The sequence below is a fragment of the Capsicum annuum genome, chromosome 12, assembly GCF_002878395.1.
Source record: "Capsicum annuum cultivar UCD-10X-F1 chromosome 12, UCD10Xv1.1, whole genome shotgun sequence".
In the NCBI taxonomy this organism is placed as follows: Eukaryota; Viridiplantae; Streptophyta; class Magnoliopsida; order Solanales; family Solanaceae; genus Capsicum; species Capsicum annuum.
The window spans coordinates 51,342,908-51,414,996 of NC_061122.1; the positions used below are offsets into that span (position 1 = coordinate 51,342,908).

General features: G+C 34.5%; 2 protein-coding genes across 6 annotated transcripts; one reads left to right on the forward strand and one right to left on the reverse strand.

The window, feature by feature from the left end:
• Positions 1–6,351: 6,351 nt before the first annotated feature.
• On the reverse strand, positions 6,352–33,363 carry LOC107851234 (crossover junction endonuclease EME1B). Of its 5 annotated transcripts, XR_007048603.1 has the most exons (15): positions 32,969–33,363; positions 32,059–32,202; positions 30,919–30,966; positions 26,106–26,261; positions 25,937–26,007; positions 24,178–24,360; positions 23,945–24,098; positions 23,738–23,847; positions 22,921–23,093; positions 21,702–21,765; positions 21,474–21,592; positions 9,765–9,854; positions 8,876–8,990; positions 7,902–8,166; positions 6,352–6,636 (listed from the first exon to the last, which is right to left on the reverse strand). XR_007048603.1 is itself a non-coding variant. In XM_016696180.2 (14 exons), the coding sequence occupies exons 1-14, from the start codon at positions 33,273–33,275 to the stop codon at positions 7,984–7,986; spliced, it is 1,836 nt and encodes a 611-aa protein (XP_016551666.1). In that variant the 5' UTR covers positions 33,276–33,363; the 3' UTR covers positions 7,770–7,983. The 5 variants fall into 5 exon arrangements, 4 of the variants coding, with proteins under 4 accessions (XP_016551666.1, XP_047257429.1, XP_047257430.1 ...); XM_016696180.2 differs by lacking the exon at positions 6,352–6,636 and having other exon boundaries at positions 7,770–8,166; positions 33,050–33,363; XM_047401473.1 differs by lacking the exon at positions 6,352–6,636 and having other exon boundaries at positions 7,770–8,166.
• A 13,137-nt stretch (positions 33,364–46,500) lies between these two features.
• On the forward strand, positions 46,501–47,546 carry LOC107849262. The gene is made up of 2 exons (XM_016693881.1): positions 46,501–46,933; positions 47,116–47,546. The coding sequence occupies exons 1-2, from the start codon at positions 46,501–46,503 to the stop codon at positions 47,544–47,546; spliced, it is 864 nt and encodes a 287-aa protein (XP_016549367.1).
• Positions 47,547–72,089: the final 24,543 nt, after the last annotated feature.

Genomic DNA, 72,089 nt, shown 5'->3' on the forward strand with positions numbered 1-72,089 from the left:
AATAGTCATTTTTTTTAATATTTATTTATTTTCAATCTACCCTCCTTTTAAATTCAAGACTATCATTTATTCATTTCCTAATATAGAATGACAGTGTAATTACTCATTGATAGTTATTCTTAATTATGAAAATCCTTTCATTAAATATGAATGCATATTGTTTTAAATATAGATTACTTAAAATATATCGAATGAAAATTCTTCCAATAAATATGAATGCAGATTTTTTTAAATAAATTTTTTTGAAATAAATTTCTTCTATTTTGTAGTCCAAAGTTACCATTTGAGTAATCACATCTTTTTCATAATATTTTTAATTTTGTAAAAACTCTGTGATTTTTTTTTTTTCATATAAGTTGTTTGATTCCTAATTGGTTATTCTCTTAATTGATATTTCTTGATTCTTTCTTGATTTAGTCAGTTGTAATCAAATCATACATGTTCTTTTTTATATAGGATTGTTACTTAAATTAATTATATACACATTTTGAGTGATGGCATCTTTTTCATAATATTTTTAATTTTGGAAGGACTCATATGTCATAATAATCTTTTTCATATAAGTTACTTGATTATTAATTAGTTATTCTCTAATTGATTTTTTTTTTGTAATATTTTCTTGATTTACTAAATTGTAGTGAAATCATAAATATTTTTTAAATAATATTATTATTTAAATTAATTGTGTATATTTTTGTAGGGACAACATCTTTTTCATAATATTTTTTTTATTTTGAAATGACTTTTTGATTATTATAATCTTATTCATATAAGATACATGATTACTATTTACTAATTGATTTTATTGTTACGTCATTAAAACTTCTATATTAATTGTCTTTGGTACAATATTCTTTTTCATATATATGTATACAATTCTTAATTGGTTATTCATTTTCTATTTATATTTCTCAATCAATTTTGTCATGCTTCCTTAATTGACTTACATTGAATGAAATCATAAATACTTTTTGTCATATAAATATTCATTTTATGGTAATACTTCAATTGCATATATTCTAATTAATTAGTAACTCACACCTACATTTTATCATATAAAGGCTATTATAAATTTGTATTGATATTTTTATTATTATGAAATATTTATTTCTAATTCATTTTATTAATATGCATGTTTAAATTTTATATAAGATAATTTAATATTTTTTAATTAATTTTTGTTCATCAAAACGAAGTATCTTTTTCAAATTTGATTATTTTAAAATCCAAAATTATTCTTACCGACATATATAAGGTTATATAATTGATCAATTAAAGAATAACTTTGTAAGGTAAAATTTTATTTGACTTCGAATATTAATTAGGACTATGTTATTTTAGTAGTTATTTTTTATAAACATTATGCAATCTTTTCTGTGTAGTAATATTCATTTTAATTTTTTTTAATATTTATTTATTTTCAATCTACCCTCCTTTTAAATTCAAGACTATCATTTATTCATTTTCTAATATAGAATGATAGTGTAATTACTTATTGATAGTTATTCTTAATTATGAAAATCCTTTCACTAGATATGAATGCATATTGTTTTAAATATAGATTACTTAAAATATATCGAATGAAAATTCATCCAATAAATATGAATGCATATTTTTTAAATAAAATTACTTTAAATAAATTGAAATAAATTTCTTCCATTTTGTAGTCCAAAGTTAACATTTAAGTGATCACATCTTTTTCATAATATTTTTAATTTTGATATAACTCTTTGATTATTATATTTCTGTTCCATATAAGTTGTTTGATTACTAATTGGTTATTCTCTTAATTGATATTTCTTGATACTTTCTTGATTTAGTCAATTGTAATCAAATCATAAATGTTCTTTTATATATAATATTGTTATGTAAATTAATTATATATATTTTGACTGATGACATCTTTTTCATAATATTTTTAATTTTGGAAGGACTCATTTATCATAATATTTTTTTTCATATAAGTTACTTGATTATTAATTAGTTATTCTCTAATTGATTTTTTTTGTAATACTTTCTTGATTTACTAAATTGTAGTGAACTCATAAATATTTTTTAAATAATATTATTTAAATTAATTGTGTATATTTTTTGCAGGATAACATTTTTTTTATTTTGAAATAACTTTTTGACTATTATAATCTTATTCATATAAGTTACATGATTACTAGTTACTAATTGATTTTTTGTAATATTTTCTTGATTTACTCAATTGTAGTAAAATCATAAATATTTACTTTTTATAATATTATTATTTATGTTGTTGAAATTAATTGTTCACTTATTTTAAGGAATGACATCTCTATTGAGATATTTTTTATTTTGAAATAATTTTTTGGTCATAGTAATTTTTTTCCATATAAGTTGCTTAATTACTAATTGGTTATTCACCAAAATAAATTTTGTTGCCAACAAAATAGATTCTTGTTGCCAAAATACCAAATGGCTAGTTCTTAATATGCCACTTGGCTTAATTTTAGGCTAACTTCTTTGCTTTATTACATATATAGATATTTTGGTTTAGGAATCCTTATGTTTATTTCTTTTTTCCAATTTTAGAAATCGTTTTTTAGATTTATACGTATATTTTATTTGTGTAATAAGACTTTGTGACGGTAGTTTTGTTATTGGGTAATTTTGTGGTATTTGATTTCAAATTTTTATTCTATATTACATTTTGATTTTATTGATCATAAATAATAAATCATCCTTTTATGTTTGTAAATAGTTTTGTTATTGGATCTCTAATATAATGTGTTGGTTTAATTTTCAGATTTTGAATTTTGTTTTCTATGAAGTTAGTTTTATTGATCAAGAATAATGAAATAGCTTTTCATGTTTGGACGTGTCTAACTTTCATTACTGGATCTACGACATGACTTTGTTGTATCTAAGTTTTAAATTTTCTTTTGTATTACATTGAGTTTATTGATCATGAATAACAAGCTTTTATTGTTGGGTAATTTTGTAGTTTCTATTCAAATAATAAGTTTATGATTTTTTGTGTAAGGATTAGGTTTAATTGTATTGTTTTAATATCTTTATTATCGTATTATTTTGTTGTAGTTTACAGGTGGTAGATAAATGTCGGTCGACTTTAAAAAATTTTTTAGGTAAAGGTTAGGTTTAATTGTATTGTTTTGATATCTCAACTTTGAGAATTTCTTTTATTTTGTGTAAAGATTGAATTTAATTGTTTTGTTTCAGTGTCTCTATTATTGTATTATTTTGTTGTAGTTGAAAGGTGCTAGACGAATGTTGATCGACTTTGAGAAATTTTTTTTTGGAAAGATTAGGTTTAACTTTATTGTTTTGATATTTCCATCCTCGTATTGTTATGTTGTAGTTTACAGATGATAGACAAATTTCGATTGGCCTTGAGATTTTTTTTTGTAAACATTAGGTTTAATTAAATAAATTATCCATCTTTACATGTTCTAAAGTTGTTGAATTTAATTATTGTATTCTCCTTTATTATTTAAATAAATATTCTATTTAGTTAAACGTTTGAAATCATTAAAGTAAAGTACACGCGTGAAGCGCGTATGCCTAAACTAATTTTTTATAAATACAGACAATTGAGTAAAAACGAATAAAGTGGATGTGAATCGAATATATCAACTATAAATAGTAATATTGTAAAGTCTAACTATGAAACATGAATTTTGTGCCAAACAGTTGCTATTTTTAAAATTTTTCCAAAAAAAAATTATGAATATTTTATATGGATATGGTTATTTAACTTAATTTTAAATATTTTTATATTAAAGCTTAAGCAAAAGTAATTGAAATGAACGCGCATACGGTTGAAATCAAGATAAAAATGAGTAAATTTCGTGTCTTTTAACTTTAAGCTGCAGAAAGTTTTGGATACTTTGCATGTGACGTAACTTCAAATACAATGTGCCTAAACTTGTTATAAAGCAGACAGGGCAAAATGGCTTGTGAACTTTTATACTATATCGATTTTATAATACGAATACTTTTACTTACATATTTATTATATAAATTATTAAATTTATTAAAAAATAATATTTTAAATATTTTTTTATGTGTGTAATACACTTGCTGCCACATTAACTTTCACATCATTTTAAATGCTACATTAAATTTCACATCATTTTTAAAATACCATAAAATTAAATTTAAAACAATAAAAAATTTATATTTAGAATTAAAAAATGAAGAAGTAAAATTGGCAGCTTCTTCCTTTGCTTCTTCTTCTTCATATGAACAACACTCGTTCCACCCGAACCCAGGCCTTCCTTTAACTTTTCGCCCTCGGAAATTGAAACAGGAATTGTTACCTCCTGGTCATCGCGATCCAACTTCTCTAATTCATTATCATCGTGATCATTTCCACCGTGATTCTTAAAGAACTCTTCTTGAGAAGCCCAAAGAGTCTCATAAGCAACACAAAGACACTTCTTTTTCCCCGCACCATCCTTATTACAATTACAAACCATGGATGCATTCACATCATCTCCATGCGACTTCTTCTTCTTCTTCGCAATCACAAACTTCCACTGACGTATCTTGTTTTTGGACGAAGGTGAAGCCAATTGATTCGTATTAGCGTTGCTTGAAACTGACTTTTGCGTCTTTTTCGCCGATTTCGTTAGTGATTTACAAGATTTTGATAAAAATGGACTTTTTTTGACATTGGGATTCAAGTTTTCGGAATTCTTGGAGCATTTCTTCGGCGTAAGTCTTGTGGATTTGCAGTTCCAATCCATCAAAGTAGCCGGAGGTAGTATAATTGTCGCCGGAAAGTTGATCGGAATTAGGTGTATTGGTGATTGGTTAGGGTTTTCTAGTTATTGAGGGATTTTGAAAAAGATTGTTTTTGTGTGTGTTGGTTGAAGACTAAAGTGTAGAGAATTAGAGAAGGGGACGTCGTCATTGTCGACGGCGGGTGTGGAGGTGTAGTGATGGCCATGGCGGGGGCACTGCTGGTGGACGGACTCTAATGATGCCATGGCAGCCTTGGGGGGTTCTTTTTATTTTTTTAAAAAATTATTTTAATATAAAATTAATCAAAAAATGACTCACACTCGCACCCATGCGCTAGTAATCAGGCACTTTATCCTACTCAATCGATTTGTGCTACATAAGCTCAGTTAACGGTCAGAGGGGTTCAAAATATTCTGTTTTGATGTGTTGAGGAGTTCAGATGACAAATCGTATCCATATTATAAAACGGACATAATATAAGGATCCATTGAGCCATTTTGACCGACAAACAGATTTGAATTTTTATGAATCAAGTTTACATTTAAGAAAATTTGAGATCATATGTCATATTTTGATGAATTTGAAATTTGAAATCATTGTTTTAAATTATGATGTAAATTACATCTTATTGAGAATATAATCCTAAATAGGAAGGTACGAAGAATGCGAATTAGGTTAGAAGGCTAGTGCATGTGGGTGAGTTGTACCCAATAATTAGGAGAACTTTGGGATAGCTGGGCTGATAGTGTTAGGGTTATATCCATAGGTTGGAGCTGCTAATAGGAAGGGATGGGGTGGTGGGTGCCTTTTGTTCGTTAGTGTAGGATATTATTTTATGAGTATCTTATTTTTATTATTTCATCTTATTTCATGTTTTATTACGACTTTATTTATTATTTTTTGTCTTGAGCCGAGAATCTATCAAAAATAGTATCTTTATTTCTCTAAAGGTAATGGTATGAACTACGTATATTTTATTTTTTTGAAATCACACTATAAAAAATACATTGAATTTATTATTGATGTCAATTAGATGTCAAAATGCTGATTTGGAATTATAACTTCACATCGTATGTCCAAAAATAAGCTGTGTCCCCAGCTCTAGCTTTTACTGTAGTATAAGTCATTTATTGCTCTCACAAAAGATTTGTAAGATTAGTGGTCTCAAATCTGTCATGTTGACCAGTTACGTACCCCAAAAACATTGATTAAGTTGAATAAACATCACAAATTATCTATCATTCCAATGCAATAAGTCAAAAATACTACTCCCTCGTTTCCCTTGATTTAAAAACGAATGTCCTATTTTAATTTGACATAAAGTTTAAAAAATAATTTCTCTGTTTAGTATTAATTGGTCCTAGACACTTGATATATCCATTAAGAAATCAATAAATAAAGATGTATTTTATATATTTATCCTTTTATGTCTTTTAGGGGCCGTTTGGTAGCGTGTATAAAAACAATGTTGAATAAGATATATTAGTAATGTTTGCATTACTAATGCAAGTATTAATAATATTGGTATTAGTTATGCAAACATCATTACCTACACAGTATTTGGTTTAATATATTAACAATAATAAATGTTTACATAATTTTTATAAAAAATGTTTGTTTATCAAAAACCCTTCTTTTCATTAAAACTTCATAGATATCTCGTGATAATTACGAATAATGGTGACATTAAAACTTCATAGATATCTCGTGATAATTACGAATAATGGCGACATCCGCCTACAAATTCACTCCTTTAACCACCAATTTCAATTCTTTATATTCATCCTCCAAAAGCTCCTTTCTCTTCTCTGAAAAAGATCCTCAAGTGTAAGCACAATTTCTAGAACTTCATCAAAATCGACATGATTCATAATTCTTCAATAAATATGATAATCTGCTCTTCTGCATCGAGAGTAATAAAGGTAAACTGAAAGAGAAGGAGAATTTTGATACTAATAGGAGAAGTTTAGGAAGTGATGTTGACGAAAGAGGACAGACGAGAGATTCCGACTAAAAAAATAACAAAGCAATCATTATTTGATTGATAAATAATAAAAGCAACTTTGATGGAAAAAATCACAATTGTTTGATTAAATGAAAGGAAGAACATATGGAGAAAATCATTGTTGCTTTTTCACAGCAAAGTGCAGTGAAGAAAAGAGAGACAAAATGATTTGAGGGATAATTTTGCAATTCATCAATTTAATGCATGTGTTGAAGTCTTTGTATTGCTAATACATGAAAAATGGATGGTACTAGTAATACACACCTCAATACATAACAGAGTGTATAACTAATACAAACACTAGTTATACATAAGATGAAAAAGTGTACCAAACAAGGTATTAGTAATACACAAGGCTAATACATGTATTATTTTTGCTAAGGGTGTGCAAAAACTAAACCGACCGATAAACCGAACCAATAAAAATGTTATCGGGTTATTAGTATTGGGTTATTGAGTTAACGATTTTTTATTAGTTTTACAAAAAAATTTATCAGATAAACAGTTCGATTTTGTTTTTAGCTTATTGGATTATCGATTAAACCTATAATCCAATAAGAATACACTAAGTTATTGTTTTACTCCTATTTGTGTTATATATATAAATATTTATATTACTAATATATATATATACACACACACACTACTTATTCACAATTCAGAGATTCACAAAGTATTAACCTATTCAAGACAACAAAGGCACAATACAAAACTCGGGTATTATCAATTGGAAAGCTTGTAGCATTTAGTAGCTTCCAACAATTAAGATTCAGTTTTTTTCCGAACTAACATTCAATTCAAATTTGAAGATTCTTGTAAACTAAAACAACTAAGATTTCGTTTGTTTATTTTAGTTGTTACTATTTTTATTTTATGAGTATTTTTTTATTGGTTAAACCGAAAATCGAACCATTAAGCACCAAAAACTGATAAACTGAAAACCGATAAAAAAATATCGTATTGGTTGGTTATTGATTTTGCATATTTAAAAACCGAAAATCGATAAACCGAACCAATAACACATAAAACCAAACCGAACTGACCGATGCACAACTCTAATTTTTGCTACACATTGAGGCAATAGGGGTAACAACTTTGAAATCTCAGGTCCAAAGAACTACAAAAATTGGTGAGTCAATCCAGCCTTTGTAGACAAGATTACCTTGAATACATGTGCCTATGGGGTGGACAAGTTGTCCGTTGAATTAGTCAAGGTGTGCATAGATGTTGCAAAAGATTATAGATCATTCAGCAGAATGTTGACTGAAGAAATCAGCTCCACACTCGATTTCATCTGTCTTGCTGTTTCCAGATTGGGCCATCAATATTCTGTAAACTCTCTTTGAACACCTCTCTCCCAATCTTCTATCATCTGACACCAACCCTTCCACTCTCAAGTCTTTCAGCAAAAATTCTTTCTCATGCACCTGAAAATTTTTCAAGAGTAAAAATATGTTGGGAACTCATTTTATCCCCAACGGACCAACATATTATGGCATAAGTGAATCCTCATTTGACCTTCTATTAAATATTATTCGAGACTAAATAACTACAACGATGCAAGTAGACATGTTACCATAACATTTCAATTTTTAGTATTATCAAGCTCTTGTTTGAACTGAGTCGTCTGAATGGCCTAACAGTATCCTCATTGAACAAGAATTAATTACATTTACCGAAGAATAGCAGCTCCACAAAGTAATTTGCCCATTAGTAAGTGACATTTCTTAAGCATACACTCAGCCTCTCATATGAACCGGGTATATGCTAATATGATAAGAGTCTTTTAAGAAGTTCCTGCCCTCTTTAGAAAGGTCATTATCCAACATCTTAAGTTGAATACGCTGGTCAAAAGGAGAGGGATGGAAGTGTAACAAGACCACTGCATTACTACCTTTTCTCTCCATTAGCCACTGTAAATAGCCAGAATCCTACTGAGTCAGTAACACTGACTAGAACGTGGATTTACAGATTGTAGCAAGTGTCTGCAGCGACACTGAAGGAAGTACCATTCTTGATATTATCTTCCCGTATATACAGAGCCTTGAAAGTAAAAGTAGTGAACCAGAAGCGCACTGTGATATCAGTAAATAAGATACTATTTCCAAGGGAAATGAAGGAAATTTTATTGCTTACTGATTTACTTGGATCCATGTAAACATGCAAAAGAGATTTCATTGTGGGATATTTCTTCCATATGGCCATGGCAAATCGCGGCTGAACCTTTGGAACAGCCACCAATGCTTTCAACCTGCAAGAAACGACAATTCATCCAATAATAACACAGCAGCCACTACTACCCTAGCACCGAAGATGGTAAAATGAGTAAACGCTTGTAAAAGGGGGTGAACTTTTAAAACTATATGATAAATTAGCTTAATTTTACTACTTAACACACAATTAACCATTTTGAAACTACAGATCAAGTAGAAGCCCCATACTACAGTAGAAACTAGCCAAGGAAAAACTTGCTAAATTGGGATCATAACTCAAACATCCTGGTTGGAGTCAAATGGAGCAGGAAAGATGGTACAATTCAGCAGTGAAGGATGGGTATCTCTCAGAGTCAATTAGGAGTGGTGACCAAATAAGTACATAGAAAAAACAGAAAAATAAGACTCAACTCAAGATAGAGATACAACAACAAATTTGCAGAATTTGATTAGACTAAAGATGGAGATACAACAACAAATTTGCAGAATTTGACTAGACCAACTTGGAAAGTGTTCCGTGCATATAACTATTATCATGCTTGCTTCAACGAGCTCTAAAAGATAAATGCAAGAGCTTAGAAACATGACGAATATTCCAGAGGGTTTCTCAAGGCAGTATAGTTTAAATGAAACCGACAAAGTAGAAAATAAGGACGATTCTTTACTATTTCAACCCAAAAAAGGGCTATTATTAAGAGAACAAGTGAAGCAAGAAAGTGATTGATACACAGCCTCGAGAACTCACCAGAAAATTTTTTATGGACATTGAGGAAATCCAAACTTCTAAAGTGGAAAACAGCACAAGCACTTACCATGGGCTCTTTTTTATCTGGTTCTTGTCAACGCAATCCTTGGGAATAAGAGAACCATTTGCATTAACAGATAGTCTTGTTAACTTGTTTCTGTGAATAAACAAAAACATCTTAGCAATGATATGTGAAGCAGTAAGTACACATTAACTTCTTTATCATCTCTATTTAATCTACAGTTGGCCCAGAGAATGGAAGTCCTTAGGCATCTGCATATTGAATGTCTCAAGCATCACCGTCTCATTTGAACCAAGAGCAGAAAGGGCATAAACAACTTTTTCATTCAACTGAGTATAGTACTCTCTGTGGCCACATTCCATTACCGTGGAGGATAAGTCCCTAGAATTCAGGACTTGATACTCTTCAAAAGCACTTTGCTTTGATAAGACATAATATCACATTCCTTCAGTTACTTGTCCAGTTTACACCACAATTACAACAATAACATACCCAGTGCATTCCCACAAAGTGGGGTCTGGGGAGGGTAAAGTACATGCAGTCCATACCACTACTTCGGATGAAGTAGAGAAGTTGTTTCCGATAGACCCCCGGCTCAGGATAGATAACAGTATAACAAACAAAAACATAAAAATAAACAACAAAATGGGATAACACGCCGCTAGATAATAAAAGAAACAAGACACCGACAAAGTAATACTATAAATTATTTATTCAGAATCACAAACATCATCAGAACACTACGAACAACAAACTACAAGCATAGATACAATAAAAGCACTCCTCCTGCTATTACAGACTCACTCCTACCCACAATTACATACTCCAAAACTTCTAATTTAAAAACATATTTATTTTGACAAAATCATTATATTAATTAGAAAGTGATTGATTATTAAGTCACTTAAAATCCTAACATTGACTTTTCTTTTGATAAGTGGTGTCCGGTCCTGCTTGCCCGCACCTCTACTAATTCCACGAGATACTTGCCACCTCCCACCAGCAACAGATACCAGTTAACTCTGTCTACCAAGGCTAGAACAGATGGGAAGAAATCACCTAATGTTTGTCTCTATTGGGAATTGAACCTGAGACTTCATGGTGCTCAACCCAACTTCATTGAACCACTGGCCACACCCTTGGGTACAAATCCTAACATTGACTAATTATCATAAACACTGGTGAGATATATATCATACACGATGCACTTAAGGCTAAGCTTTCATAGCTATATTGAAGTTTCGATGATAAAAAACTAACAAATGACACCCAAATTTCTTTTAAGACTTTTAGCAATTATCGAGTACTAAGAGTATTTAACATGAAGAAACACGAATTTGACAAATAAATTGCCAACCAGTCTAAAAATTTTGGATGATATGAATTATCCTATAGGATATGACTATTGATGGTGAAGATATGATCAAGAAACACCAAACTGTACATCTACTTTACGAATAAATATCAACCTCTTTAACGGCCAGCTGAACTTTTTAATATAGAAAGTGTCAACTTCATCCAATATTACGTTGGTATTGGATAATGCTGACTCTTATGTATGTTTCAGACTCTCAGTGATCGATTAATTTGTAAAAACTAACAGATAGGAAACATGAATACAATAACAATATACCTAGTGTATTCCCACAAAGTGGGGTCTGGTGAGGGTAAAGTATACACTGTCCATACCACTACCTCAGATAAAGTAGAGAAGTTGTTACCAATACACCTCGGGCTTAGGACATGAATGTATTTTAAATTCCCAGATTACGAAGCATCCGCACTAAGGGGTCATTTGGTTCACGAATTCACTATGCAAAGATTATAGTAAAGTGATTGCTTTTCGTTTAGTTTGATGGGAAATAATAAAGTGATTATTATGCCATATAATAACGCAGGAATTGCTATTCAACTAATAATAATGTAGGGATTTTTATTCGTGAATAAGAATACAAGAATTGTTATGCAAGGATTGCCTTCTTTAAGGGCATTTGTCATTGCAAAATCATGTCCAGGTATAACTATATGTAAGTATATTTCTATTTCACATTTTATCATACAGAAAATAATATATAGATACCAGCATAATTTTTTTTTCTGATCAAGTAAAAGATTTCATTGATAATAACAAGGGGTATACCAAAAAAGAAAAGACCTACTATGGTTCTCTACAAAAGACACCCAATCCTCTATACAGACAAGAACTATATGGGTGCACCAAAAGAAAATAATGGATCGGAGACTACTTCTAAGATGAGCAAAGCTCATCTCCACCCATTCATAAGCTCTCTTATTTCTCTCTTTCCAAATGACCCACATAAGAGTGAGAGGAGTAACATTCCACGTCTTTTGCCTTTTTCTTCTTGCTCCGCTCGTCCAACTGAACATCAACTCCTTCACAAATCTTGGCATCATCTAAGAAACGCCAAACCATTCGAAGATATCCCCCCATAACCTCGTGGCTAATTTGCAATGTAAAAGAATATGATCCACGTCCTCACCTGTCTCCTTCCAAAGGAAGCACCAACTCAAGCATACAACCTTTAGTTTTCTAAGATTCTCTGCCATCAAAATTACCCCTCTAGTAGCTAACAACATGAAAAAACTCACTTTTCTCGGCACCTTAGGTATCCAAACAGAATCAAATGAGAAACTCTCATCCGCCCTAACTAAAAGCTTCTTCTAAAAGGATTTAACAGAGAACACTTTGTTATTCCCCAACTCCCAACTCAAAGTATCAGATCTGTTGATTGGTTCACAATGATTTTGAAGTAAAGCTAACAATCTTTGAAGCTCGGACACCTCCCAATCTTGGAAATTCCTTCTGAACCTCAAATCCCAAAACGTCCCATCTCTTTGTGTCCCCCTAATTTGTTGAACAGGGAAACTCACTTTGGCAAGAAACCCTAAAAAAACTTGGGAATTCTGTGAAAAAAGTTAAAGATGATTTTTTGGAATATCATAGTATTTTTTTAGAATGTCCTAGCATAGATACTTTGATAATTATCTTGAAGAATTATCCAGATATTCTAGAGTATTGTAGAGAATAAAGTTTGCTAGAATATTCTTATAGATGTATCTCGAAAAACTTCTAGAATCCATCCATAAACTAGTATAAATAGGGATGGGTCTTTTACATTTGTAACCAACCAAAAACAAATTCAATACAAAGCAAATTCAAGTAGTCTTCTTTCAAACCAAGTTCTCCCTTTCAATCTCTTCCTTCACATCTCTAGCTTCCTCTTCTCAGTTGAATATTCCAATCTTAGTTAACGATCTTGGGATAGTAGAAGGTCTTCTCAATTACACCTTTCTTCTGTTATTCTCTACATGGTATCAGAGCCAAACTCATAGATTGGCTTGTATTCAATTCAAGATTGGGTTTGTGATCGATTTAATTCAAGATTGTCCGAATGGATTTAACCGGTTTGTTCGGATGGATTTAACCGTTCGCGTTAATGAACTAGGAATGGTGTTGTTGAATCAGTCTAATTACAAGGTATGAAAGATATGTATGGAATCATACCTTGTGGGCGAGGATTTGTAGGATGTTGTTAATGGGAGTAACACAAGTTCTCATGCTGGCAGACCAGAAAATAATGGTGAATATAAGAAGTGGAAGCAGATTAATACAAAGACGGAGTTTATCTTGAAGAGATCCATCTCCTCCAGTTTATTCGATCATATTATAAGGTGCAAAATATGGAGGACCCTCGATCAGTTATTCAACAAGAAGAATGAAGCTCGACTACAGATATTGGAGAATGAATTAGCTAACACCAACCAAGGTAATCTTTTTATTGCTGAGTATTTCTTAAGGATTAAGAATTTATGTTCTGAGCTCTCTTTATTAAATCCAGATGAGGCTATCTCTGAAGCACAACTAAGAAGAAATATTATTCGCAGTTTGAAGCCAGAATATATTTTCTTTGTGACATCGATTAAAGGATGGGCTCAACAACCATCCGAATTTGAGAATTTAGTTACTACGAAACAATTGGTTGGTGAATTTGTCAAAGAAAATGAAGGAAATGCTCTTGTAGCTGACAAGAGAAACATTAAAGGAAAAGCAAGAAATATGCCTCACTCTCGATTCTGAAGTGGTTCAAGCTCGCCTGGAAAGAAGGAAGTCTTTTAACAATTATAGTAAGAAGCCTACCAGATGTTATCGATGTGGCAAAACATAATACATATGAAGATATTGTCGAGCCATGGAGAGCAACATAGCTCAAACTGAAAAAGTTGTTGAAGAAGAAGAAGGTTGGGGAAGATGGTTAGTAGCTGAAAGTCGAGCAATAGATGCCCTGGCTTCTATAAAGTTGGAAAAAGATTGAATCGAATATAATACAATCCATCATATGGAGAAGGAAGGCATTGATAAGAAGCAAGAAAATTTTGAAGACGTTCAGACAGGTGACACGGTAGCTGCTATCAAGGAAATCAAAGAACCAACAACAACAAACTCAGTCTATTCTCACATAATGGGATTTGGGGAGGGTAAAATGTATGCAGTCCATACCACTACCTTCAAAGAAGTAGAAAGGATGTTTCCGATAGACCCCCGGCTCAAGACAAAACAAAGTCGTAATAAAACATGAAGCGAGATGGAATAGCAGAAATAAGAAATAAGACACGCACTAAGTATTACCATAACACTAACAAACCAACAAACCAAAAGCACCCACCACACCCAAACTCTCCTAACCAGAAGCTCCAACCTATGGACATAACCCTAAGACTACTAGCCTTGCTACACCAAAGCTCTCCTAACAACAGGCTACGATTCACCCACACGCACTAGCCTTCTAACCTAATTCACGTCCTCCAAACTTTCCTATCTAGGGTTATGTCCTCAATAAGCTGTAACTGCTCCATGTCACGTCTAATCATCTCCCTCCAGTATTTCTTTGCCTACCTCTACCCCACCTGAAACCATCCAAAGCTAGCCTCTCACACCTACGAACTGGGACATCCATGACTTTCCTCATCACATGCTCAAACCAGAATCCGAAACCATTCTATGCCACCAAACTAAAAAAAGCATCAAACTATGCCATATATTTTAAAAAGTACCAAACTATGCTTAACTCACAAAAATTATGAGTTATGCACAAATATTTTTAACGGAAGGCAGCAAACGACGTTAAATTTTTTGAAAAGTGCATAACTCACAATTTTTGTGAGTTATGCATTCTTATTTTAACATAACTCACAAAAATTGTGAGTTATGCATTCTATTATAACATAACTCACAAAAAAAATTTGTGAGTTATGTACATAACTCACAATTTTTATGAGTTATGTGTTAAAAAATAAAGCCTTTCCCTTTCCCAATCTTCACTTTAGCGATTGAGATTCAAAATTTCAAAGAACCCTACCCAATTTCAACTGGTCCCCCCTTCTTTGTCCATCGATTGTGCTTCGTATAGTTTTCAAGTATGTGAATTTTATTTTAAAACATATGATAAATTGCAGTGTACCCAAATTCATAGTCAAAATTAAGTGTTTTGACTCTCGTACTTTGAACTATTTTACATAAATTAAGATAAAGAGAGTAGATTTTGAACCCAACAACAACAATAATATATTATCAAGTGTAGTTACACGAGTGAGCCCGAGAAAGAATAGAATGTATGTAAATTTTATCCCATTCGTAAAGATTGTGAACCTAATAGGGTAAATTAGTTGTGGTAGGATCCTGAACTTGTTTCAATATATAACATCCCAATTTTAAATTTGCCTATGTTTAGATTGATATGAAGTTATAGTTATTGTTTGGGACATAAATAAATAAATTAATTCATGTCCAAGCTTTTCTAATATAAAATTAGGGCCAAAAAGAAAATAAGAAATTTATCTTTAAATCAGTTGTCTCGAGTTTGAATTCTATTGAATATAAGATTGTCTTTGTTAGTGAGCTTTAATTCCCGTTATAAGACTTTATGAAACAAATTCAAATTTAATCAGGCCAACAACATATTCAGTGTAATCTCATAAAGTCGAGTTTTAACAGAATAAAATTTACTCAGGCCTTTTCTCTATTTCAAAGATGAGGTAGATAGGTTGTTTCTGAATTACTTCCGACTCAAAATAAGAACATACTAGAAAATTTAAACAATGCCTACTATGAATATCGAATATCCAAGTGAAAAACAAAAGAATACATAAATCTTAACTATACAAAATTAATTCATGTCCAAGCACAATCAGTGGACAAGGAGGGGGGGGACCAGTTGAAATTGGGTAGGGTTTTGTGAAATTTTGAATCTCAATCGCTAAAGTGAAGATTGAGCAAGGGAAAAGCTTTATTCTTTAACACATGACTCATAATTTTTGTGAGTTATGTTATAATAAAATGCACAACTCACAAAAATTGTGAGTTATGTTAAAATAAGAATGCATAATTCACAATTTTTGTGAGTTATGTTAAAATAAAATGCATAACTCACAATTTTTGTGAGTTACGTTAAAATAGGAATTGAGTAACTCACAAAAATTGAGTTATGCACTTTTCAAAAAATTTAACGTCGTCAGCTGCCTTCTGTTAAAAATATTTGTGCATAACTCACAATTTTTGTGAGTTAAGCATAGTTTGGTATTTTTTAAAATATACGACATAGTTTGGTGCTTTTTTTAGTTTGGTGGCATATAATGGTTCCGGATTCCCCAAACCATCTCAACCTCACTTTCCGCATCTTGTGAGTTAAGCATAGTTTGGTGCTTGTTTTAGTTTGGTAGCATAGAATGGTTCCGGATTCCCCAAACCATCTCAACCTCACTTTCCGCATCTTGTCCTCCACCGAAACCACTCCCACCTTCTCCCGAATAGCCTCGTTCCTAACTCTATCTCCTCTAGTAAGTCCACACATCTAACGCAACATCCTCATTTCCGCCACCTTCAGTTTTTGAATGTGGGAGTTCTTGACTGGCTAACACTCCACTCCATACAGCAATGGCCGGACGGACTGCCACTCTATAGGATTTGCCTTTAAGTTTGGAAGGAACCTTCTTATCACCCAACACTCTCGAGGCGAGTCTCCACTTCATCCATCCTGCCCAGTACGGTGAGAGACATCCTCGTCAATCTCTCCATTCCACTGAATCATAGACTCAAGATACTTAAAACTATCCCTCTTACAAACAAATACTTAAAGTAGATTTTGAGCAGACAATGTCTGAAACTCTATATGTCAATGATGACTTTATCGGAGAAATCATTAAGGGAGATGTAGTAGAAGTTGAAGTCTCTGGTCAATCATCTATCGTATCATGGTCAATTGTTGTTGATGTAGATGCTAAAGATCAAATAGATGAAGACGCTAAAATCAAAGCCCCAATTTAAGATAAAGAGACATACAATATGATTGAAGAACTAGAAACAGAATCTAGTGGTGGATTCTATTATGGTACTGAGGCTTCACAAAAATTTGATGATCAAATCATCATCGAATCAAACGAGGAGGCTGATATTGATGAAATATCCTTGTACTTCGGAGTTGTATCTGAAGGAGGAGGTTTTAAAATATTGAACCTTGGAGTTTCAAACTTGCCCATGACAAAAGCTTCTCCAAAGAATATTGTCGTTGAGGAATTCAGAGAACGGGGGAGATCGAGAACTCATCAACATAAAACTCGACAAGGAGATGACTCACTTGGTTCACAAAGGCCAAAAGGAAATATTGTAAAGTCGGTACGTTACAAAGATAAAACTTTTGTTAGTACATATACACGTATCTTTGCAGGACCAATTGATGACATAAAAACTTCATTATTTGAAAAAGTTAGAGGAGTTAAGAAAAAATTTCAAGAATTTCCACCAAGGCATGGTTCAAAGCTTCGTTTGAGTTCTTTCGCGACAAGCTTGGGGTAGTTTTCAAAAAATCACTTTAAGGGGGAGTATGAAAAATGCTAAAGATGATTTTTTAGAATAGCATAGTTTTTTATAGAATATCCTAGTATAGGCACTTAGATAATTGTCAAGAATTATCTAGATATTCTAGAGTATTGTAGAGAATAAAGTTTGCTAGAATATTCTTATAAATGTATGCGGCGGGGTTAGAGAAGAAAGGCGGGGAAAAAAGGTTGTATAGGCTTGCTAAGGCTAGGGAGAGCAAGGGTCGTGACCTCAATCAAGTGAAGTGCATTAAGGGGGAGGACGGTAGAGTTCTAGTGGAGGATGTTCACAGTAAGAAGAGATGGAAGGAGTATTTTCATAGACTTTTAAACGAGGAGGGGGACAGACGCATTGCGTTAGGAGAGTTAGAGCGCTCGGAGGAGAGCTGTGACTTCAGTTACTATAGACGTTTTAAGGTTGAGGAGGTCAGAGAGGCTATTCGTAGGATGCGGAGGGGTAGGGCGACTGGGCCTGATGAGATTCCGGTGGATTTTTGAAAGTATGCTGGGGGCAGGTTTAAGATGGTTGACTGATTTGTTCAACGCCATTTTCAAGACTGCGAGAATGCCTGAGGTTTGGAGATGGAGTGCGATGATTCCGTTATATAAAAATAAGGGTGACATTCAGAGTTGCAACAACTATAAGGATATTAAGCTGTTGAGTCACACTATGAAGAATTGGGAGAGGGTGGTTGAGCGGAGATTGAGGGTCGTATCTATTTCTGAGAATCAGTTTAGTTTTATGCCTGGTCACTCGACGACAGAGGCAATCCACCTGGTGAGAAAACTGGTGGAGCAATATAGGGAAAGGAAGAGGGATTTGCACATGGTGTTTATCGATCTGGAGAAGGCGTATGACAAAGTCCCTAGGGAGGTTCTTTGGAGATGTCTGGAGGTGAGAGGAGTTCCGGTGGCGTACATCAGAGCTATTAAGGACATGTACGATGGAGGGAAGACTCGGGTGAGGACGGCGGGAGGAGACTCAGGGCATTTTTCGGTCGAGACACGTTTGCACCAGGGTTCAACCCTAAGCCCGTTCCTATTTGCGTTGGTGATGGTCGTGTTGACGCGGAGTATTCAAGATGAGTTGCCGTGGTTTATGTTATTTGCGGATGATGTAGTGCTGATTGATGAGTCGCGGGGGTGTGTGAATGAGAAATTGGAGGTTTGGAGGCAAATCCTTGAATCTAAGGGGTTCAGGTTGAGTAGGTTCAAGACGGAGTATTTGGAATGCAAGTTCAGTGACTCGAGTCAGGAGGACGGTGTGGTGGTGAGGTTGGAATCTCAAGATGTTTGTAAGAAGGATAGTTTTAAGTATCTTGGGTCTATGATTCAGGGGAATGGCGAGATTGATGAGGATGTCTCTAATCATATCGGAGCTGGTTGGATGAAGTGGAGGCTCACCTCGGGAGTGTTATGTGATAAGAAGGTGACCCTTCCGGTCATGCTGTATGGAGCGGAGTGTTGGCCAGTCAAGAAATCTCATATCCAAAGATTGAAGGTGGCTGAAATGAGAATATTGTGTTGGATGTGTGGTCTTACTAAAGGGGATAAAGTTAGGAATGAGATTATCTAGGAGAAGGTGGGAGTGGCTTCGGTGGAAGACAAGATGCGAGAAGGCAGGTTGAGATGGTTTGGGCATGTGATGAGGAGGAGCACGGATGCCCCTATTCGGAGGTGTGAGAGGCTAGCTTTGCATGAATTAAGGAGGAGTAGAGGTAGGCCAAAGAAATATTGGAGGGAGGTGATTAGGCACGACATGGACCAGCTTCAGCCTACTGAGAACATGACCCTAGATAAGAAGGTGTGGAGGTCGCAGATTAGAATAGAAGGCTAGTGTGAGTGTATGGGTTGTGGCTAGGGGTTAGGAGAGTTATGGTGTGGTGGGTGTCTTAGGTATTGTGAGAGTATGTCATTACTACGTGAGTATCCGTTTTCTTATATTTATTGTGTATTGCTCATATTTTCTCTTATTTCGGAATTCTCTGATATTTATCTCTTATTTTTGTTTATGTTATCCACCATGTCTCATGTTTCATTACGGCCTTGGTATACTATTCTCATTCTTGAGTCGGGGGTCTATGGAAAACAGTCTCTCTACCTCTTTGGAGGTAGTGGTATGGACTGCGTACATTTTACCCTCCCCAAACCTCACTTTGTGAGAATACACTGGATCTGTTGTTTTTGTATCTAGAAAAACTTCTAGAACCATCCATAGACTAGTATAAATAAGGATGGGTCTTTTACATTTGTAACCAACCAAAAACAAATCCAATACAAAGCAAATTCAAATATTCTTCTTCCAAATCCAAGTTCTCCTTTTCAATATCTTTCTTCACCTTTCTAGCTTCTTCTTCTCAGTTGAATATTCCAATCTTCGTTAACGATCTTAGGCTAGCAAAAGGTCTTCCCAATTACACCTTTCTTCTGCTATTTTCTACAAATTCATCCTTAAGCACCAAGCCTCCACACCACTCTTACCTAAAAGACTAACTCCACTCCCTTCCCAACCTTAAACCCAATATTGTCACTAAAAGCTTCCCACCCCTTCATAATGCTCCTCCACACACCACACCCAAAAGGCAAAGTTATCCTATTTGTTCTCCATCCCCTTCCATATCTCCATATTTACCCACTATCACCCCTCTCCATAAAGCTTCTCCCTCCACCACAAATCTCCACAACCATTTGCCCAAGAGAGCTTTGTTAAAAACCTTCAAATCCTTAACCCCAAGACCTCCACACCGTTTAGGAGATGTCATGGTCTCCAATCGAACTAAGTGAAACTTCTTTGCCCCATCCGCCACATTCCAAAGAAAATTTCTTTGCAACCTATCCAACTTCCCTATAACATCATTGGGAGCATTGAACAAGTACATGCAATAAGTAGGGATACTTGATCAAGTGCTCTTAATAAGCACTTCCTAACAAGTATCTTTTCTACCAACCAGCTAATAGATGCCAGCCTAAATTATACCAAGCTACTAACAATACAGAGTTTATCGCTGAACCAACTATTGCATTTAGCTACTGCAGAGTCATAAACCAGAAAACCAAATGTTTTATTGGTTTGATTTTTTTTTGGTTTGCTCACATGCACGTTTTACGAATATGAAATGGTCTGGTTTATTTTTCCTCAAACATTCAGCCAACAAAATGATTATAGTGGCATTATTACTGATTTTTTTTTGTTTGCTCACATGCACGTTTTACGAATATGAAATGGTCTATTACCTTCATAAATAAAGCACTGCATCAGTTAAATACTGAATTTCACTAGAAATTTAATTGACTTGTTAGCATAATATTTCGCGACCCCCTGAAACTGGCACCACTTAATCGGTGCACACTTCAAACTATTTTTTAATTTAAATTACCCCTCTATGCTTGGCTATTTGGGAGTCTTCAGCCCCGTGGATGACCTCAACCCAAGGAGGTATGGTGCACTCCCTGCCATGTGGATATTTTTTATAATAAAATATGTTTTATCTTTTCTAATTCATTAATTTTCCAAAAGCAAATAAGCAGAAACCAGTTGTTGCTGTTTAATGAACTACAAGATTCACATTAAAATCACTGTTCAACTTGCCCACTCATCGGAAAAAAAAAGGAAAAAATGACCAAATATTTTCCTTCTGAAAGCAACAGAGTAAACAAGAGGCCCAATCTTTCCTAATTAGCAAGTTTAGTAGAAGTACATAAAAGTCCACAAATTCACAATTCAGCGGGTATCATAAACTACCCCAAATTTTAATTCAAATTACTACAAGCGTGACACATTGATATTATTAAGATGTTAGCATAAATGGCATCCATTGAATTGTCCAAGAATACAAGTTCACTGAAATATAACTGACATACCTAAACTGACAAGAAGCTAGGCTGCAAGTCAGCCCAGCTACATGTTCAGCTAATTCAGCTTCATCGACACAGTGCCTATAGTGCACCTTAGCAAAGCTAATTGTTAATTTTGATAGAACCTGCCAAAGAAAAGAGGAATTCAACGCCCAAGGAATAGCACCAGAATTTCAAGCTTACATGAGTAAGATGATTAGTTCCAATAATTACAAGAACCAGTGTAGCAACAACCTCCTCTATAGGTGGTCGTCTCCAACCAGTATGATTGGCAGGGTCCTTGTATTGTCCTTGTTCCCTATCACCAATAGCAGTAACAATTATTAGGTACTGTGGAAAATTAAATAACTTTCTGCTTTCTTAAGCATTAGAGATCTTGAAGCCCTGACCAATTGTTTCTTTGCGCTATACATGAAATTCATTCCACTGAACGTAGAGGATTTGGGTCAGAAGAAGTGCTTAGACTTACCTAAATATGATGACAAAGAAAATAACACTCACAAGACAACCTTTTTAGGGGCACACAGAATTCCACCAACAAAAAGAAAAAAAAATATATGCCCAAGATTAGAATGCTTTATGTTACATGGACTTGGTTATAAGTATCAAATATGTATGTCTCGTTCTGTAATCAGTAAATAATTTGTAATAATAAGGATTATGAATTACACATACCCATGCAATACCAACTAAACAAGTTCATGTACCAGAGGAGTTGACTAGCAAATCAAACTTGAACTACTGCATTTCTCTGTGTACTTCTAAGATAAAGCAAATAGAAATAAACATTTTCAGTTAGAATTATCTCAACTAATTTTTTCACCCTGGCTTTAATTTAAAACTCAATGCGCTGCTGCTTTTTTCAATAATCGAGAAATCCCCAAGGGACTCTGCTGCAACTTTTATTCTTTTCTTGAAGAAAGAACAATTAGATATTAATAATAGAAAACACGAGAACCTAATAGGTGCATTGTAATTGTACTTAAAACAGTTTGCTCCTCAAAGTTTCATTACAACTTAACATTCACCAAAAAAATAATCAACAACGAAATGTAAAATTCAATATCTGTCACAGCTTGTTTTCATCTCTCTAACATGTCAGACGTGAAGAGAAGAACATCGAGAAAGAAAATGCACCTATAACAGAAAGTTCTATAAATGGATGACAGATGTAGTCAACAATCGAATGGTCAAATTAAGGAACTGTCATACATGAAGAAAAAAGGTTGAAAAAGAAAATTACGGCAACAGCAGTGTTCCACAAACGGGGAACAGAAAAGATATAGCGTCCGTGTGTATTCATAGCAAAAACAAAACACATTCAAGAGATAATAAATTAGCGAACTTAACAATAACAACAACTACACCTCAATCCCAAGTTAGTGGGTAAATTTTACAAAAGCAAAAGTGAAAAAGAGTTAAGATAAAGGACAAAAAAGAAGTTACTGTCAACCTTTTGTTGATGTATGCCAAAAGCTTGTTTGTGAGATAACAAACTGTATGAAGAGGATAAAGGCGTTGAACACTGGAAACATGACTCATCAATGATCCGCTGTTCACAAGGTTGCAAAACTCTTCGGCCTCAAATATGAATAATACATATGAAACATTAACTTCAGATGCGATCTGCACAAAAGGAATCTAATGACCTCAATAAAATGCAAAAATTAGAAAGAATAGTTACCCCTAGCTTTAGAGAACCAGTTCAAAAACGTGATATTGTAGCAGCACTAGCATACACAATTGCCATCATACACATGACGAGTAGAAAGCTCAACAACAATAACATACCCAGAGTAACCCCACAAGTGGGCTATGCTCTTTCAACACAATTCAAAAACTTAGATAGTTTCTCTGGGACAAAATTGTAGATAGCACTACCCCCTTTACCTTCGGCACAGAAATTTGGACAGCCCTGAAAGCAAGGGAAACTCTGTCCAATTTACTTAGAACAGCGGAAAGGCTTGCGTGGGTGTTTTACCCACTAAGGGCCTGTGACCACCCTAGATTGGGCTGTGACAAGTGACTACCCAAATATTACCATCAGGAAAAAAAAAATTGCTTTTGCAAAAATAATAGACATCCCAATGGATATCCCATAAAAATGCACACATTTTAGCACTAACTATAGTCAATTATGCATCTATTATTCTATGAAAGTTAAATGGGTATAATAGTTAAGTATATGACATTAAAACAACTATTAAAAGGTAGTCGAGTAGTTCAAGATAGCTAACTGAAATCTGCCAAATATTTGAAGAACAAGTTACCTTAGATAGTTCCTCTGGGACACTCATTGACCACACAATAGACTTCTCAATCGGATTTGATTTAATTTGATAGGAAAGACCTTTCTCCGCAAGCCTTGTTAGCAAATGGCCTGCATGGTAGAATTGTCATGTGGAACAGTCGTTTTTACGCAATAATGGACACACAGAAGGGGGAGGGAAAGAAACTAACAGAGAAATGAGATCTACCTGCAATTGAGCCTAGTTCCACAACCTTAGTGTCAACTTGAGCTACAATAGACTTCTGTGCTAACTTTCCCTTTTCCCACTTCTGCTTTTCCTTTTGTATTTTTTTCTTCTCAGCAGCTTCCGCCCTTTCGGCTGCCTTTTGCAATTTCTCTTGCTGTATTATGAATATATACTAGATTATATGTCATAACTACTTAAACCTCCAAATAAATAGGCTTTTTATCAAGGCTTACCTCTTTCTGATACTTCTTTTCTTCCTTTAGACGAAGCTGTTCTTCCTTTGACTTCCTCATTTGCCCTGTTGCTTCATCCCCACTGCTTCTTTTACTTCTATTGCCTTTACCTTTGCCCTTTGGTCTTGAAACCTCATTGTTTGGCTCCAAAGAATCATTTTCTTCATAATGATGACCATAGTCCTGTAAGCAAATTGCACCATCAAAATTTACACAGAGACAAGCCCTTTTGAGAATTTAAAAAAGCTCTAGACAAAGATACAAACAGTCAGAACATGTCTTAAGCAGTATCCTTCACACTAATTATTTAGGCACATCTGTGAATAGGCTTATAATCTTCAGATGCCTATTTCATTTGGCAGAATAGGCAGTTAAGAGTTCTGGATATGAATCAGCTCCACAGGATGCACAGATCTCTAATTCAGATTGAAACCTTCTACCCTTCTGATAACAAATAAGAAACCCTAGAGGTGCAAACCATTTTAAAACAGTTTGGACATTCACAGTGTATGAGTAGGTGTATCTAAATGACACAAATAATTATGAACAAAACTCACTCTGCGAATTTAAGCTCAATTTGAGTTCATTTATTTAGTACAAGCTCAAGTTTAATCAGACCACTTGACTAGATGTTGTTCATTAGAAAGTTCTTTCGTACTTTCTTTGGAGAAAGATATATAGTTGAGCACTTAGAGTTTCTGTTTTCCACCTCAGGTCCTCAATGCTCAAACCTACCCTAAGCCACCTTCTCACTACCTTCCCTCACCTCTTTCTCCAAGTTTCTGCTTTTCCTTCTCCATTAGTGTTGTTTTTCCTGTCTTTAGGTATTGCCTAATTCAGGCCTCTCCTCCTCTTTTTCTCCTGTCCAATCCAAGCTGCACCCTCACCTTCTCATTGCTATTGTGTCTGTCAATTACTCTTTTCTTCCACAGCCTTTTACCTCACTGTTTGAAATCTCACTTTATTTAATATTTCTTTGATTGAAAACTGAGAAATGAGATCAATTTGATAGCATAATCAAGAGCGAATTTGATTGCAATTGATAAGAAACCTTGCGGAAGGGTTCAAAACAGTAAACTTTGTTCTTAATCTAAGCTCGACTTCAAGCTTTTCCTTGAGAAGCGAGAAGCAACTGAACAACAGTTTAGCCTCCAAGGATAAGTGAGTAGAGCTGATTGAATATTCACAACTCAATTTAGAACACTTGTTCACATCCCAACCTAAAGGAGTATATGGTACCACTCCTATATTCCTGAGGCAAGTTACGAGGTATCTGTATTAACTTATATAGTTGAACAGGAGTCAAATCCACTTTTTTCCAGTGATGTAATCAGTAGTCGAATTGTCAGAAAGTCCTAAATAAAGTTAACTGAACGTGACTGTTCTTTTTATGTCTTCATCTTTGGAGTTATCCGCGCAAAATCACACAAGCTTCTGTGAGTGATGTGTGTACCAAGGAATGGTCATAATACAACATCCTGATAAAAGTTGACTTCTCTTTGGAGTTTGGGAGCACACATGCACAAGATGAAAAGAGCTGTGGAAAGGGGTTGATTTGAGCCTATTGCTATGCAAACAAATAAGAACAACATACTCGGTGTAATCCCACAAGTGGAGTCAATGGGGAGGTTGTATCCAGACCTACCCTACCTTTGTGGGATAGAGAGGTTGTTTCTAATAGAACAAACAAATAAGAAAATGTTGAAAAATGTTAGGATATGAGGAGAAATAATAATAAACTTAAACCAGGAAAACACACCAGAGAAGGACCGGCTTCAGTCAAATTTCGATGAGAAACATCCTCTAGCATTCGCATAAAATTGTCAACACCTGTACAACAGTTTTTTGTCTCAGTTAGTTAATTCCAGCCAATGGAAAGTTTGATTCTCTAATCTTATTCACCAGTAGATTAAACAGCAATAGCTTACCAAGAGAAAAAGTGGACACGAAAGGTCTGGAGCTCAATTCTGTCTCCTTTACAACCGCCTCCGTGGAACAAACTTTCTCCTCCTCCTTCCAGGCACCACAATTATAACTCTTCTCGGACTCATTATCAGACTCCAAACAAATTACTCGATCAATTCCTGAAGGATGGCTTAAATTAAAGAAGAGCCACAGGTTCGAATAAACACACTGCATGAGCAAAAATAAATGGCAATTCATGCAAACCTAAAGAATAAAATTGTTTACAACAAAAGCGCACAAGAATGGTGCAAGAGATCTCCTCTAAGTTAAAACAGCCCACTTGTGCAAGGAAAGGTGTGGACTAAACTCTGAAGCTACACGGAATCCTTTGAGGATTGACAATTTCTTTTCTTCAGAAAGTTGTATGCCAAGGTGATGCAAAGGAGCTGAGAGATTACAGACTTGTCAGTCTGATAGGTAGAGTATACAAAAAATCTCCAAGCTACTCACAGAAAGGTTGAAGACAGTAATCTCCAAGCTACTCACATCAGATGGCTTTCATCAAACGTAGGCAGATCATGGATGCTGCCCTGATCTCATGTGAACAGGAGCTTTCTGTTGAACATGCTGACGAGAATGGGTTTTGGCATTACTTGGATGAAATGGATCCAGTTCTGTATCAGCACAATTAAATTTCCAGTTCTGATCAATGGGCTTTTTCACTTCAAGTATAGGATTAAGGCATGGTGATCCACTTTCACCTTTCCATTTCCTGATTGTCACGGAGGGTCTAAACAACATGCTGCTCACAGCTCACAAGAACAACTGGCTCAGAGGTTTTAAAGTCAGCAACAAACAAGGGAACAATCTGGAAATCACCCATCTGTTACATGCAGATGATGCAATTATCCTTTGTGATATAAAGGCTGAGCAGATGGAGATTTTGAGAGCTATTTTGATTATCTTTGAAGGGGTCTTTGGGTTACATGTACACTGGAGGAAAAGAGCCAGTTAATGAACCTCGAAACATTCAGCTTTGTGTGGATATTTTAAGAGGAGAAATAGGCACACTACCACAACATATCTTGGGAACAAAGGCACATTGCAGGTCCATCAATATTTGGAATAGAGTGCTTGAAAAATGTGAGGAAAAACTCACTAGATGGAAGAGTCAGTACCTACTTTTAGGTGGCAGACTTATTAACAGTGTTCTAGATTGCACTCCCTACCCACATGACGTCACTCTTTCCCATACCACCACAGGATGAAAAAAAGTTGGACACACTGAGAAGCAACTTTCTATGGCAACTGGCAAGGCAACAAAGAGAAGAAGAGTATACATCTTGTCAAATAGAAAATATTAACACTCAGCAAGAAAGACTGGGCATAAGAAACTTAAGAAAGCAAAACCAAAGCCTCATAATGAAATGGCTCTAGAGATATTCAAATGAAAATCAGGCAATATAGAAGAATGTGACTAAGGGGTACTTTGGTAGAGTGTATAAGAAAAATGCAAAATATGGAGTATTAGTAATGCTTGTATTAGCTATGCTTGCATTAGCTATGCTTACGTTAGTTATGCTTGTATTTTTCTTATGCAGTGTTTGGTTTGATGTATCAAAAATAACATGAATTACATAATTTCAAAAAGAAATATATATATTACAGAAATAAATTCCATATATGTGTTGAAAAGGATGCAGAAAATTTTTTAAGGGATAATAATGTCTTTAATCATGTTAATGCATGCATTGGATTCATTGCATTGCTAATACCATGGATTTTAAGGTATTAGTAATACACACCTTAATACACAATAGTGTATTAGTTATACATAGGGTGAAAAAATAAATCAAACAAATATTAGTAATACACATTAGACTGATGCATGCATTAACTTTCCAATACACTTTACCAAACGACCCCTAAGGAACAAAATGGAGATGGGGATGCCTGGAAAACCAAAGTTGTAAGCAATGTGCATGGGGCTAGTGTTTGGAGGACCATCGGAAACTTGTGGAGAATTTTCAGCATCAACATCAACTATAAGATAGAGAATGGACAAAGAATCTCTTAATGGGAAGATAATTGGATAGGCAATGGCCCTTAAAAACAATTGTATTCTGAATTTTACAAACTAAACCAACAACAAAGAGCAAAAGTTAGTGAGGTATGAAATAATCAAGGATGGAACCTTACTTTTAGAAGATATTTGAATGATTCGGAGTTGGACAAATTCAATGCATTTTCAACAGTCTCAATCAATTCAATGAAGTGTCACTGGATCAGGATAGATTATGTCTATGTTGCTCGGGCTCCTAAAAAATGTCATCGGATTCGTGTCGGATCCTCCAAAAATATTGCATTTTTGGAGGATCTGACATAGGTGCGGCCACATTTTTTATTAGTCCAAGCAACTTAGCATTATGTTGGTTGGGAGACAAAGCTGGAGATATTTCACTAAGGTGAACACACAATTGGAGAAATTACAGCAACACAGAAATACAATGGCCCTAGAGACAGCTATGGAAGGCAAACATGTCATACAAAATTGCATGCTTTGTATGGCTAGTGGTAAGGAGGGGTTGTTTGACACAAGATGGGCTGCAAAGAAGGGGAATACACTTATGCTTTATCTACCTTCTTTGTGGAGAATATGCAGAACCAAATAGTCTTTTTTTTTTTGCACTGCAAGGTGACTTCTCAGTTATGGAACATCTTTCTAGCAAACATTGGATTGAGCTGCGCAATGCCCACCAATATACTGGATCTGCTAACTAGTTGGAGCAGGAGAAGAGGATCTAAAGCCCAAGAAAAGATCTGGAAAATAATTCCAAGATGTAGATGGTAGACTATCAGGAAGGAGAGGAACTCAAGAGGCTTTGAAAACAAAACCAACTCATACAACAACAACAAACCCAGTATATTCCCACAAAGTAGGGTCTAAGGAGGGTAAGTGTACGCAGTCCATACCACTACCTCAGAGGTGAGATGGAGAGGTTGTTTCCAATAAACCCCCGACTCAAGGCAAAAACAGTCCAGAAAGGAAATAGTTAAGAACAAAAGCAACTCCATCCAAACGATAAAGCAAATTTTAGTCAACTTTTGCATTTTTGGTGTGTTGGAATGTTCATAGCAGATGCAGGGACACAAGCATAGTTTTGAGAGTCCCTATAGAATTTTTTCTTTGCCAATCAAGCCTAGATTTATCTTGTAATTATAACCTATATGGTTTTCTTGGATTAATACAAATGTTAACTTATCAAATAAAAAAAAAACAGTATGCCAAGAAAATAAAAGAACCAAAATGAGAAGAATCTGCAAGTATGTCAAGGCTAGGTTGTCATTTTCCTATTTGTTTCATCTGAACTAAAATCTATAAGCCAATGTACCCATATTTTTAGGGTTAACAAATACATTATAAGGACCAAAATATCCCTTCAACCATCTCCCTTTGGCATCAGAGAGAAACATGTATGAGGACTATGCCTAACTAGCTCAAAGTTTATGGATGACCACGACACAAGGCACACTGAGAATCTATCTTTGCAGAAAATTACTAAATAATCACACACAGCTCATAAGAGCAGGAAGGGTGATGTAACACGAAGAGCAAACCAATCTTCCGCTCATCTAGGTTATAATAAGTATCACAAAAGTTTCCTACTTTAGTTTAACATGATGTATATCCAGGGAAAGGCAAACACACTAAAAGGGAAACTAGGAGCATAAAGCATCTCACATTCACGCAGGCTTAGAAAACGGTCACAGCCCAAGAGGGTGTGATGTAGACAGCCTACCCTGCCGAAAGTATCTGATTCCACGGCTAGAACCGGTATAGGTCACACTGAGACAACTTTACCGTTGCTCCAAGTTTCTCATTTGGAAAGGCAAACACACTGCACAAAGAAAATCGGTTTGATTCCAGAGGACAAAATGTGACTGGAATATGGTAAACTTAGTTTCAGGCATATTCTAGTAGCAGACTGAAGATATTATAAATGCACTTCATGTTCTTTGTTCAGGTAATAGTAAATTTAAAGAAGCAAAACCATATAAAAACCATTAGAGAAGGTTCAGGAAATGACTCATTTACAATTGAGATGAAAGATTGTGCCTCAACTCGCCGTAATACTGCCTTGAAGGCAAAGCAACTGTAATCGCGTACCAGATCAACAAAAGAAATGTTCAAGCTTCTGGAGATGAATGATGATGACAAAGCAATTACTATAAACTAATAACAATGATCTACAAATAAAGAATATGAATTAGGAAACTGAAGTGATTGACGTGTAATGTTAATTAATGACAGAAGAAACATATAATAGGTAAATACTACTCCCTCCGTCCCAATTATATGAAGGTGCTTACACCCAAGGGTGTGGCTAGTTGTCAATGAACTGGGTTGAGAACCTACGATCTCAGGTTCAAATCCCAACATAGACAAAAGATACTCGATGATTCTTCTCATCTGTCCTAGTCTTGATGGATATAGTTACCTGATATCTGTTGCCGATGGGAGATAGTAGGTATCCCGTGGATTTAGTCGAAGTGTGTGACAGCTAAGTTGCTCGGACTCGGGTGCGGATGTCCGATACGGGTACGGATCTAGAGGTTAGATCCTTCACGGTCTCAATTTAAAGATTCGGTGATATGGATTTAGGGATAGATACAGGTGCGGAGATTCGGCAAAAAATAATTTAAATATCTGAGAATAGAGTTACAAAACATAAAATAAGAGATAAAAAAAAGGGCAGCCTGGTGCACTAAAGCTACCGCTATTCGCGGTGTCCGAGGAAGGGCCCCACCACAAGGGTGTATTGTACATAGTCTTACCTTGCATTTCTGCCAGAGAGTATTTCCAAGGATTGAACCCATGACCTCCTGATCACATGGCAACAACTTTACCAGTTACTCCAAGGCTCCCCTTCAAATGTTATATGAAAAACTTGAGAAGAAAATATTGTTCAAGAAGAAAATCTTGGAAGGAGATAAAAAGAAAAGCAATAACATAGAAATTTCTATATAAAGGTATTTCATTTTCTTCAATTTCACCTTAGCTTTTGTTTTGATTATAAAATTTCTTAAATCTGTCCGGACTTTTCTAGTCGATTTCGGTCAAAGTACCCAAAATCGATTGACCAGATCAGGTACGGATCACACACTCACACCCTCACCCATGTCGTGTCGACATAAGTGCGGCACCGAAAGTGAAGAGTCCAAGTACCTTAGCGTGAAAGTTGGCCCGAACACCACGGTTATCAAAAAATAATTATATAAAGGTGTTTGACTGGGCACGAGTTTAAAAGAAAAAGAAAAGACTTTTGAACTTGTGGTTAAAACAAGATAGAGAAATTTTTGTGGCTATAAATCATTTCATTAACGGTAAAATGGGAGTTTGAAGTTGAATCGTTATTAGATACAGAAAGATGTCATTCTTTTTAAACTGAAAGTAAAGATTGTCACATAAATTGGGACTGAGGAAGTAAGAAAAATTAACTTCAACAACTTGCACCTTAACTCAAGAAACCAAATAATTGGATTCCTGCACATTTTATAGGATGCAAAGAGTCTTCACACATTGGACTTGCACAAAGGCCTCTTCCAAAGAACTATATATGAACTCTTCCCAATTTTTCTTCCAGATTTTTCGATCTTTTCTCCCCATAATATTGCTCATTTTTTCTTGTCAAAAGTAATAACATTGCTCATTTGCTATAGATATTCTATCGCTTGTATTATTTGCTATTTTATAGATTTTTTTATAGGATCTAAGACCTCATCCAACTTATGATTGGGGAGTTTTTTTTATTAAGTAGAAGTGAAATGTTTGGTATCAGACATTTGACTCTTGGACCCTTTTCACTTTTTCTAAAGCCCAAGTAAAGTTCTTCTCACTGGCATAATGGTAAGTATGATGTCTCAAAACTTGACATTCAATTAAAAAACTTCAAATCAGGCCAATTTAGAGCTTACCGCCATCTTCGTTGTGGTTTATAATTGAAGAAGAGCGACTCTGCAAATCAGCATTAGCTTTAGTACATCTGACTATTGGAACACTAAATTTTGAAAGTTCAGATGCCGGCGTTTCAGCAACCTTGGATGGGGTCAAATCAAGACCTGAAGAAGAGATAATTTTTGTCAACACTTGTTTCCCTTTCTTCTTTTTTATTGAAATAGAAAGCCTACAATTGAGCACATAATCCCTAACTACCGAGAAATCCCAAGCCTTCAGCAATCACACCAAACAACCAAAAGAAACAATGGGATATAGAAGTTGGAGTGAAGGTTAAATGAGTACAGTATTGGCAGAAACTCGGAATATTTCCAATATAGCCACCTAAGGGGGCGTTTGGTTGGACCAAGTTATCCTGGGATTAATTATCCCATGCATTTTATCCCAACTAAACATGGGATACGTTCATCCTAAAATTAATCCCGGGATTAGTTATGCCATATCCCTTGTACCAAACGGCCCCTCAATGTACAAAGACCCGTTACAATGAAAAAAGAACAGAAATAAATAAAATTTCAGTGAAAAATGTCCAGAATGGTAGAATTTCGGATGAATTTCTAAATATCCACCAAAAGACCCTACCATAAGTTGTATAATTCATATTAATTTCTAAAATGAAACATCATCTATACTAAAATGATTAACACACTTGGACTAAAACTTATGTATTTCAGACTAAAAATGGGCAGGCCCATGCATTAAAGCTCACAATATGTGCAGGTCCTGGAAAGGGCTGGACCACGGGATCTATTGTATGCATCATTTCTGCAGGAGGTGGAGGCAACTTTACTGGTTACTTCAAGGCTCCCCTTGGTTAAGTTGAGAGTAATTGCTGAAAAACTACTAGGATAAAGAGATATGTTAACTCACATGAGGATTTAGGGTCCAAAATTGAAGAGCATTTAACAAAGGAGAAATCATGTTTGGAGAAATCAGACGATATAGGAGTACCAGCGACAAAGGAAGGAGTGAACTTTGAAGGTTTCAACGGTGTGGGATCATCATCGTCATCGATCACAAAAACTGTAGGCTTCCAATTACTAGACCTTTCCGTTCTTTGCTTCTTCTTTGATGGAATTGTCACCGGCGTTGATAGATCAACGATGTCGTTTCCACGGACGGTGTAATCATCGCCGTCGTCATCGGAGAGAATGTCTACGGAGATCGGCTGAGACATTTTTAAGTTTCAGTGTTTGGGCGGGAAAGGAAACAAAGGGCTAAAGGGGTGTATGATAGGATGAAATCGTTTTCCCTTTTCTACACAAAAATGTTCTATACATTTGAGAAATTATATTTTGTTATTGTAGTGTATTTATACCTCATTTATTTTCATTAAAATTAAAAGTCTCAAATTTAAATACACATCTGAATTATTAAGATGTTCCTTTTAGATATAACCATTGGATGATTAAAGCTCTTTATTTTTCAACATTTGAGTCTATATAATTTTTTATTTTAATAAGTATATAATTCAAATAAAAATAATTAAACATTAGAAGAAAATAAATTTAATCAAATAAATCACTATTTGATTAAAAAGATCATCATTTATGTATATGCTAGTAATGGTAGAGATGGTCTATACTTGTGGTGGTGGTGATGGACGTTGGTGTTTATGGCTAGTAATGATGGTGATGATAATTGTAATGGTGGAGGTGGTTGGTGTTGTAGTAACCGACGTGATGCTGACGATTGATAAAGGTGGAGTTGGTTAATGTTAATGATTGGCGGTGTGGCTAAACAGAAGAATATGTGGCGGTGGATGTGGTGTTAGTGGCAATGGGCGACGGTACTAATTGCAACGATAGAGGTGGTTGGTAGTAGGAATTGGTCGTAGTGGTGGTAATAACTGATACTGGCGACTATGGCGACTAGGGGTGTACAAGTCAAACCAAATCGAAGAACCAAATCAAACCGAGAAAAAAATCGGCTTGTGGTTTAGTTTGGTTGGTTTGACGTTTGAAAAAAAAACGATGATTCTTGGTTTGGTTTGGTGTTAACAAAAAAAAAAGTCAAATCAAACCCAAATCAAATCGACATAATATATATATATACACATATATATAAATGTAACTTTTTATACATAAAATATTAATTATAATCTATTTTTTAAATACTGCATCAATTAGTTTTATTAGTTTTCAATATTTAGAAAGTGGATGTGTATGTATGTACACACATTTGGGCCTTTAAGTTGTAGTATTTGTCCATTAATTGCTAATAAAATGATCTAAACCCCAATATATAAACTTTAAACCAAAACTTTTCACTCTTCGTTTTACTTTTTAGTTTCAAGAGAGTTTTTCGCTCCTCAAATTTTCATAATTATAGTTTTTCATTAGCACATGAGTGAAAACATACTTGATCTAATTTTCAATCACAATATAATTGTAAAAAATAAAGATTATAAAAAAAAATGAAAAAAATCCAAAAAAATCGAAAGAACCAACTAAAACCTAAATCGAAAAAATCGATTTTATGTTGGTTTGATGGTTTATAGTTTTAATAAACCGACATAATTGGTTTGGTCGTGGATAGTAATTATAATGATAAAGGTGGTAGGTGTGGTATAGATTGGCAATAAATCGTAATTGTCAGGGGTGGCTATGATGGCATAGGTAGTTGGTAGTGATGGTTGACAATGGTGTTGGTGATTATGATAATAAAGGTGGTTAGTGGTGGTGACTAGTTGTAGATAGACTAATGGTGAAAATTACATTAAAATGCCTCTTAATATTTTAAGATTTTGCTCCATAACTTAATGATAAGACTTATTCAGACCCAATAAGTGCTTAAATCTGAATGTAAAAAATGCACTTAATAATCTAAGGTTTGAACCATTCAGATTCATACATCTACTACGTAAGTACAAATAAATGAGTCCGTTTGCTGGAAAATTAGTCACATATGGATGTGTCCATTATGAATTTTTAAATTTCTTATGTTCAGTTGGTCAAATTATTTACAGATATGTTTTCTTTGAGGAAAATAAGTTTCTTAAAAAATAAACAAATATTATGTTTTAGTGAAAGTAGAGAAAACAAGTTTTATAAGTGACATTCAACTTTAAGGGTCGTTTGGTGCACAAGATAAATTTATCTTGTCTACCAAATACATTATAGTTAAATCTCATCCCAGGTTTAGTCTTGGGATATCCATGTATATCAAATGCAGTATAAATTTATCCTGCGTATCAAACAACCCTTTCAAGCACAAAAGGTTAACAAGTTATAGACAAACCCTAAAATCTTATGTTTCTTTTTCTCTTATCCTTTTCTCACTTTTTCCATCCACCAACGGCCACCGCCCATTCACTCCCTTTTTTCTTCTTGTATACCCACCAACGACCAATACCGCTCCATCTTATATTCTTTCACATTTTTTTGTGATCTTCTCTTTTCACTGAAGATGTAAATGTCAATTTCTTAAATTATTTTTCGAAAGAAATTTAAGAGACGCTGAAAGATAAAGGAAAGTAATGAAACTGTCTGAGAAGATATTTTTTTGATCAATTCTTTGATTCTTTGATGCTTCTTCAATTATACATTAGGTAATTAGTGCATCATAACTACTATTAATATGTGTATGGTCTGTGTGTATATATTATACATCGAGTATGTATAGTTATACATTAGGTAATTAGTGCATCATAACTACTATTAATATGTGTATGGTCCGTGTGTATATATTATACATCGAGAATGTATAGTTATACATTTATTATAGTAAAATTATAAAGAAAATAAGCACGGAGAATTACAATGCCTAAGATAAATACTGATAAAATTGCATATAATGTGTATTCATATTGTATAAAAACTATATTTTATTTGTATATAACACATACACGCTATTTATAAACATTAATGCATATTATAAAAATGCATAGAGTGTGTATATATACTATTTTTTCTTTTTGTTTGCGTCTCAAGTCTTGAAAATTTTGGCCAACATTTGCCTGATAATTTGAGTTTTCACCTTTGTCTTAGGATTTTGCTTTTCTTAGGTAAATTCTATTTAAATCTTAAATATCACCAATTATTCCTTTTTGTCATTTTTTTTGTCTTGCTATTTGTAATTATAACCCAAAATTTTGAAAAAATTCAGAATTTGCAAATTCAATAAAAAGAAAATTCAGTTTATAACAACACCAATGAAGAAGCCCAGTTTGTTCTTGTTTCAAATAGTTGTTCGTTGTATTGCTTTATTTTTTACAATAATATAAATTTTTATATAACATGGCCATTCAATAATCAATATTTTCTTCTGATGACTACATATGTATTTATTTGTTAATTTATTATATTGAAGCAGTTGCCAATTGTGTCAGTTTTACTTTTTCTCTTGCCATTGATTATTACAATTATGAACAAATGCAAAAAGTTACTTTTTCATTTTCTACTTTCAAGTTCATAAACATGTCTCTACAAATATGGAATATCCTCTATCACCTCCTCCTATTTTCTTTACAGAAACTCATAGTAAAACTCATAAGAAAATCACGAATGCTGACATCTCCTTTAAACCTATCAAAGCTCCTGGACCTAATGGACTCATCCTATGATTTTCAAAAAAAAAATAAAAATTGAAATATCCTCAACCACCTGCTCACCAAATTCTACACTCAATCCTTTTCCTCATCACCATGGATGAAGAAGTTAACACTACCTACCTTTGCTTATTCCCCAAATGCTATACTGCCTCTACTCTTAAGAACTTCAAGTCTACCTGTCTTTGCAATCAGGAATGTTGTCTTCTCCTTTAAATCTACCAACGCTTCTGGGCTTGAAGAACTTCATCCTTCGATTTTCAATAAATTTTGGAATATCCTTAACCATCCCCTCACTATATTTTGCACTCAATTTTTCTCCTCCTCATCATAGATGCAGAAGTCAACATTATCTACCTTTGCTTCATTCCAAAATGCAATAATGCATCTACTCTCAAGAACTTCAGGCATATAGATCTTTGTACTACCCAATACAAGGTTATTATAAAGATCATTGCCAATAGAATACCCCCACCTTGCCAGCATAGAGTCTTTAACAATGTCATCATTGTACAAGAATACATCAACCACTTCCAAAGAATGAAAGGTAAAAAGTCAATATGATCCTAAAGGTTGATCTAGAAAAGACTTTTAACAGGCTGGAATAGTCATTCATCAGACAACCTTTATTTTTCTTTAATTTTTCTGAAGGTCTATCCAATCTTATTATATCTTGTATCTCCTCATCCTCCATTTCTCTCCCCATTAATGGAAGTAAGTCTCTTTTTTTATGCCATCAAATGAAATAAGACAAGGAGACCTATCTTTCCATACATATTCATCCTATTATGAAACTAATCTCAAGAAGAATTAATCATGAGGTGGGTGTCAAAAATCTCTCTTTTTTATTGATGATCTCACCCTCATAGCTAAAATAAATAATGATAATTGCTCCACCATTATCAACACCTTTTATGCCTTTAGTCACTTCTCATGTAGAAGATCAACTCCAGCAAGTCCAACGTCATCTTTACTAAAAACTGTAGTAATGCTGAAAAAATAGACTTTCTTTCCTCTTGAATATCCCTGTCAAGGATACCCTTGGTAAGTACTTAAGATTCCCATCCTTAATATGAAGCCCACTATCAATGACTTTCAACTCATTATGGACAACCTTAATACTAGATTAGCTAGTTGGAAATTATATTCCTAAACATGTCCGATAGAACTACCCTAGCTAGAGCCTCCTTAAGTAGTGTTTCCAATTATGCTAGTAATTCATCTCACTTCTTAGTCAAATTCACAACCTTAATGATAAAATCAAAAAAAAAAATTGGGAGTACACTGAGAACAGGAAAAACATATACATGGTCAAATGGGATGTCATTAACAAACTCAAGAATCTGGGTGGCCTGAAAATCCAAAAACCAACCCAAAAAAACATCATCATTCTCAATAGTCTAGATTGGAGACTCAACAACAACCCAAATTTTATTTGGGAAAAAGTCCTCATAAAAAAAGTATGGGAACCTCTTCTCCCCGGCCTAACATCCCTTCTTTAAAGCCTAGAAATCCATTAAAAGAGGATAGAAAGGCTGCAAAAAAGCCTTCAATAAATTGCCTATAATGGTAATAAAATCAACTCTTGGCTTGCCAGATGGATCCAAAATCATCCATATCTTAATCACATCATCCAGAGGCCTTCCCATCCTATTTTAACCTCCTTTAAGCTTTCAGATACTTGGAAGAACAATAGCTGGAATTTTTCTATTGTTCTCTTTGATATCCTTCAAAGCATCCAACACTTCATAAAATCTTATCTCTTTTCTATTCTCAAGGCAAAGGACAACTTCCTCATTTGGAGGCTTATTGGAATTAGACTTTTCTCTTATAAAAGTACCTATGCCCATATAGCCAAATTTTCCAATCAAGGGAATGACCAGAACAGAAGTAAGTAACTTCAGTTGAACTTAAAAAATTATCACTCTTAATAAGATCAAGTTCTCCCTTTGGTTTATCCAACATAAGAGCCTTCCTACTAGCTCTACTCTAGCCTCTATAGGTATCAATGTCAATTCCAATTGCAACATATGCAACAATCAACTTGATATTATTGACCATATCTTCCATGCTTGTCCTATTACTCATAATTTTTAGCATGACCTTATAACTAAGTTTTACAGCCGTATTCCAATTATCTTGGACTTAAAATTGAAACTCCCTCAAGAAATCCAAGTTCAACAATTTTGTTCCATGGGAAACTCTCCCTCCTACTGCATCTCTAGTCCATATGAAAGAATAGGAACCACAACCTATTCAACCATATAAGAGATAAATCCAGTTTTAATAACACGTACTCTGAAGTTGTGGAATTTTTCTAACTTCACAACAAAGACATCCCTACCACTCAAGTAACCACTCTCACTTTAAAAAGGATACCCCTCCTAACAATTCTTATAACCTTAATAGTGATGGTTCTTATTTGAGAGACTTAAAGAAAAGTTATATGTGGTATAATTAGAAATCACAATGGTGATTGGATAATTGGCTTCTCAGAAAGTACCATAAGAGATACCAACAATCAAATAGAGCTTGTGGCTTTGAGAAAAAGCCTAAGACTGCCCGAGAAAAATAATCTTACTCCTATTATTATTAACACTGACTCCATAAAGGTAATTATAATGCTTAACAATGGCAATCACATATAATCCCATTATTGATTATTGCAGATTGATGCTAAAAAGACTAAGAAGACCTCTGATACAACATTGCTTTAATAAACAAAATGAAGTGATTGATGCACTGACAAAGAAAAGAGCATCAATGGAAGCTTTTGAAAGATCCCTCATTTTTGTAGTTCCTCCAATGTATGCTGCTAACATGTGCGGGCAGACATTACCGGAACTAGTGTTACTAGGAAAACAAACTTACCTAATGCTAACCAAGTTGGTCTTTCTCTAGCCTCTTATTTTGTGGATCTAGGTTGAGGGCCTTATTTTATAAACAATTTAGTTTAATTTAAGATTCCACTAAGAAAAAACTTTAATTATATATTCAAAAGAATTAATTTTTTTAGGAGATCATGAAATAGAGGTGGTGTTTTATTAATCTAAGATTCACTATATAGTACTCACTAGCAACAAGTAAGCTGAAAGTCTATCATTGAGTTCCTCTCTACTTGAATGGTGAAGATGCTTAATCTATGTGTTTCAAGCTCAAAAGGTAGAATTTAATCAAAATTTCTTGAAATAAAGAGTGGAACTGAACTTTCACTAGGTGTGTTAATCTCTTAGGGATTCTATTAAATATTTATTTAGACTTTAGACATGAAACTTCTTGAATTGAATAAATCATCATACATTATGGTACATGTTGTGTACTTCAAAAAGCAAAATCATGCTTGTGAAATATTCAGACCCGTTGAATGCAAATCAATTCTTCTGATCTGTTTTTTGTGTTATTTGTAATGACAATGTGAGCAAAAGGTTCCTACTTGGATTGCCGAATTTTTTGAATCTTGGTTTTGTTTTGTGAATACTTCTATTTGAGTCAGAGCTTTCGAGCTATGGTCCAGGGGTAAGAGCATATTTGAGATGTGTGGGTTATGCGAATACTATGGCTTTGAGCCCTACTTTATCTCTTTCATTGCACGTAGGCTCGAGTTGAGCCCCTTTCCCAACTTTTTGACAGATAAAATCAGTAATGACAATATAATTAATAACCAACTCAAAAAAGCAGAGTTATTTCATAATCGGTGTTCGAATTCAAGATTTAAATAATTTGTCAGTAGTGAATATAGAATATAGACTAGATGATTTACTAGAGGTATGATAAATTTAGAATTTAAGCATTTTGAATCTTAAATTAATAGTATAGATAATAAAAGAGTTGTTAGTAGAAAGTACATTTTGAGTTGGAAGTTGAAAATATGAAAAATAAAAGAGGAGTTAGTTAAAAGAATGAAGCTACAGTACATATCAACTTAATAATTTTTGCACACTTTTGTATATAGTATTTGAGCCAAAAGTTGCAGGTTTTAAAGATAATCATTGATGGTTGAAATAATAAACGAGGCAAACAATCTTATTATCTTTGTTATAGAATATGGTGGAAATCCATGTGATGTAAGACCATGTGTCAATATAAGTCCATGTGTCCATAATAAAGGACACGTGGCATACTATTAAGGTAGTAGAAAATCATGTCATCCCTCACCTATTCCTTGGATATATATCCACTTTTGTATCTTGGCTACAAATAGTCAATATTAATAGAATGGGGAGAACTTTTACACTCTCCAATTTTGTTTCTTTACTTTTGCTTACTTATAGTTTTATATCATGTTATCAGCACAAGCCTCTATAAAAAATTTTCAACAATATTTGAAGGTTAGTATTTAATTTTATTAAATAATGTCTAATATTTTCAAACGTGAATTTAGTGACCTAGATATATCGAGAAAAACTTAAATGTCCTGGGCACTGAATGCCGAAATATATTCGAATGCGATGGGTCTGGAAGACACCATAAAAATAATAATAAGGCATCAAATCAAGACAATGCCAAGTCCATGATATTTCTTCGTCATCATCTTGAAGAAGATTTGAAATTGGAATACCTCATGATTAAGGATCCCCTTATATTGTGGAACAATTTAAAAGAAAGATACGACCACCTGAAGATGGTCATCTTTCCATAAGCTCGTTATGAATGGACCCATCTGAGGTTGCAAAATTTTAAAAATATAACTGATTATAATTCTGCAATGTTTGAATTAAATCACAGTTTAATTTATGTGGGGAAGATATCAAGACCATGACATGTTAGAGAAAAAATTCTCTAATTTTCCCACCTCGAGTATGCTCCTGCAGCAATACCGAGAAATGGAATTTAAAAAATATTCTGAATTAATTTCTCATCTTCTTATTGCTAAACAACATAATGATCTTTTAATGAGAAATCATAAAAGTCGACTTGCTGGTACTGCTCCATTCCCTAAAACGAATGCTGTAAATTTTTACCCAACCAGGAGTGAAAGAAGTCCTGGCCCCAGTCGTAGTAGTGGTCGTGGTCATAGTCATGGTCGAGGTCATGGAAGGTGTTTTAATCAGGGTGATCACTTTGAAATAAACAATAACCCTCAGCACCATCAATGTAAAAAGAAGGGTGAAGCTCTTAAAGCAGCGCCAAGGACGAACTATGAAAGTTAATGTTATCGATGTGGAAAAAAGGGGCAATGATCGCGTGCCTATCATACGCCAAAACATCTGGTGAAGCTCTATTAGGTGTCCCTTAAGAAAACAGATAACGATGTTGAAGCAAACTTCCTCTCTGGAGATAATGTTAAGCCCATGGATTTGGAAGTTTCAGATTTCTTTGTAGTTCCTGAAGAACATATAAATTACCCTGTCAGTGATGATTATGAAATAGTCTGATTGTTTTACTTTTCTATTTAAGTTATATTAGTTTATATTTCTGTTTATAGCGCCTCACTAGTCTTGTAAATAAATAAAGTTTGTATAATATGTTATGTGTTAGTAATGTTATAATGTTTATTTTATTTATATTTTCATCTTGAAGAATATGGATACTCAAATTTTATATGGATCAATATTTGATCGTGATGATATTTGTGTAATTGATAGTGGGACAGTGCACACAGTATTTAAAGATAAAAAATACTTTTTCCACTTACTTAGAAGAAAAGCAAATGTTACAATAATTTCTAGTAGTTTGAAATTAATTGAAGGCTCCAGAAGAGCTACTATATTTCTGTCCAAGGGGACACAATTAGTTATAGAAGATGCACTATTCTCTTCTAAATCCCCCAGAAACTTGTTAAGTTTTAAAGATATATGCCAAAATAGATACCATATTGAGACAATAAATAAAATGAATGATGAATATCTTGGCATTACCAAAAATGTCTTAGGTAAAAAACAAGTTTTGGAGAAATTACCAACTTTGTCTTTCGGCTTATATTTCTCAGAAATTAATACAATTGAAGCACACTCTATCGTAAACCAGAAGTTTACTGATTTAAATATGTTTGTGCTTTGGCATAATCGAGTAGGCCATCCTGGCTCAATAATGATGAGACAAATCATTAAAAATTCAAAAGGACGCCCACTAAAGAACTTGAAGATTCTTACAAGTGATGAATTTTCATGTGCTGCTTGTTATCAAGGCAAACTTATAACTAAACCATCACCACTGAAAGTTGACGTCGAATCCGCTCTATTTCTAAAATGTATACATAGGGATATATGTGGACCTATTCACCCACCTAGTCGGTTATTTAGATATTTTATGGTCCTAATAGACACATCTTTAAGATGGTCTCATGTGTGTCTCTTATCATCTCGCAACCTGGCGTTTGCAAAATTATTGGCACAAATAATACGATTAAGGCACTATTCCCAGATTATCCCATTAAGGCTATTCACCTCAATAATGCTGGAGAATTTATATCCCAAGCTTTTGATGATTATTTTATGTTAGTTGGGATAAGAGTTGAACATCCAGTTGCTTATGTTCATACTCAAAATGGCCTTGCTGAGTTATTTATTAAGCGCCTACAATTTATAGCAAGATCACTACTTATGAAAATGAAATTGCCCACTACTATTTGGGGTCATGCTATCTTACATGTAGCATCACTTGTTCGTCTCAGACCAACTCATTATAATATGTACTCCCTGTTATAATTATTTTTGGGTCATGAGCCAAATATTTTCAATCTATAAATTTTTGGATGTGTTGCATATGTGATAGTTGCACCACCTTAGTGTACTAAGATGGGTCCCCAGAGAAGCTTAGGAATATATGTTGGGTTTGGTCACCCTCTATAATTCGCTACGTTGAACCATTGATGGGAGATTAGTTTACTGCTTGATTTGCATATTATCGATTTGATGAAACAAACTTCCCGCAATTAGGGAAAGAGATATAAACTTAAAAAAATACGTGAAAAGTTTCATCATTATCTCATTTTGATCCACGTACCCCCATATGTGAAAATGAGGTCCAGAAGATCATTCACTTACAGAAATTAGCAAATTAAATGCCAGATACATTTACTGATTTGAAAAGGATAACTAAGTCACATATTGAAAAGTCGTCAATTTGACGACTTGCTAGCACCTTTTAAGCCTAAATTATCATACTTTTCCATTGATTTGATGGTACTCTCTTACATAATGCTCATTTATGTAGGTAGAAGTAAAAAAGAAGAGTGGATAAGTCATTCAAGTCATCAAGAGGCCAATTGTGAAGGAAATGAGTCATCCGCTTCACATCTGCTTTGCATCCGCTTCACATCTGCTTTGGAGCTACTAGCCATCTGCTTTCTGTCTGCTCTTCATTCGCTCAAACAGATCAAGAATAAAGTGGCAGTTTTGTAATTTTCATTAAATGTAGAGTGGAGTTTAAAAGGAGGCTTTTAGCTCATCTTTCAAGACCTAGTTTTCATCTCTTTTGAAGATAGCCTCTCTTTTATTTTTTTAGCTTCTCTCTTCTCTTTTGGAACCTATCTTTTCATCTTTTGAGAATTTGGTACTAAGCTTGAATGAAAAATACATGGTAGTGATTTTCTTTTGAAGAATTATTAAAACCCCAAGTGTGGAATTACATTGTCTCTATCTCTCATGGATGGAGTTAATGATAACTTTGGTATATTCTTATCCCCTTTATCTATGAGTAGCTAATTTTCAATCTTGGGGTTATGCTTGCTTAGGTAGTGGTAGTGCATGGTTTTTAGCTAATTATTTTTCTAATTTGTTAGTTGTGATGGGTGTTGTATTTATTTCATGAAATAATTGAGAGTTGGAGGTTGCAAACTCCAACCACCCTAGAACCTATATCATTCTTAAAAAAGAGGACATGGGTAAGGAATAAATGTAACCAATAACTTGGTTTATTTCATTTAATTATATCTCTTAGACATAAGGATGTCAATTGAGGCAATAGATGTGGAAAATTATCACGCCTGTAAGGTGTTCGAAAGAACCCATTTGTGAAATTTGGTGTTGTAATTGAAAAATTGACACCAATACATTGGCATCTAGCCTATCCATGACTTTTAGCTAAAAATTGAATAAATGGCCAAATATCCATGCATGATCCCACACCTATAGTTGCATAACCCCAAGGCTTATTCTCAATTGAATTTGCTCTTAGCATTCTTCAATGTCAAGCTAGTGCACTAAAATTGAAGTAGTTGTCATTTATAAACACAGTCAAACTAAATCCCCCATTTTACATTTATTCTTGCTTTATTCACACTACGGGTCATCTTTTAGTAGACTATTAATACTCTAGAGTTTTGAATTCCATGCTTTCACTCCTTTTGGATTCGACCCCAGCCTAAGTTGGGTTATTATATTGACAATGATCACTTCTATACACCTATTTAAGAGTGTAATTTGAGTGTTATGAAAAATGGTGTCGTTGCCAGGGAGTGAAACATAGTTTTCGCTCTTGTAGTATTTTTAGTTACTTTGGGTTAGCCGTAGTGTTTTATTTTACATTATTCAGTGTTTTTCTTCTTTCTCAGTACGCGTAATAGTATACACGATACTATGAGCCAACACAGTAGTAATGCTGAGAAGGTTGATGGATATCTCGAGGATGCAAATCACCTCAGTGATGCGGGCTGAGCTAGTGCTATTCGTATTCCACGGGTGAAAGGAAATAGAGTGTTTCATGTTACTAGCGTGATGCTTTATTTGCTTGAAATGAAAGGGTTATTTCGAGGCCAAGCTCATGGGGATGCTAATCTACACTTGAAGAATTTTATTGATATGTGTTCTCTATTTGACATAGCCCACATATCTCAAGAGTCAATCCGGTTGCGTGTTTTCCCATTCTCTTTGATGGGAGAAGCGGTCTTATGGTTGGGTATTTGCCTGCGGGATCTATCACTACATGGAGTGAGCTCACAGAGGCATTCTTGGAAAGATATTTTCCACCTTCTCGAATGTTGCAACTAAGGGATGAAATCATCAACTTTTGTTAACTTAATGGTGAACTGTTATATGAGGTTTGGCAATGATTCAACAATAAGTTAATGCAATGCCCAAATCATGAGGTTCCGGATAAGATGCTTCTCCAAATTTTCTATAGGGCAATAGATCAATTGATCAAGACGGTAGTCGATAATGTGGTCGGGGGTTCTCTTGTCAGACTATCATATGGTGTTGCATCAACCTTATTAGATCAAGTGACCAAGCAAAGTAGATGGTGGTACACAAGAGATATCGAGGTGGCTGCGGGGGCTCCATCCGCATCTTTTGTGAGCCAAGAGCAAAAGAAAAAAGATGAAGAAAAAGATGCAAATATGGCTAAAGTGATGACGTAACTTGATCTTCTTACCAAGCATGTGATGGGGGCTCCTCCTAAGGCGGTTAATGTCGTTACTTCCAAGAGTGCTAAAGCTTATGATGATGAGGAAACATAATCCCTTGATGAAGAAATTTAGTTCTTGTCAAACCAATCGGGGGGTTCCCCCCTTACCTACCAAAGGCAAGGTGGGAATCAAGGTTGGAGGAAAAAAGATTGTGATAGTGATTGGCATGATAGAGATCATGATTGGAGAGATAAGGAGAGATGTTATGATTAGTATGTACCTCCACATGATCGGGTAAAGGGTAAAGATTCAAGTTCCACTGACTCGGATAAGCTCAAAAGTAAAGATGTCCTTGCTCGAATTTTAATGGGTGTTGAGGGGACAGGCAAGATAGTGAGAGAAATGAAAGGTGACTTCTCATAACTAAACCAAACCGTGACATATCACTCGACCTCTATCAAGCAACTCAAAACTTAATTAGGCTAAATCTCGGCACAACTTAATGCAAGACCAAAGGGTGGATTACCTAGTGACACGGTTGTCAATTCTAAAAATGATGCTCACATCATGGCTATTGTCACTAGGAGTGGTCAAACTTTTGGTAAAGATGTTGTTGATCTTGGTGAAGACCCCAATGAAAAGGCAAATGAAGAACAAGCCAATGCAAAGAGAAAGTGGCTAGAAGAGCCAATTGATAATGATCCAAAGCCTAATGAGACAAGTGTTGAACGACCAACGGTAGTTGAAGAAAATGTTGAAAGTGAGAAAACTCCGAAGGTGATTGAGGATGATATTCCAATTATTTTATTGCCACAAATCAAAATTCCTCCCACATTCCCACAAAGGCTCAAGAAGAAGGATGATGATACCAAGTTCAAGAAGTTCCTTATAAAGTTTAGCAATTTATCGGTGAATATTCCATTACTAAAAGCCTTACAAGAAATGCCTGGTTATGCTAAATTTATCAAGGACTTGGTTACAAAGAAGCAAGTCATGGATTGTTAAATAATTGAGGTAACCCACAATTGTATTGCTACAATGTCTAGCACAATGTGGTGAATAAAGAAAACCTGGGTGCATTTACTATTCCTTGCACTATCGGAGTCTACAAATTCGAAAAAGCATTGTGTGATCTTAGGGCAAGTATTAATTTGATGCTATCTGTCGTGTTTTGAAATTTAGGCTTAGGTGCTCCCAAGCCTATAATTATGAGGCTTCTAATAATTGATGGTTCAATCAAAAAACCCGTGGGTGTGTTGTATGATGTTTTGGTAAAAGTTAACCGATTTATCTTTTTGGCCGACTTCGTTATTCTGGATTGTGAGATTGGTCATGAGGTCCCAATCATTCTTGGTAGACCATTATTAGCTACCAAAAGGGCCTTAGTGGATGTGGAATGTGGGGAGATAAAATTTGGGGTAAACAATGAAGAAGTATCCTTCAATGTGTGTAAGTCCATGAAGCAATCTATGAACTTGCAAGTTATTTTGGTGATTGATGTGGTTGATGATGAGGTGGTTAACACTATTGAAATGGATCTTGTTAATGACCCCTTAGTGGGTTATTGTGGAACCTTAGGAGTGAGGTGGTTGAAGGATTTGATGAAGTGGTAGCTTCGTTGACGGGTCTTGGGTCTTACACTAAGAACCCAGTTAAATTGAATCTTAATTTAAAAAACTGTGAGGGTCTACCCACCAAGCCGTCTATTATTGAACTACCTTAACTCGAACTTAAGTCGTTGCCATCCTATCTCCAATATGTTTTCTTGGGTGAGGATAATACATTGCCAATCATTGTGGCGGCTGATCTTGAACCTTGTCAAGTGGATGCCTTGAAATCAATTGTGAAAAAGTTTATTCGTGCTATCGGATGGACTATCACGGACATTATAGGCATTCATCCCAAAATTTGTTCTCATAAAATCAAGTTAAATGTTGATCATGTTCCTAGTATGGAACACCAGAGAAGACTAAATCAACCAATGCAAGAGGTGGTCAAGAAGGAAATCATTAAGTGGCTTGATGCAGGAGTTGTCTACCCAATTTAAAATAGCACGTGGGTGAGTCCAGTCCAAAGTATTTCTAAGAAGGGCGGTATGATGGTGGTCCTAAATGAGAATAATGATCTTATACCTATGAGCCTAGTCGCGGGTTGGAGAGTGTGTATGGATTATCGCAAATTGAACTCATGGACCGAGAAAAACCACTTTTCCATGCCTTTTATGGATCAAATATTGGATAGACTAGATGGTCGAGGTATTGCTTTCTTGATGGTTACTCAGGGTACAATCAAATTTGTATCTCCTCGAAAGACCAAGAAAAAACCACTTTCACTTGTCCCTATGGCACATTTACTTTCAAGCGCATGCCCTTTGGGTTATGCAATGCGTCAACAACGTTCCAATGATGCATGTTGTCCATTTTTGCCGATATGGTAGAGGATACAATGGATGTTTTCATGGATGACTTCTCCGTGGTTGGGGATTCATTTGATTCTTGCCTCGCTCACTTAAGTAAAGTCCTTGAACGATGTGTGGAGACTGATCTTGTTTTGAATTGGGAAAAATGTCATTTCATGGTCAAGGAAGGCTTGTTCTAGGCCAAAAAATTTCAAAAAAAGGCATCTAAGTAGATCAAGCAAAAGTTGAGGTGATCGCTAAGTTAACTCCACCGTTCTCTGTGAAGGGCGTTAGAAGTTTTCTTGGTCATTCCTGGTTCTATCGGTGCTTTATTAAAGATTTTTTAAAGATTTCTCACCCTTTGTGCAAGATTCTTGAAAAGGAGGCAAAATTTGAGTTTGATGGTGATTGTGTAAAAGCTTTAAATTGTCTCAAGGAACTCCTTGTGTCAGCTCTTATCATAGTAGCCCGAGATTGGTCATCGCCCTTTGAATTAATGTGTGATGCAAGTGGTGTTGCTCTAGGTGAGGTTTTGGGCCAAAGAAAAGAGAAGTTGTTCCACCTAATTTACTATGCAAGCAAGACGTTGAATGATGCTCAACGTAACTATATGGTTATGGAACAAGAGTTGTTAGCGGTAGTGTATGCTTTCGAAAAGATTTGGGCCTATTTGTTGGGCACAAAAGTGGTTGTGCACACGAAACACGCCGCTCTTTGATATCTCATGGCAAAGAAAGAGGCAAAACCTCGATTGATTTGGTGGAAATTTCTTTTGCAAGAGTTCGATTTTGAAGTAAAGGATTGAAAGGGATGTGAGAATTAAGTAGCTGACCACCTTTCCCGCCTTGAATCCAATCATGAGAAGTTGGGTGAGATTGATATTGATGACACCTTCCCTGATGATCTATTTATGTCACTTTCGGGGAGTACTACACCGTAGTATGCAGATTATGTGAACTATATTGTGAGCGGTGCGCTTCCTGATGAGTTAAATTATTATAAAAAAAAATGGTTCCTATTTGATGTGAAAAAGTATGTTTGGGATGAGTCGTTCTTATTTAGGGAGTGTGCGGATGGTGTGATCCGTAGGTGTGTCATGGAGGCGGAAATGATAGATATTCTTGAGGCGTGTCACTCCTCTCTTTTTGATGGTCATCATGGTGGGATCCGAACGGCCGCTAAGGTTCTTCAAAGTGGATACTATTGGCCTACCCTTCATAGAGATGCTTATTAGTTGATCAAAACATGTCCTCAATATTAAATGCAAGGTGGTGTTTTGAGGAAGCATGAGATGCCTCTTAAGCCCAACTCGAGGTTGAACTATTTGATGTGTGGGGGATCGACTTCATGGGTTCTTTTGTGAGCTCATATGGTAATAAATATATCTTGATAGCCATCGATTATATCTCGAAGTGGGTGGAAGCCATTGCTTTACCAAACAACGAATGCAAGAGTGTCACCTTTTTCTTGAAGAAGTACATTTTTACAAGGTTCGGGACTCCAAGGGCAATTATTAGTGATGACGGCTCTCATTTTTGTAATTGGGTTTTTGGTGCTTTGCTTGATAAGTATGGGGTGAAGCATAAGGTTTCTACTCCTTATCATCCCCAAACTAGTGGCCAAGTTGAAGTCTTGAATTGTGAAGTCAAGTCCATCCTTGGGAAAACTATGAATGTTGGTCGTACGAATTGCGCAAGGCAACTCGATGATGCTCTTTGGGCATATAGAAGGCCTATAAAACTCCTATCGGTATGTCCCCCTACCAATTGGTGTTTGGGAAGGCTTGTCACTTACCCTTTGAGTTAGAACATAAGGCTTTATGGGCTTTGAAGAAGTTGAATATGGATTGGAAGGACGCTTCAAAATCGAGAGTGAATCAACTTCATGAGTTGGACGAGTTTCGACTCAAAGCATATGAAAGTTTCGTATTGTACAAAGAGAAATAAAGAGATGGCATAATGCCAAAATCCTAAAGCGAGAGTTTCATGTGGGTGATGATGTCCTCTTCTTCAATTCAAGATTGAAACTTTTTGCGGGAAAGCTTAGATCGAAGTGGTCGGGCCCGTTCGTGATCTCAAATGTTTACCCGAGTGGAGCTATTGAGTTGGAAGATCAAGAGAAGAAGAAATTTATGGTGAATGGCCAACGATTGAAGCACTATTATGTGGGTGGACCCAAAGCGACTAAAGTTGAGTCGCTTCGCTTCAAAGATCCAAAATGAGGACCAAGTGATGTCGTGCCACAACTATAACTACGATGCTTCTTGGGAGGCAATCCAAGATTTATTTTTGATGTTTTAAATATTTTTTATACTAATTCTAGCTTAGTTTTGGTTGATGCAGATAAAATCATAAATTTTGGGTGCGAGAATATTGGCTTGGAGGCTCGAAACTAAGCTTTGAACCAAGAAATTTGTGAAGAGACGTCGTGTGCAAAAACTGTTACAACCTGCGCTGCACCTTCTCTAGCAGGTCAACCACAGGTGGGGAGCATTTGGGATGCAGGAGGAGCCATTAGAATCTACCTGGACCTACGTTATAACTGTTGCAGTAGTCCAGGCACATCTTGGACACATTCCATGAGCAAGTTGAGTCCAAGAAACTGAATGAGAAGCTGCAGGTAATCTGTTTGGACCTGTGCTGGACATGCTGCAGCAGTCTAGACGCAGGTCAGTTACACCATGGACGCAAGTGGCCTGAAGTTGAACACAAAGAAGCTGGTACATACTGTCCCGACCTACGCTGGAACTGCTCAAGCAGTCCGGGTGCAAGTCCAACGCACTTAGGACACAAACTAGGCAGCTACTCACTATCCAGATATGCGCTGGAATTGCATAAGCAGTCCAGCCACATATTGAAAGCATATGGGACACATGTACTTTAAACAAGACATAAAGCTACTTAATGGGTTGGATTTTATGGGGACGACCTAACCCGATCAGCCCAAAATCAATTTTAACACTTAAAAGGGAGCCAAAACCAGTAAAAAAACTGAACATTCTCTCTCTCTTTCATCTCACACTATCTTCCAATGACTCTTTTCTCTCAAACTTCACATTCTCTCTTTCTTTACCAATAATTGAACTAACCAAAAGTGAGATCATTCCTTTGGACTTGTGCTTCAATTTTTCTCCTCTCTTAAATCAAGAAAGGTATGTTCTCTTATGACTTCACTTTTGAATTCTCTCAAAGATGGACATAGTGCTTCATAACTTATGATGGTTTGTCACTCGAATTAAGTTTTTGTGAGCTTATTGGGATGATTAACACTTTTTGGAATAATTATGTTGGCATGGGTGCCTTGTTTCACTTGCTTAATTAATGATGATCTTTTAAATAAAGTTAGTGCCTCATGTGTTTGACAAAACGCCCATTAAGCCTTTCTTGCTTACTTTATGTGGTGGGTGGCTCAAGTACGATAGTATGAACACCTTGAATATGTTTGGAGATGATTTGGTGAGATGAGCTTGCTCTCTTATGCTCTTATTCTCTTTCTCCAAGTTCTTGGTTGGCATGCCCACTATGTGTTTGTTGAAATGACAACAAGAGAGGAATGTGTTGTATGCGTGTGATGGCTAATGTGACTTTCCTTAGGGCATGGTGTGGTCATTTTTTGTGCATCATCTTGAGTCCAATTGAACCTAATAATGAAATAGTTGGTAGTCATTGGTTGAGGGAAATTGTTGCAAAATATGGCATCCATGGTTCTTGTTGGTCACTAAGCCTAACAGGGAAACATGAATGTTTGTCTTGCACTATGATAGATTGGATGACATCATTTTAAGGGTATTGGTCATTCTTGTTTTCATTGGACGTCATGGATGCCCTATGAGCTAGTTTTGACAAATGTGAAGAATGTGAGACAATGTCGTGCCTAAATGTTTAAGTGTTGTAATAAATGAAACCCATGGACTCTAGTGATGAGTTACCTTGCATCCTATTTTCTTTTCTTGTCTTTATTTTCTTTCTTAACTTGCAAAATTCCAAAAACATGTTTTACCTTTTGTCTTTTGTTTTGGTTTTGTTTTGTTTCTTTCTCATAGGTATGTCTCCAAGGAAAAACTTGCCACGTGAAACTAGAAAGGATAATGCCTCGAATAAAGGCAAGGCAAAAGCTACGTTCAGAAGGGGTAAAGCACCGGTCTCCAAAGATAGTCCAAATGTCCAAGCTATTAATGATCGTGCACGGGAGGTAGGAAAGGAAGCGGATCAAATTTGGTTCTGTGTAGAAGGTGTGAAGGAGTTATATGATGAGTGGGTAACTACTCGGGGGTTCAATCCTGAGAATATCTTTAGCATGAAGGGAGTGGACATCCATTTCCTCGAAATCATTGCCAAAATTAAAGAACGGGGTGGGGAACTCTTCACAGATATGACATCCTGTTCTCACCTATTATGCTATTTATCGATGATTGTTTGGGAGTTCTATGCTTCATATGTTGTTAGGCACAATGAACAAAAATATAAAATACCAATTGCCACACAACCTTGCCTCAAGAGTGTATTGGTTTGAGGAGTGGAAGTTCCTTGCACGGCCTCGAAGATCAATGAGATCTATTTTACTTGTGACTTAGATTCTGCGGTGCAGTGCAAGAGGTTGATATTTGGCAGACGTCAGATTTATCCATGGCTTTCTATGGTGATTTCTAAAGGTCTTCCTCCATAGGCTAATGTAAGGGTCAAATAAAGAGGAGAGATCTTTTGGTTCAAGCCAAATATTGACTTGGATTTGTGGGTAGTCGTCCACTTCCCTCAAGAAATGAGCAAGATATCGTGGTTGATAAGGCCATCATTGTCGGGTGCATCATGGATAAAATTTCTATCAATCCGGAAGAGTTGATAGCGGAGATGATTAAGTTTAGGGCAAAGCAATCAGGTACTTTGTTGCCCTTTTCGGCACTCATATCCATGCTTTATCTTAAGTTCAAAGTCCCGCTACTCTCTAAGATTGATCATCAGGTCATTTGCACCGGCGTTCTTGACATCACACAGTGTAAGGATGAGGATAACCCTATGGGCTTAAAAAGAAAAGTTTTGATTTTGGTAGACTCGAGTGCGAAAGGATTCTCGAACTCAGAGGGGATGGAGATTCCTCTGGATTCTACACTTGATGCTGAGACCCATCAGGATTTTTTTGATACTTCTCCATCATTAAGAATCGTACCACCACCTCAGTCCACATAATCGGCATGGTCTTCTACAGTGACATTTGCCAAGGTTGCTTCCATGACTTTGGAAAACAAGTCCACTCTTACCTGATTGGTGGCGGACATACCCTGATTTATTCAGGCTGATATAACACGTCTTCGTTCCTGTGTAGTAAAGTTAGATCAGAGGGTGACCACGTTTGAGGCGATGGGAAATTGTGAGGGGGTGGCATCTGTGAGGGCAGACCTTGATAATTTACGGGTGGAGATTCACTCCGGACAGCTCTCCTTCAGTCTTGATGAGTCAGAGATTTATTTTCCACCGGAGACTTCAGTCCCAGTGCTTTCATTTGATGATTTGTTTAGAGGGTCATGAGGACATTGATGATGAGGTTAAGGTTGATCTTATAGAGGGGATCCCTGAGGCTCGATAGGTTGAGCTTGCAATGTAATTATTCAGGGATGAGAAACATGCACGAATGATTGGGGCTAGTTCTAGTACTCGACATGATGATGAGTCACCCTTCATAGCAGATTCGATGAGAGGAGCCTAGTCTAACGAGGCTCCCATTGAGACAGTGAGATCATTCACCAACAGGGAGCCAAGCGCCTAGTGCACCACTGGGAGTCTCTACCCTCTTCTACTCTCTTTTACTCTCGCATTGGGGACAATGAAATATTTTTAATGGTGGATGAGGTATTGTTATGATTCATTCAATGGTCGGTACCTACTGTCTCAATTTATGGCATGTGGTTTGATAGATTGTGAAGACATATTCTATTTTATTACATTTGATGTTTATGACATTTTAATTTTATTTTATTATTATTGACATTGCTTTGGATGGGCCCTTGTCGGGCATTTTGATAATGATGTCAACTATTGTCATTTTATTTTTGAATTTGTGTCATGCGCTTAATTTAAATATGGTATCTGACTGTGCGCATTGCTCTTGTTGCCTTTTATATATACGTGTCTAATAAACTCCAAGGTTTTTCTTTGAAACTCGATTCTTTCCTAAGGAGCAAATTTTTTTTTCTCTTTCTTTTGATCTTTTATTTTTAGTTTAGTTTAATTTCTTTGTCAAACCGAGTGATGATTCACCCATGAGGGGTGGCGAGGCGATATCCTTAGGTGAACTATCTAGTCATTTTGGTTAACTAGGAAGAAGCAAAAATTTGAAAATACTTCCAAAATTTCATTGGCAAGGAATAAAATATTTTAAAAAAAACAACCAAAAATATAGGTGTAAGATCAAGGATGTCTTGAGTTTTCTTTTGGGTGAGGCCATTAAATTCAATTTTTGGCTCTCTATTTACAAGGATGAGTCGTTGACTCCGAGTAACTTATGAAGCTCAAATTGCTCAAATTGGTTGGGAGACTAACTTTTTGCTCTATGAGTACGATGCTATGAGTGGTGAGGTTTTTGAATAATTCTTGTGTATTTGTGTAGTCTATAACTTGCCTCGAGTGTATTCAAAGTGAAATTCTAGGAAAGCTTGGTTTGGAGGATGACCCGAGGCCCTTTTTGACCCGTCACATAGCCAAATTCCCACCTTAACATAGTTCCCTAGTTAACCCATTTGAATCTTTTTGCCCTTTGTTCTTTCTTATTGTAATGATAACCATGCTAAAACACCAAAACCCTTTAGAAAACCTATCTTTTGGCACCTAACCTCCTTTGATGCATTGCATGATTCTAGATAATGGATTATAGGCAAAAGCCTAAGTTTGGGGGAAGATGATCAATGAAAAGATAAGAAAGGTGTATGTAAGGTTGTCAATACATGTGCTTAAAAGACAAGAGATGTGTTTGATGATTAAATTGGATAGCCTAGCCCATAGAACTTGAAAAAAAGAAGAGAAAAATTGAATGAGTGAGGGGCTAACAAAGGTTTATAGGTAGAAAGTCTCTTGAAAAAGTCAAGAAGTGAAAGAAAGAAAATGGTGGCTTTGAATGGTTTGGTAAATGCTAAACAAATAGTTAGGAAAATATGGGAAATGATTTGTAAAAGAATAAGGTGGATGGTTTGAAAATTTTAAGAGTAGAAAGGATTGAGCGATTGCATTGAAGGAGGTCCTTTAGTCACTTGATCCATATGTATTCCTTCCCGTACCTTAAATCTTCATCTTGACCCGCAATACCTTGGTGATTCCAAACTAAATAAGTCTACATTAGTGTCAAAAAACACAAAGGGCAAGCCTATGGTTCTATTCGATGTACTTGAATTTCTTTGTGAGAGTGAGTATGAATTCTTTCTTTATTTTGAGCTCCCTTAAGAATTGAAATGTCTTTGGTGTATGGAGCTAACTCTTGCATGTGAATAGTATCGGTACTTTTGGGTAGAGGGTGATGTTTTACTATCGGTTTAGGTAAATGAGTGAAGTAAGTTGCATTGTGAAGATTGAGACAATCTTTGATGATTTTGTGTCTTATCTTAAGATGTTTTGTGATTTGGAAAATTCATTTGATACAAACTTACATCCTTGCTTCATATATATATGCTTATTGAAAAGTTTTGGTTTACTTTGTTGCCATGACATGTGTGGAAAGTGTTGTAGAGTTTTGTTAGCCTATTCCTTTAGTATAGCTTTCTTCTAGGTGGATTTGAGTTAAATACCCTATCTCATTGAATTATTCTTGGTTGCTTGAGGACAAGCAATAGTTTAAGTTTGGGGGGTTGATAAGTCGTCAATTTGATGACTTGCTAGCACCTTTTAAGCCTAAATTATCATGCTTTTCCATTGATTTGATGGTACTCTCTTAAGTAATGCTCATTTATGTAGGTAAAAGTAAAAAAAAGAAGAGTGGGAAAGTATTCAAGTCATCAAGAGGCCAATTGTGAAGGAAATGAGTCATCCGCTTCGCATCCGCTTTGTATCCGCTTCATATCTGCTTTGGAGCTGCTAGCCATCTGCTCCCTGTCTACTCTTCATCCGCTTTGAATCCATTCAAGAAGATCAAGAATAAGGTGGCAGTTTTATAATTTCCATCAAATGTAGAGTGGAGTTTAAAAGGAGGCTTTTAGCTCATCTTTCCAGACCTAGTTTTCATCTCTTTTGAAGATAGCCTCTCTTTTATTTTTTTTGCTTCTCTCTTCTCTTTTGGAACCTATCTTTTCATCTTTTGAGAATTTGGTACTAAGCTTGAATGAAAAATACATGGTAGTGATTTTCCTTTGACGAATTATTGAAACCCCAAGTGTGGAATACATTGTCTCTATCTCTCATGGATGAAGTTAATGATAACTTTGGTATATTCTTATCTCCTTTATCTATGAGTAGCGAATTTTCAATCTTGGGGTTATGCTTGCTTAGGTAGTGGTAGTGCATGGGTTTTAGCTAATTATTTTTCTAATTAGTTAGTTGTGATGGGTGTTGCATTTATTTTATAAATTAATTGAGAGTTGGAGGTTGCAAACTCCAACCATACTAGAACCCATGTCATTCTTAAAAGATAGGACATGGGTGAGGAATAAATGCAACCAATAACTTAGTTCATTTCATTTAATGATATCTCTTAGACATAAGGATATCAATTGAGGCAATAAATGTGGGAAATTATCACGCTTGCGAGGTGTTCGAAAGAACCCATTTGTGAAATTTGGTGTTGTAATTGAAAGATTGACACCAATACATTGACATCTAGACTACCCATGACTTTTAGCTAAAAATTGAATAAATGGCCAAATATCCACGCATGTTCCCACACCTATAATTACATAACCCCAAGGCTTATTCTCAATTGAATTTATTCTTAGCATTCTTCAACGTCAAGTTAGTGCACTAAAATTAATGTAGTTGTCATTTAGAAACACATTCAAACTAAATCCCCCATTTTACATTTATACTTGCTTTATTCACACGATGGTTTATTTTTAGTAGACTATTAATACTCTAGAGTTTTGAATTCCATACTTTCACTCCTTGTAGATTGAGCCCAACCTAAGTTGGGTTATTATATTGGCAACGCTCGCTTACACCCATTCAAGAGTGTAATTTGAGTGTTATCACATATCCCTGCAGCGAATGTGCCTGTCTAAATTGAAGTCCCAAAAGGACCATCTACTAATGTCATAGCTTCTGAATCCCAAGCACGCCTGAAGCGTGGTAGGCCATTGAATTCAAAGAATAAAAATCCTAGAAAAAGAAGCGCAAAAAATGATAATGATAATATTATAAAAAATTCTCCTGAAGAGACTCAAAATCTGATTAATCCTGATCTTCCTAAAGAAATCAGTGAACCCGAGACTCAAGTGAATGAAGAACTTTCAATAAGTTCTACTAGTGATGAAGTAAATTTTGATCGATCAAAAATTATGGTGGATAATATTTTTGCATATAATGTCGCACCAAATATCATGCAAGACAATGAGGACCTTGAACCTCTATCTGTCGAAGAATGTCGGCGAGGAAAAGCTTGGCCAAAATGGCAAGAGACGATTTAATCAGAATTGAACTCACTTGCTAAAAGGGAGGTTTTTGGACCTGTTGTCCAAACCCCAGATGGTGTAAAATCAGTCGGCTATAAATGGGTCTTCGTACGTAAAATAAATTAGAGAAATGAAATTATAAGATATAAGTCACGCCTTGTTGCATAAGGGTTCTCTCAAAGACCCGGTGTCGACTATGAAGAAACGTATTCACCAGTTATGGATGCAATAACATTTCAATACCTCATTGGTCTAGCTGTACATGAAAATCTTGAAATTCATCTAATGGATGTGGTTACAACTTACTTTATGGTTCACTTGATAACGATATTTACATGAAAATCCAAAAGGATTAAAATTGCCTGAAGAATATAGTTCAAAGTCTTGGGGATTATGTTCAATCAGATTACAAATATCGTTGTACGGTCTAAAACAATCAGGGCGTATGTGGTATAATTGCCTAAGTAAGTATTTGAAAAGAGAAGGGTACATAAATGATGTCATTTGTCCTTGTATTTTTAGTAAGAAAGCGACATCAGGTTTTTTCATACTCAAGTTTATGTGGATGATATAAATATCATTGGGACTCCAGAAGAGGTCTAAAAGGAAACTGAATATCTAAAGAAAGAATTTGAAATGAAAGATCTTGGAAAGATAAAACTTTGTCTTGGTCTGCAAATTGAATATTTAGCAGATGGGGTCTTTATTCATTAAACTGCCTATACCGAGAAGGTTTTAAAGCGATTTTACATGGAAAAAGCATATCCATTAAGTACTCCAATGGTTGTTCGATCACTCGAAGTGAGTAAAGATCCATTCCGACCTCTAGAAGAGGGTGAAGAGATTTTTTGTAACGCCCCAAAAATGGGTCCCGAGATGTCACACGGTACTCAAGACTACGAGTAGTCTCAAGCTAATCCTTTAAGCCTTCCACTAAAGTTGTAACTCATAATACAGGAATCTAAGCATGCAAAATAATAATAAACTACTAAATATTATCTAACTGAACTAGAATTAACTAAGCATAATGTCGAAAGTGTTTAACTAGAAAATCTGAATAGCCGACACTGTAAGTCTGAAATGTATCTAATAGTCGGACAAGCCTCTAACACTACTAACTAGATAGTCACTGGGACAGACCCCTAGCTGACTCGAACTGACTAAAAATAATTGAATAAACTACTCTAAAAAGCTGGAGATCTGTTTAACTGGTCTCCAAGCAGATCTCCTAGCTATGAGGACTCACCAACTGTCGGGATGTAGATAGAGATACTCGTAGTCAATCACGCTGCTGGAATTGAGCACCTGAACCTATATTATTAAATAATGTAGCATATAGACATATATGTAGATCAGTACTTTTGGAATGCACTGAGTATATGAGGGTGAATGCATAAGTAAAACAGTGAAGAAATGTATATCTTTCTCATAAACAATGCATGCTAAGTATAAATGGCTCACCTTGACTTGAGTAATTGAAAGCTGAAATCATAAATCATGAATGATAAAATATGCTATATGAATACTATAAGCCACCACACTTAGTTCTAAGTCTGTACTTGAAATGTGTTTTCAAATCATGCATGCTAAGTGTAGGAAGGACTCGCTTTTATCATATGAAAACTAAAAGTTGAAGTTCTGTAAGTATTGTCTTAAGTAGGGCCATATCTGAGTAAATTTGTAGGTCTTTACACTTAGTTTTCTAAAAGTTGTTCTATTATTCTATTTTTAAGACTTAGATTTAGGGAGGTTCTTCTAACCGACATACACTATGTGAGCTATCATAGTGTCCAACGTCTAGTTCTCGTAAGGGAAAACCTCACATCGGGGGAGGTGTCATACTCTTGCCAAGGAGTATAACCTGAGCTAAGTGATCATAATTTGTATCTGCCATCCTTATACATGGGAATAATCTGAACCTACGTTGGCTATTAGTTTTTGGGCATGTGAACTGGGACACATACCTAGCTCGGTGCTAAATACTACTCCCTTACTTATATGCTCATTCTGTAAGAAATCCACTTTAAAATAGCATAATGGTTTATAATGAAAATTAATTATGCATCTATCTGTTTTAAACTGAAATCAAAACTAACATGTGTGGATTCCATATCTTAGCTATGGATCAAAAGATCAATTCTTGCTTAAAAATTTGAATACATGCTTATCAAAATTTTCTTAGAACATAATCTTCTTGAAATCTCAAGACTTAAACTTAGGGATTAAAAACCCATACTTTAAACTCATGTCAATTCATAAAAAAGTTCATGCTCAATAATAATAATCTTGAAATAATGAAAATCAATTCTTAACACAAGAAATCAAGCCACACGCATAAATAGGTGAAAGTAGTTATGCCATTCAACACTTAAATCACTTTGTAACTTCATAAACTTCAAACAATGATATTTGGGTATGAACCTTAGATTGCAATTCAAGTAAATTTAACTTTTAAAACTAGTTTTGGGCACAAGGATGAAAGGAGTATCTTTGTTCATAACCCCACATACCCTATTTGATTATTTGAATGCAAAATGAACTTTGAATTCCTAACGATGTTCTTGAAGCTTCTTCTTGAAGTTCTTGAACCCGAAAACTTGAATTCTTAGTTATCTTGAAGAAGGAATGGTGAAATATTGGATTTCTTATAATAAGGTTAAATCGTCTGTTTGCACGAATTAGGGAAAGAGTAATTGACTCAAACATCCTTCTGAAATTTAAAATTATGAATGGGGTCCGATTTTGCACCTCGATGCGATGCAGTGCTATCGCATTGCATTACTAGAAATGGACGAGTGCAAATTTGTACTCCACCCCGATGCGGTGCTATCACGTTGTGTCACTGGAAACGGACGAGTGCGAATTTGCACTTCACCGCGATGCATTTCCTGTTCCACCCTAATTTCTGGCTTAACACTAGCCAATTGTGGTGAGCTACTGGAAGGGACGATTGTGATTTAGGAGCTCACCGTGATGCGGTATAATCACAGTAAGCTACTACCTCACACGAAAAATGCCATAACTTCTCACCTGGGTATCAGATTAGAGAAAAATTGATATCGTTGGAAAGCTGAATCAATTATATACAATATGGTGGGTTTTAAGCTGGACAATTCTACATACACCAAGAGTTATACACTTTCAAAGTTGACCCTTGTAGAATCAAACACCAAATTTTGGATGAATCTAAGGTTCTTGGCTCAACCTGGCTCTAAGTGATTTCTATGAACATTCTTCACCTACTAAACACTTCATACACTAGGAGCTGAACTAAACTAGAAGAAGTATGGGGTATTATATTATTGGTCTCGAAGTGCCATATCTCAGTGCTATTGGTGTACTTATGTACCTCGTTAATGCTACAAGGTCAGATATAGCATTTTCTGTTGATTTACTATCAAGGTATAGTTTTTCTCCTACGCAAAGACACTGGAACAGAGTTAAGAATATATTGAGGTATTTAAAAGGGACTATTGATATGGGTCTATTTTATACTAACAAAGCTAGTCCAGATCTTGTTGGTCATGCAGATGCAGGTTATTTATCTGATCCACATAAAGCCCGATCTCAAACAGGCTATGTGTTTATACACGGAGGTACTGTTATATCATGGCGATCTATAAAGTAGTCTATCATTGCCACTTCTTCAAATCATGCTGAGATAATAGCTATCCATGAGGCAAGTAGAGAATGCATATGGCCATCAAAGGGAGATGTGTCCTGAAGCTCGATATCAAGTTTCCCACAGTCATATTTGAAGACAATGCAACATACATAGCTCAATTAAAAAAGGGCTTTATAAAAGAAGATAGAACGAAGCACATTTCTCCAAAGTTATTCTTTACACATGATTGTCGGAAGAATTGCGATATTGATGTACAACAAATCCGTTCAAGTGACAATCCAGCAGATTTGTTCACCAAATCTTTTCCAACTTCAACCTTTAAGAAGATGGTACACAAGATTAGAATGCGAAGACTCAACCTGTTGAATCGGGGTCTTCATCAGGGAGAGTAAGAATAAACGTTGTACTCTTTTTTCTTTAACTAAGATTTTTATCTCACTGGGTTTTTCCTGGTAATATTTTTAATAAGGCAACACTCATTTGTGTATTCAATAAATTTTTATTTACATGGACATCCAAAGGAGAGTGTTACAGAATATGGTGGAAGCCCATGTGTTGTAAGACCATGTGTCAATATAAGTCCATGTGTCCATAATAAAGGACATGTGGCATACCATTAAGGTAGTAGAAAATCATGTCATCCCTCACCTCTTCCTTGGATATATATTCACTTTTGTATCTTGATTATAAATAGCCAATATTAATATAATGGGGAGAAGAACTTTTACACTCCAATTTTGTTTCTTTACTTTTGCTTACTTATATTTTTATATCAATCTTGCTTTTATTATGGAAAGTATATAAATTATTTTCTTCAACCAACTTCACATAATATCAGAAAAGTTTCACGAATTAGCTTTTCTCTTTCATCTTTCAAGTGACCTACTTTAGGAAAAAAGGGAGTAACTAGAAACCAATGACCTCATAGCAAAGTAGAATAAGCACAAGTGTACCACGGGGATGGATCATTGATCGAAGCTTATGTGGAGTTGAAAGCACTTCTCCATCCTTAATTAATTAGAGTTTTTGAGTTTTCTAAAAATAAAGTTATCACCTTTAGTAGGGAGCGTTTCACCCTAAAACATGACTTTCAAATGTGAATTTGAACTAATCGAGCTCAGAAATAGATATGATATGAAGAACCCAAAGAAATACCGCTGCAGAAAAGGAATTGGTGTAGTGCGATGGACTTCATCCGACTAGAAAAAATTATTATTTTGGAAATATGGAACAAAATTAATCAATACCTACTTACCGAGTGTGTGCTAAAAATAATACTGCTCATGTTGGTTTTTTTTTAAAAAAATAAATTAATTAAAAAAATTATGAAAAGGTGTCATTGGTAAAGTTGCTGCCATGTGACCAGGAGGTCACAGGTTCAAGCCTTGAAAATAGCCTCTGGCAGAAATGCAAGGTAAGGCTGCGTACGATACATCCTTGAGGTGGGGCCCTTTTCCGGATACCCCGCATAACGGTAGCTTTAGTGCACCAGACTGCTCTTTTTTTGTCTTTGGTGAAAGATTGTATCTTTTTATGAAAAGAGATGCCTTTGAAGAGGTATCTTTTAGATGAAGTCTTGAAGAGGTATCTCTTGGATGAAAAATTGTGTCCTTTCATTCTTTGATTTCTATAATTTATATTTAAATCAACTTCTCTAAATTTCTGAAAATGATGATTAACTTTTATATAGTTACAACTTTCACTAAAGTTTTTCTTCTTTCTACAAAAAGATCAAGTTCAGGTTCTTGATTTCTAATAGGATTAACTTCACTATTTGCTTAGCACAAAAATTCATAGGCTTGTCATATCCACTAAAACTATTTGCGTTAAATCCCATAGCTATCTCGCAAAGGAGAGGGAGCAAATATCGCTTTTAGAAAAGTATTTCGTGTGTGTTTTAAGCGCCAAATCTTGTGTTAGTTGTTTGAATTATTAAGCCTTTATCTTTGTGTTCTTTTTCGTATATTTTTGCATGTGTTCATGAAATATATTTTCCAACAATCTAAAAATGAGATTTCATCACAAACAAGATTAAATATTCAAATTGATGAGATGTTTGGCAGAGAGAAGTGGGGGTCGCACAAATAGCAACCATTAATTTGGTACTCTATTATATATATATATATATATATATATATATATATATCAAGAAGAATTATGAAGTACAGTTGTTGGCTATTGTGAGACTACTACGGTTCAAAGGTTTTAATGATTTTACCAAAGCCACAAATCATGCTAGAGGATATTTAGGACCAAACTATTATATATCTCCATCACTCAGACAGAACCCAGATCAAATACCTCAGTATAATTTACAAAGAGAGACAGGAAAGATTATTTTCTGCAACCATTGTTCTTCTATTACGGAGAATTTCAAGAAGCTAAATGCTCAGAAGGAATCACTCCTCATGGAAAACACTAGATTAATAAAGTAGGTACAACTATTAGAAGCAAGACTCAACCATCAGACAAATATAAGCAAGACAGATGCAAAAACACAGACTCAGACACAGAGTTCTCCATCTCCTCAAACAATGGATGAGAAGGGTGTGAATTTCTCACTAAATGCTTAGAAATCCACTGTACCGGATGTTGGTACAACTAGTCTGGTTCAAACGGTGACCGGTAAATACAAATCAAAACCGTTAATGGATGTCACTTTGCCAAAAAGTGAAGATGAAGGATGTTCTTCATCAAAACATAAGTTAGCAAAATCAGGTAATAAGATTTTAAAGAAGACTTTAATATCTAAAAGGAAAAATGAAATGATAGAGACTATAATTAAACAGACTTTAGACAAATTCTTTAACAACCAGACACAAGATAAACATATGAATGGACAACCAGATGGACAGCCCACTACCAATTCAGACAGAACTGTTCCAGAAATAAATAATGCAGATAATAATTCTTCAAGATAAGATGAAGATGATAGTATTGCAAGTCATCTTGCACATTTCCAAGATGCTCAGGATCCATACGAAGACGATGACTTAGGAATGAGTTTCGACTCAATTGCCCTGCACAACTTGGATACATAGCAAAGACAACTTATAATTTGTATTATTAGATAGGATAGTCAGGTGGGGATGCCCACTTTATGTCTTGTAATAGTTAAATCAGTGTTAGAGTGCTTCCTTTATCACTACTTTCCAAAAGAAAGAAAAACTGTTAAACCACGCTCCTAAATAAGTCTGGAAGAAAAACTAATAATGCATGTGACGATGGGGCCCAATGAGTACTCGGCTTGCATTATTAAGATTCTTTCTTATCTTTTATCTTTTAGTGTCGACCACATATGTCTGGGCCACGTAGTAATCTTTATGACCACTGCTTTATCTAGTTTTTGCCTATAAAAGGCGTAGATTTTGTAGAAGGAAGACAGAGTGAGAAAAATCAACCAACCTCAAAACATTCCTGAAATATATATACTCTTCCTTCCAACAAACCTATCCAAGTTAGTCTTTTTTGTATAAACTCAATATTAAGTGTGTTTGAATAAAAGCTCCAAGTTTTCTATTCGATCTTAAGGGGGTTCCCGAAAGGGAAACCTCTCTCCTAGTTACTTCATGTAAGTTCTTATTTACATATTTTCCCCACCAAAAATATTTATATTTATATTCTTATGTCCATGTTTAAAGTTTTTTAACATGTTTTTGTACATCATGTAAATTAAATTTTTGGTAAAATTATTACCCTTAGTATATGGTTAGCCTCTTAATTTCTTAATAACAACGATGGATTAACCTGTAAATTCATAGGAATTCTGGTCTTGATAGTCCGACAGGTCTGTAAAAAAGACAAAGGACGAGTGTTAGCTGCTAGACTAAAGTTTCTGGGGTGTGGTTAAAGAAGTAAGATGTTAGGAGCATAGATTAAGAGGAAGATATGAACCGGCTATAAAAAAAAATAAAAAAATAAAAAAACAAACAAACAAAAATCTCTGGGGAAAATATAAACTATAAGAATGATAAACATGAAGAAACAGCGGGAAAGAGGGAGTACTGAGTAGGCTTTTCAAAATTGATATACTAAAAAATCATTATTTATTGAAGAATATTATTGAAATATATATTTGTTATACTATCTGTTTTAAACATTGAAATATAATATTCTTGAAATATATCTTTGTTTTGGTATCAGAGCGAGAAGGTTTTGGGAACATTACCTATTAACTCACAAAAATTTTTAAATTCTGTATGAAAAGACATAGATCTTTCCAAGATATAAGGTGTAGCTATTTCTATTTTTATAGAGAAATCAGAAAAAGAAATAATATAAAAGCTAGAAAACATAATTTAGAAGAAAGTAAAAAAAGGTTATTAAAAGCAAATAGATTACATAAATCATATAATACTTCTAGACCAGTTTGTGATAATTTAGTAAGCGCATTAAATTGGGAAATACAAGGTTGTGAGAGAGATTTAGAAAATAATACTTCAGGAATAAAGTGGCTTAAGGAATGTATCAGTAAAAAATCTTATCAATTAGGATAATAAATGCCTATAAGATATATTGAATATATTAGAGAAGTTCAACGTCAATATTATAGAGAATTTACTTATAAACATCAACTTGTAAAAATTCAGAAACAATTTGTAGAAAGACTAGAGTTGTTAAATAAAGAAATAAGAAACCTAGAAATAGATATTCTAAACTTTAAAAAAATAGATGAAATAATTACCATAACCTCTAAATATTATAAAAAAGCATTAATTAGTGAACAATCTAGGCTGATAGAAAATATACAAGAAGTAGAATTAGATATAACCTATACTAATAGTAGATTTAAATATCAAACTAAGCTAAGAAAAAAATACCTTAATTTAAATTACTTAGGATAACAAAATAGATTCTTTAAAATGCCTCGATTGCTTAGATCTTAGATTTCAACCTGAAAAGAAATATAGAGTGCTAAAAGATAACTCCACTATAAGGTGTAATTTCAACCAGGGTGACCATATTTTACATTCAGAAGATAAACAATATAATACAATGAAGATAAACAATATAATACAATATAAGCAAAAAATACCTTAATTTAAATCACTTAGGATAACAATATTTTACACTCACTAGTTATGCACCCGAGTAAATGAGTCTTGCTTCTAATAGTTGTACCTGCTTTATTAATCTAGTGTTTTTCATGAGGAGTGATTCTTTCTGAGCATTTAGCTTCTTGAAATTCTTCGTCATAGAAGAACAATGGTTGCAGAAAATAATCTTTCCCGTCTCTCTTTGTAAATTATACTGAGGTATTTGATCTGGGTTCTGTCTGAGTGATGGAGATATATAATAGTTTGGTCCTAAATATCCTCTAGCATGATTTGTGGCTTCGGTAAAATCATTAAAACCTTTGAAAAGAGGGGTTTTAAAACCTTGTATTGAATCGAACACTTCTAACCATGTTTAAAAAATTCCGTTAGTCTTTCCATGAATGACTACGTAATATTTAAATTTAGGCCTACTTTTTTCTGCCATGTAATGGCATAAAGAATTCATGGATTCCATAAAATGATTACGATTTTGTCTATTATAAGATATCCAAAGATTGTCTACTAAACACTTTTGGGGTCTATCTACAATGTAGTCTAGTCTTATTCTAAATGATATGTTACTCTCAGGGTAAGCAATTAAGTTAAATGGTCCAAAGTGAATTATTTCCATTGTTTCTAAAGATTCTAGTGGTCTAAAATTTAAATTACCTAACATTGTCTGTTGATATGAATCCGAAGCCGAAGCTACGCCCTTGCCTTTATCTGCAGGAGGTTGTCCTGTTGGTCTCATGCTGAAAACAAATGAGTCGGATTAAACTTATTTATTTATTCCCAGTTGTAATCTACTTAACTGGTCTGCTAATTCGTTTTCTTTACCTTTTATATGTTCAAATACGATATTCTTATAAACAGATATGGTGTCTGTAAAATTTAATCATCTTCTTCTACTACTAGTTTTATCATTTATTTTTTGATGAAATTTAACTATAGCTTCACAATCTGTCTAACTAAAATTTCTTCTTTATTTAGAATATATAACTTAAAACTATTTAACCCATATATTATAGCTAATACTTCTAGGTCTATAGCACTCTGGTTTCCTTTTTCTTTATATGCCCCACTCTGATAACCACATATTTGTTCTTCATTTTTATTACTGTATTTATTAGGTCGTGCTTTTAAAATGGCTCTCCATCCTAAATCACTTCCGTCTGTTTGAATGATTAGATAATCTGATTCTAATGGAATTTTTAGGTCTGGAATATTTTTAATTTTTTCTTTTATTTTTTGAATTAATTTAATATCTTTTATATTAAAGTTTTTCTGTCCTTTACTACCGGTCTTTGCGTATAATGGTCCTGCTATTTTTCCTAACTCTTGAATAAAATTTCTTGCATAATTTACTAATCCTAAAAACTTTTGTAAATCTTTTGTCTTTTCTAATTTATCTGGCATTTCTAATACTTTCTTTGCAATGTGTGGTTGAAGTTTTATCTTTCCATTTTCTTTTTACTTATTATCATCCCATGTTTAACAAATAATCTAAAAATTATTTGTAAGTGTCCTAAGTGTTCTTGTATATTTTGACTGAACACCAAAATATCATCTACATATACTAATATAAAATGTTTATATTCTCCAAATATATTATCCATCTTTCGTTGAAAAATGGGTGAAGCCGTCTTTAAACTAAACGGCATAACTAACCATTCAAAATGTCCACCTGGACATGTGAATGCAGTCCATTCTATGCTGGTTGGGTGCATTTTGACTTGCCAGTATCCTGACTTATAGTCAAATTTACTATATACCTTCTTATTTTGAATTCTATTAATTAACTCACTTTTATCTGGTAGTTTATATGCATCTGTTCTGGTGTTATCATTTAATCTTTTATAGTTAATTACCATACTAGCTTTACCTCTTATTTGTTTATTATGATTTCTTACCATAAAGGTTGCCGATCTATGTCTAGAAGTAGATCTTTTTATTACTTCTAATTGTAAAAGTTCCTTTGTTTGTATATCAAATTCTTTAGTATCTTTGTTATTTGCTTCTATAGGTGCTGTTTTTATAGTGTATTCTGAATTAATTATATCTAATTTACACATTATCTCGTTAGCATCCCAATGGGCTAACGGTCTTTCTCCTATTATTTTCATTTTATCTAGTATAGATATTATATTTTCTAAATCTTTTGGACTGTTTATTATTCCTATCTTATCCATTTCTTTTCTAAAATTATAAAATTGGGTTTCTATACTTATTAGGGTATAATCTTTTTCTATATCTGTTAAGCATTCTTGTCCTTCTGCATTAAGCAGAGTATAATTTCTAAATTCTTCTAGGTTTTCTTTTACATTTTTGTTTTCTTTTAACAGGTTGTTATTTTGGCATTGATTATTTTGGCAATCTTCGCAACGTGGTTCTGGAAGCAAACTCGTTTTATGTGTGTTTAATGTTTTATATACTGTTGGTAATGTTACTGTTTGTACTGGTGTATAAGTTATGTTTTTAAAAAGCATTATTCCATCTCTTGTTAAGAGACATCCTCCTTTATTCTGGATACAAAAACGTAGTCCGATAACAAAATCTGATCCTATGTTTAAATCTCTTGCTAATATTTTATTAACATTGTAAATTGGGTTATAGAATTTATTGCATGTATTTAAAAAACTTATTTGTGCATTTTCTATGTAATAATTGTAAATATTTTGTGATCCATCCATTTGGGTGGCTGTTATAGGTCTTTCAAGTACTTTTAGTAAATGTTCCGGTACTATTTCTTTATTGATCAAATAGCTAGTACATCCGGGATCTACTAATGCTAAAGTTTCTATCTCCACATCTTTTATTTTAATTTTTACTAATACTTTTATGGTAGAGAATTCTTTATCTTCATTGCATATTAGACTAGTGTCATTACCTTCCAAATTCATAAGTTCTGCCTCCATTTTTCTAAATGTATAGCTTCTTGTGTATCTGATTCTTCTATAGTGATTTTGGTTTTTCCTTTTTATAGGATGGTTAATCTTTGTTTTAAATCATTTACTCGGGTTTCTAAAGTAGATACTCTTAAATTTAGGATTTGATTATTTGTATATTTTTGTCCGTTATTTATTTCTGGTTCTATTTTTATCTTTAAAGTGTTTTCTAAGTAACATTTTTTGCATTTAGCTCTGTTGTCTTTACTTGGATACCAATTGCATATACGACATCTATTATTGTCTAAACCTTTGTTTCTTTGGAATTCATGTATACATTCTTGAGTGACATTCATTAAATTATTGATTACTAGATTGTTTAAGTCTAGATCCTCTATCTCTTGTCCTAGTTCATTGACTAAGTTATCTTCTTCTGATTCTGAAGAATTAGATTTAGGATTATCTTTATCATTTATATCAATACTTATTATTGAATATATACTTTCTGTATCTGACATGTATTCGTCTACATTTAGTAAAGTTTCTTGGAAGTCTTCTATTAGTTGAGAATTTCTAGTTCTATTATTATTTCTTTTAGGACATACATTATCTAAATGGTCTATGCTTCCACAAGTATAGCATTCTAATTTATTCTTATAGTTTCTACATTTTTTTCTATATTTCCTAACATGTCTATCTCTATTTAACCACGGTTTTTTAGCTTTTGATTTTCTTAAGAAGTATTGTTTACGACTATATGGTTTCTGATTATGTTTCTTCTTATATTTTTATATTGTTTCTGATCATAATTTTGGGTTGTGTATATAACAGATTTACAGAAATTCATTTCATTTCTTTTTAATTGTTTTTGTATTTGTATGTTTGTACATTTTTCTGTTATTATATCCATTATATGTTGTGTTCTATGCCCTATTGTCCATTTTAGATTTGGGTTGGCTACTATACCATCTCTTTTATACCATCTATCTTCTATTTCTCTTCCTAAAGCTCCAGGTAATTTATTGAATAATTTTTTTGCCTAATTCTTCATTAAAAGTGTTTCCGCTGACAGTGCAATAGTAAAAATAGTCTTGTAGAAATTTCTTTAAATATACCCAATGTGAAATACTTAATTGTTCTAGTTTTATTAATGTTTCTTTTTGTAGTGCTAATAATCCACTATTTGGATCTTTTCCAGTTAATAACATATGCATTTTGTTTGTGAAATTATAGGGGTTTGGTCCCATACTTAATAATACCTGGAAATCATATGGGCAATTTGTCTTAAAACTTTCCCATGTGGCTTTTGCAGATTTCCCTAAAAAGGTTTCCAAATATTTATACATTGTTTCCATATCTGTTTCTGTATAATGTCTTAAGTAATCTGCTGCTACTATTCCTTTCCATAAATCTATCACTGGATCCCACATTTGTGGGTCGTGTGCTGCTATATTTAGAATTTTACCTTTACTACCTCCTTCTTGTAGTTTAATTGGTTCTTCTAATGGCATTTTCTTACCTGCTGGTCTTATATTATCTCCTCTAAGTTCTGTATCTGGGTTTATCCTAATTGCTGGTCTTCTAGGTATATTACCTGTACTATAATCTATTGGTTAGGGATTGTGGTTTGTTTGTTGAAATGGGCTAGCACTTGAAGAGCTAGTCAGTTCTAATTCTGTGAGTTCTTTATAACTTATTGTAGAACTTAATACAGAAATTGTGTCTTCATATTTTCTTTCAAGGAATGGTTTGTTATTTCTATATCCTAAATTATCACTTCTCTCTAAACAGTTTTAAAAATATTCTATACATTATTCTATTTTTATTTCATCCTTTTAACATCCTTTACATTTAAAAGTTATATATTTATATTCTTCTGCTAAATTTTCAGCTTTTTCTAAGACCATGTCTACTTCATATCCTTCTTGTAGAACTTCTATATTCATAAACTCGCTCTCTGTTTCTATATTACTCTCTATTTCGTCATCGTCTAAATTTTTTTTAGTTGCGTAACTGTAATCTGTAAATCTAACTGAAGTTTCTCCTTTACTTGTAGTATATAATAGATGAGAGTCTGGTGTAAGAATTTTTGGTTTAGTAAATTTGTTTAAATTCCATTCTAAACCTGCATATATTTCTGGGTCTATTTTTATTGGTTTTATTAAACTTATGCCTTTATTTCCCATTATTTCAACTACATCATTTACCTTTAGTTTAAATTTAGTATTACTACTTAAAGTTAATTTTCCAATAAACCCTATGCACATTAATAAATTATTGCCACTATTCATTTTTTCATACCCTTTAGTTTGGATTCCTATTTTAATATTTTTTCCAAATTCTTTCAAGTTCATTAAGAAATCTGGACTTATATAGAATATTCCTCCATTATTTGTCATATCTACTTCAGTTAATCCTATTATTGATTTTTTAATGTCTGACCATCTATCATCATATATTGTTATTAAAGGATCCTAGTTTTTTTCTAGTTAGACCTTTTATTCCTATAACAATTAAACCCATATGCATCAGTATCATTTTTTTATTTTTTTATAAGTCTTAAAGAGTTAGCATTTACTAAATCTAGTATTTTAAAATCTTCTCCTATAGCTGATATTTGTTCTTCTCTATA

What these genes read in the sequence shown, in the direction of transcription:
- LOC107849262 (XM_016693881.1), top strand. Translation starts at nt 46,501, where the DNA reads ATGGCTATTGTCACTAGGAGTGGTCAAACTTTTGGTAAAGATGTTGTT. An exon ending in AAAGAAGCAAGTCATGGATT is followed by an intron (nt 46,934 to 47,115) that starts GTTAAATAATTG and finishes TTTGAAATTTAG; the next exon opens with GCTTAGGTGCTCCCAAGCCT.
- LOC107851234 (XM_047401473.1), bottom strand. Translation starts at nt 33,275, where the DNA reads ATGTCTCAGCCGATCTCCGTAGACATTCTCTCCGATGACGACGGCGAT. An exon ending in CTGAAGCCGGTCCTTCTCTG is followed by an intron (nt 24,361 to 25,936) that starts GTGTGTTTTCCT and finishes ATTTGCTTACAG; the next exon opens with GACTATGGTCATCATTATGA. An exon ending in ACATGGATCCAAGTAAATCA is followed by an intron (nt 8,167 to 8,875) that starts GTAAGCAATAAA and finishes AAAAATTTTCAG; the next exon opens with GTGCATGAGAAAGAATTTTT.